This window comes from Oncorhynchus mykiss, chromosome 13, assembly GCF_013265735.2.
Source record: "Oncorhynchus mykiss isolate Arlee chromosome 13, USDA_OmykA_1.1, whole genome shotgun sequence".
NCBI lineage: Eukaryota > Metazoa > Chordata > Actinopteri > Salmoniformes > Salmonidae > Oncorhynchus > Oncorhynchus mykiss.
Genome location: NC_048577.1, coordinates 1,199,962 through 1,272,050, shown reverse-complemented (window position 1 = coordinate 1,272,050; position 72,089 = coordinate 1,199,962). Strand labels below are relative to the sequence as shown.

Genomic DNA, 72,089 nt, shown 5'->3' with positions numbered 1-72,089 from the left:
AATGTTACGTAGGTAGAGAGCATTTCAGACACCCGAATACAAAAAACTGTCCTAACAGGAAAATAACTTAAACTACAAGGCCAAATCTACACTGGAGGAGCTTACCAAGATGACATTGAATGTTCCTGAGTGGCCTAGTTACAGTTTGGACTTAAATCGTCTTGAAAGTCTATGGCAAAACTTGAAAATGGCTTTCTAGCAATGATCAACATCCAACTTGACAGAACAGGAAGGATTTTAAAAAGAATAATGAATATTCACTTTTTTTTTTAATCACTGGAGGACGTCATCAACAATGTAGAATGCCCTTTTAAAAAGCACACATTACTTCAACAAATGCAGAGTTTGTGTCCCTGTTTCATAAGATATTACTCACTGTATTTACTGGTGTTAATCAGATCAATGTCCCTGTTTTATAAGACAGTACTCAATGTATTTTCTGGTGTTAATCAGATCAATGTCCCTGTTTTATAAGACAGTACTCACTGTATTTTCTGGTGTTAATCAGATCTCCAGTCTTCTCTTCTTCGTCCTCCTCTAATGTGACAGTAATCTCCTGCTCTTCATCCTTCATTCCAAAAAGGTCTTCATCCTCCACTCTGAAGGTGTCTTTCTCTTCTTCTTTCACGGTAATAGCCTCACCCTCTACTTGTTTTTGTATTTTAACAGCCTCCTCTTCCTCCTCTTTCACGAGAGCTTCTTTCTCCGTCCAGCAGACCCCCTCTTCTTTAACAGGAGGAGAGTAGCTTAGTGAACTCATGTTCGGAAATAATAGCTAGTAAGTATTAGCGACTAGACTAGTGCTAACTTAACCAGCCAGCTAGTTGACTTACAACGTAAATATTAAATTAAATGGGGTATCGAGTTGTTTCCACATAAGTATGTTTAAATCATAGTGGCAAATAAACAACGAAATTGTCTAAAGAACTTGAATGTTCCGACTTTGTTGTCTAGCGAGCTAACGAGGTGGCTGCAGTTGTTGAAGAAGCGTTCCGTCCACTAGATTATACGTCACAGTAGAAACATCGCCTGAAAGACACTTATCGCCATCTGCTGTCTGGAGGGAGGAAACGCATGGTGTATATAATGAACAGACTAGGTCTATACTGCTCCTACATGGTGTAACAATACATCAGTGTGCCAGGTGGACATTGGGTTTGATTCAGACCCTGTCAGTGTGCCAGGTGGACATTGGGTTTGATTCAGACCCTGCCAGTGTACCAGGTGGACATTGGGTTTGATTCAGACCCTGTCAGTGTGCCAGGTGGACATTGGGTTTGATTCAGACCCTGACAGTGTACCAGGTGGACATTGGGTTTGATTCAGACCCTGTCAGTGTGCCAGGTGGACATTGGGTTTGATTCAGACCCTGTCAGTGTGCCAGGTGGATATTAGGTTTGATTCAGACCCTGTCAGTGTGCCAGGTGGACATTGGGTTTGATTCAGACCCTGTCAGTGTACCAGGTGGACTTTGGGTTTGATTCAGACCCTGCCAGCATGGCCAGAAATCTATTCCAAGGTCAGTAACTTATAACCACAGAACCACCACAGACCTTTCATGCGTAACTAAAAACACCTAAGTATTAGATTTACTGCCATGGTCTAGTATGTCACCGCCTCAGACACCATTCACAGTGCTGGCTGAGGTACGAGTAAAACATGACATATTATTTCCTAACCATTCACAATGCTGACTGGGATATGAGTAAAACATGACATATTATTTCCTAACCATTCACAATGCTGACTGGGATACGAGTAAAACATGACATATTATTTCCTAACCATTCACAATGCTGACTGGGATACGAGTAAAACATGACATATTATTTCCTAACCATTCACAATGCTGGCTGAGGTACGAGTAAAACATGACATATTATTTCCTAACCATTCACAATGCTGGCTGAGGTACGAGTAAAACATGACATATTATTTCCTAACCATTCACAATGCTGACTGGGGTACGAGTAAAACATGACATATTATTTCCTAACCATTCACAATGCTGGCTGAGGTACGAGTAAAACATGACATATTATTTCCTAACCATTCACAATGCTGGCTGAGGTACGAGTAAAACATGACATATTATTTCCTAACCATTCACAATGCTGACTGGGGTACGAGTAAAACATGACATATTATTTCCTAACCATTCACAATGCTGACTGGGGTACGAGTAAAACATGACATATTATTTCCTAACCATTCACAATGCTGGCTGGGGTACGAGTAAAACATGACATATTATTTCCTAACCATTCACAATGCTGACTGGGGTACGAGTAAAACATGACATATTATTTCCTATTTGTAAAAATGGCAAGGCTTTAGCCCAGGGGGCTTCTCCATTGTTGAGGAAAGCAGGGGAAGTGTTGTGAGTAACAGAACTGCCTGAGATGTGGGGGAAGGGAAGCTGCTCACTGATTGGTTGTAGTGACAAGGGTCTCTCCAGAAATCTATCATTATTCCAACTGACATGTCAAATTCACAAATTCTACAGCATAACGACAGTTATGTCTTAAGTGTAAAACTAACAATGACTCAATAATCCTTCTGGGAATGTTACGATGTCATAAAGTTATGGGAGGAGTTAGAAAGTTGGCTGTCAGAAGTACAGTGTTATAAAGTCAATGTAATTTAAAGAGGTCTGTCTGCATATTTCAAGACATGGCATATGAGGATGCAGTGAGATACCCGTGATGTAGTTAATGGAGATGGAGGTGTGTTCTAGTGGGTCTGGGCAGGTGTGATGTAGTTAATGGAGATGGAGGTGTGTTCTAGTGGGTCTGGGCAGGTGTGATGTAGTTAATGGAGATGGAGGTGTGTTCTAGTGGGTCTGGGCAGGTGTGATGTAGTTAATGGAGATGGAGGTGTGTTCTAGTGGGTCTGGGCAGGTGTGATGTCGTTAATGGAGATGGAGGTGTGTTCTAGTGGGTCTGGGCAGGTGTGATGTAGTTAATGGAGATGGAGGTGTGTTCTAGTGGGTCTGGATAGGTGTGATGTAGTTAATGGAGATGGAGGTGTGTTCTAGTGGGTCTGGACAGGTGTGATGTAGTTAATGGAGATGGAGGTGTGTTCTAGTGGGTCTGGGCAGTGAATGATTGTATGATGTTGTTTGTATTGTTTATAAAATATCAAATACAATATTTTAACATTTCCAATGCAAAGTAACACCTCACAGTTCTATTTTTGGAGTTATTACATTAAACCAATCAGAATTCAGAAGAATGCCAAAGTCAGGTGTGAAGTAATATGCAGGACCAGCCTATTCCCTATGATGTCAACTACAACATAAATAACTTCAAATGTAGAACTTTAAGTTAGAAATAATTTGCGCTCATGACTTGGGTGATTAAAGTAAACCACAGTTTTGGAAATACATAATGCCATCTAACCAAATATCAAAGAATGTTAGCTATATGCAGTTATCTTAGCCAGCCAGCTAACGTTAGCTATTTAGCCAACTAGCTATTAGCCTAACAAGCATAGTGCAGTTATGGTCAGCGAGACCAACTATCGGAGACCAATTAGAACCCAAATAACAGTAAGCCAAGGTGGAAAATGCTACAAAACTCCCGTAGTCTAATTCACAGAAAACATGCTGAAAAGTAGTGATGGGGAAACAAATCGTCCTGAAGCATTGACTCTTTCCAGACAATTGTGTCAAAAATAGGTTCATTACTCAAGGCTTTGAGCGACACAGAATTTAGAACAGCCACATTATTATAGATGAAGTCCCACACCGTAGCAGCGAAGCCTTTATGTCATATATACATTTATAAATAATAATGAGTAGTTATTTCTGATGCAAGGTGATTTGTAAATTAGTCAGTCAGCAGCCACCTGCACTGTCGGCTGCAATGTCCAACGAGCCCAAATTAATCAATACCACTCAGGTGTTCGACGAAATGATTCTCCAGACGTCATTGATCACGTGCTGCTGATAAAGGGACACTGCTTTGAATTATACCGTTTAGCGACTTCAGTACATGCCTCATAGCTCCAGTCTCAAACTTAACCCCGTCCCTGCTGAAGAAGAGGCGGTCTGCTGGATGGAGAAAGAAGCTCTCGTGAAAGAGATGGAGGAAGAGGAGGCTGTTACAATACAAAAACAAGTAGAGGTTGAGGCTGTTACCGTGAAAGAAGAGAAAGACGTCTCAGTTAAAGAAGAGGGAGACTCGTTCAGAGTTAATAAAGAGGAGGACGACGACGTTTCAGTGAACGAAGAGGAGGGGGAGGTGACTGTCACATCGGAAAATGAAGAAGAGGAGGAAACTGGATATCTGGGCCCGGTTTCCCAAGCGCATCTTAAGGCGTCCGATGGTTCTAACGATGAACGGGCCCTGATTAACACTAGTAAGTATTGTCTTAACAGAAGCACAAACTCTGCGGTTGTTGAACTGATGTGTGGTGTTAAAGGGGACATTTGCAATTGCTACATCCATATTTTGGCTCTTAAATTATTTATTTATAGGCATTGATTCTTGGAGAATATAACGAATGCCTTATGAGCTTAGTTCAACTGTTTACCACATCAGAACCCCAAATAAGCTTTTTTGTACTCCAATGTTTAGAAACAATGTAAACCAACACTGTATCCCTCAACATAATGTTGATATCATGGATGGTCAGTCCTTGCATCCATAGGTCTGTCTATGAATTTGAGAGTAGTTACATTTCTCCAGCCCCATCCATCATCTTATTACCAAAATAGTGGTGTAATTACAGCTTTGTTATTGGTTGAACTGCAGATTGTTTGATTGATTGTGGCCTTTTTAAAGGGGCAACCTAGTTTTTAAACAAACAAAATGGCTGCCCAGAGACCTGAGCTGTGTTAGAATACTCATACTAACCGTACTATTTGATGTTAATGGAGTATATAGTGTGCTTATTGGTCATAGTATGATGTAGTTAGTATGCCAAAAGTTCCCGGATGTAGTACTAAATTCTTCAGGAAATGGGCGTTGCTTCACATTATTTTCAGATTTGAAGAAAATGGTGGAAAATAATGGTGGAAAAAGTCCGAGAGCCGATACAAATGAACTGCTTTAAATAATTATGACAAATGTTAAGAAAATGTTGAGCAATGTAAAAGTAATGACTTCAAATCAGTTACTTTACACGTTATGTTAGCTACACTATCCTTACAAAATGCATAGCATATCTTTACAGCAGTATGTATCGGTATGTTAACTAGCTACCTAACGTTAGTTGGCTACTCATACATCAAACTTGCCAGTCTAGTAACTATATTCTAACTAACTACCCAATGTTTGTTGAATTGATTAGAGAGCAGAATAACTGATGGATTTAATAAGTCAACACACGTTAAATATGGCCGGTGTCAGTGGTTTCTGGTGGGGTAATATGGTAGAAACATTTGAGGCATTTATAAGTTCTATTCTTCAAGAGTCAATGGTTATATAGTAAATGGGTCTTTCTATAACTGCCAGTGTAGATTTCATGTTGGGGTCAAATTGTTAGAGCTGTTGATAAGTCATTGTATAATGTTCTGGCAATTATTTTCATGCCATTACATTAAAGGCGAAATATTGTCTTTTCTTAGCAAGGTGTTGCTTAAATAATGTTAGCTGCTAATCGCTAGTTAGCGGGCTAGCTAGCTTGCTAAATGTATTAAGAGTCGGAGCAAAAGTAGCTAGCTAATACTGCCGGGTACCAATGCTGTTGTAGGCCTAGATAAGCATGTTTGTGCAACGGTATCTTATGTTGGCTTGCTAGCCAGCTACATGAAGTAAGAAAACAACATGTAATGTAACATCTAATTAGGATCAACTGGAAATACTGACCATCACTTTGGTTCCTACCATGTCTTCTTCGCTGAGGTTTGTCAGACTACACTCATCAGGTGTATTGCTGCCACCTACAGTAACCAAAATGCAAAAAAAATGGGATTAACAAATCATACTAATTACCTAAAATAAACACGAACCAAATTCACTCCACTACCCTGAATTTCAAACAAAAATGGTACTATTCAGATCCCTACACAGGTTCAGGAACCTAGGAGGGGTGGAACTTCTTCATTCAGTACTCCCTGTAACATTTTGTCTGAAGTCCTGGACATCCAGAAATCCATTTGCCGCCTTCACAATGATGTCTGGCTTCTTAGATGTTTTATTAGTTTAGTATTAATGCAATTTATCACTGGCAGTGAGGGCAATGCAAACACAATTTTGTTGTAGAAACTCCTCCAAGCTAATGCGGAAACTGCTAGTTTTAGACGAAGGTTGCTAATAATTTATTAATGCAATTTATCACTTGCACTATAAACACAACAAAGTCCACCTTGTTCACTATTAGTGTGTTGGGATCCTTCTCCTGCATGGCTTCACTGCAGACTGTGGGACATCCACTACCTTCTCCTCTCTACTCCTTCAGCTGTTTTCACTGCCTCCACATAGGACACCTGCTGGATGGGCCTGATCATCCTAGCTACTGTGACATCCTTCATCCGTACAGTGCACTCCGGGAACTCGGGAACGTGATTCCCATCACAATTACAACATGCTTCATCTGACTACGACATATTTATTCCTTCAACAAACACTTGCCACATGTCCAACCTTTTTTACAATTGTAACACTGCAGCGGCTTCTGTATATCTCACTTACCCAGGTTTTACACAAGATGGGAGAACCACTTCACCAAACCACATTAAAACCTTCCGGCTATCATTCATTTTAATCCACCTACCTGAAATGTTTAACCTAAACCACACAAAGGTTTCTCCTTTTGCACTGTTGACACACAATCAGCATCATACCGCTCCTGGTCACTCGAACCGATTCCACTTCACCATCTTTGAGACCGCAAACCGGTCACCCCAAAAAACATCCTTGCTGATGATTCCCACTCCGACCCTAAACTGCTGTTCATTACCAACTTTAGCCCTTTTCACTCCACTGTTCTTCACCATCGTCCACTCAGTCTCACCAACTGTACTCACGCCAAGATAATCCCTCAATGCTTCCTCCATTGCTCCTCCAGTCATCCCCTGGACTCCCTCGCTCTGTGCTGTGAAAGATGTGAGAGTTTGTGTTCTCAAAGTAGCACCTATATTGTTCTTGTTCATCTATATTGTTCTCGTTCCATCTATATTGTTTTCATTACAGCACATCTGTTGTTTCACCAACTTGTTAACCCTTTCGTCTGCACTACTTGCTGTCATTTCCCTTCCTGATTTTCCTCTCTTGGATGTCTCCACCATGCTCCTACTCTGTCAGTAATTCCTCAATGGTTTATTAATTGGTAGTCAAATAACAATATATTAAAGGTGCTGCACATTCTATTCCAAATCTAGAATTAGAATCGTCATTATGTTTCCATGATTTCAACAGTTCACAAGTTAACTAAGCCTATAATGTGGACACAAAGGATGTGGATACCAAGGAACTTGACGCTCTCAACCTGCTCCACTACAACCCCTTCGATGAGAATGGGGGTCCTTAGCTTAGTGATGAGCTTTGAGGGCACTATGGTGTTGAACGCTGAGCTGTAGTCGATGAATAGCATTCTCACATGGGTGTTCCTTTTGTCCAGGTGGCAAAGTGCAGTGTGGAGTGCAATAGAGATTGCATCATCTGTGGATCTGTTGGGGCGGTATGCAAATTGGAGTGAGTTTATGGTGATAAAGGGATAATAGTGTTGAGCCTCGACCAGCCTTTCAAATCACTTCATGGCTACAGACGTGAGTGCTACGGGTCGGTAGTCATTTAGGCAGATTACCTTAGTGTTCTTGTGCACAGGGACTTTGCTGTTCTGCTTGAAACAGATTGGTATTACAGACTCAGACAGGGGATGAAAATGTCAGTCAAGACCCTTGCCAGTTGGTCAGCGCATGCTTGGAGTACACATCCTGGTAATCCGTCTGGCCCTGCGGCCTTGTGAATGTTAACCTGTTTAAAGGTCTTACTCACATCGGCTGCGGAGAGCGTGATCACAAAGTCGTCTGGAACAGCTGATGCTGTCATGCATGTTTCAGTGTTACTTTCCTCGAAGCGAGCATAGAAGTAATGTTGCTCACCTGGTAGGCTCGTGTCACTAGGCAGCTATCGGCTGTGCTTCCCTTTGTAGTCTGTAATAGTTCTGCAATAGTTTGCAAGCCCTGCCACATCCGACGAGGGTTGGAGCCGATGTTCAAGGGGTATATCAATCTCCCCAGGGTAGCAGTAATACGTTGAGATATTTGTCCACAAAGGGATACCCCTCCCATAGGTGGCTCATTATTGGGATTCATTGCTGATTCCTACCTGTAGCTCACTATGAAGTGTCTATTGATACAGGTAAAGGGCCCTGTTCTAGATTTCTGGTTGGTAGCTGAGTCGAGGGAACAAGCAGAGTTGGACACGGCCATGTTATTATCCCACACAGTCTCTGTGGTTTGTATGAACCCCGTTCCTGGGAATTAGATTTGATTAGAAATTCGAAAATTATATACATCTAAATAGTGTTTATTGCCGTTGCCAACTATGTAAAAATAGCCTACATAAAGCCAACAAATAAAAACATCTAGAAAATATCCAGATAAAAATAAATCACATTGGCTGTGCATGGCCTGTCTACATAGAACTTTAAACAGTGTATCAACTATCACCTAGGTCTGACCGAAACGTGATGGCAACATTGTATGAAATAGTTTGGGACAGACACAGCTGTAAGCTATTTGTGAAAGGGATAAGAAGTAATCAGGTATTGTATGACATTTCCACTGGATCAGAGCATTACATTTTTCCCTTTCATGTCGAGTGGTTATCAAGCGTGAGAGCTGTAAATATTTTACTCTAATCAATAGTTCCTCAAAGTATTTGTAAGACTTTGTTTACTTGCTGTTTGAGGTGAAGAATTACTTTGAGAAGCTCCACAAATCATGAGTGGTGGTGCGTAAATACTATCAGACATCCCCAAATAGGTGCATCTCTCTCTGCATCGCTCTCGGCCCTCTGTTCGCTAAAACGCAATTTGGTTGCAGAAACTCCTCCATGCTAATGCGGAAACCGGTAGTTATACCATAGACCTACAGAAATGTGCCTGTATTGGAGACCAAAAGTTGTCTGACACACTGCCGGCGCCGACAGAGATGGCCGCCTCGCTTCGCGTTCCTAGGAAACTATGCAGTTTTTTGTTTTTTTACGTGTTATTTCTTACATTAGTACCCCAGGTCATCTTAGGTTTCATTACATACAGTCGAGAAGAACTACTGAACATAAGAGCAGCGTCAACTCACCATCAGTACGACCAAGAATATGACTTTCGCGAAGCGGATCCTGTGTTCTGCCTTTCACCCAGGACAACGGAATGGATCCCAGCCGGCGACCCAAAAAAACGACTTCGTAAAAGGGGGAAACGGAGCGGTCTTCTGGTCAGACTCCGGAGACGGGCACGTCGTGCACCACTCCCTAGCATTCTTCTCGCCAATGTCCAGTCTCTTGACAACAAGGTTGATGAAATCCGAGCAAGGGTAGCATTCCAGAGGGACATCAGAGACTGTAACGTTCTTTGCTTTACGGAAACATGGCTCACTGGGGAGATGCTATCGGAGTCGGTGCAGCCAGCTGGTTTCTCCACGCATCGCGCAGACAGAAACAAACATCTTTCTGGTAAGAAGAGGGGCGGGGGCGTATGCTTCATGGTTAACGTGACGTGGTGTGATCATAACAACATACAAGTACTCAAGTCCTTCTGTTCACCTGATTTAGAATTCCTCACAATCAAATGTTGACCGCATTATCTACCAAGGGAATTCTCTTCGATTATAATCACAGCCGTATATATTCCCCCCCCAAGCAGACACATCGATGGCTCTGAAAGAACTTTATTTGACTCTTTGCAAACTGGAATCCATTTATCCGGAGGCTGCATTCATTGTAGCTGGGGATTTTAACAAGGCTAATCTGAAAACAAGACTCCCTAAATTTTATCAGCACATCGATTGCGCAACCAGGGCTGGAAAAACCTTGGATCACTGCTATTCTAACTTCCGCGACACATATGAGGCCCTGCCCCGCCCTCCTTTCGGAAAAGCTGACCAGGACTCCATTTTGTTGTAGCTAGCCTTCCCTCCGCAAGGCAATCAAACAAGATAAGCGTCAGTATAGAGGCAAAGTAGAATCTCAATTCAACGGCTCAGACACAAGAGGTATGTGGCAGGGTCTACAGTCAATCACGGATTACAAGAAGAAAACCAGCCCCGTCACGGACCAGGATGTCTTGCTCCCAGGCAGACTAAATCACTTTTTTGCCCGCTTTGAGGACATTACAGTGCCACTGACACGGCCCGCAACTAAAACATGCGGACTCTCCTTCACTGCAGCCGACGTGAGGAAAACATTTAAACGTGTCAACCCTCGCAAGGCTGCAGGCCCAGACGGCATCCCCAGCCGCGCCCTCAGAGCATGCGCAGACCAGCTGGCTGGTGTGTTTACGGACATATTCAATCAATCCCTATCCCAGTCTGTTGTTCCCACATGCTTCAAGAGGGCCACCATTGTTCCTGTTCCCAAGAAAGCTAAGGTAACTGAGCTAAACGACTACCGCCCCGTAGCACTCACTTCCGTCATCATGAAGTGATTTGAGAGACTAGTCAAGGACCATATCACCTCCACCCTACCTGACACCCTAGACCCATTCCAATTTGCTTACCGCCCAAATAGGTCCACAGATGATGCAATCTCAACCACACTGCACACTGCCCTAACCCATCTGGACAAGAGGAATACCTATGTGAGAATGCTGTTCATCGACTACAGCTCGGCATTTAACACCATAGTGCCCTCCAAGCTCGTCATCAAGCTCGAGACCCTGGGTCTCGACCCCGCCCTGTGCAACTGGGTACTGGACTTCCTGACGGGCCGCCCCCAGGTGGTGAGGGTAGGCAACAACATTTCCACCCCGCTGATCCTCAACACTGGGGCCCCACAAGGGTGAGTTCTGAGCCCTCTCCTGTACTCCCTGTTCACCCACGACTGCGTGGCCACACACGCCTCCAACTCAATCATCAAGTTTGCGGACGGAACAACAGTGGTAGGCTTGATTACCAACAACGACAAGACGGCCTACAGGGAGGAGGTGAGGGCCCTCGGAGTGTGGTTTCAGGAAAATAACCTCACACTCAACGTCAACAAAACTAAGGATGATTGTGGACTTCAGGAAACAGCAGAGGGAACACCCCCCTATCCACATCGATGGAACAGTAGTGGAGAGGGTAGTAAGTTTTAAGTTCCTCGGCGTACACATCACAGACAAACTGAATTGGTCCACCCACACAGACAGCATTGTGAAGAAGGCGCAGCAGCGCCTCTTCAACCTCAGGAGGCTGAAGAAATTTGGCTTGTCACCAAAAGCACTCACAAACTTCTACAGATGCACAATCGAGAGCATCCTGTCGGGCTGTATCACCGCCTGGTACGGCAACTGCTCCGCCCACAACCGTAAGGCTCTCCAGAGGGTAGTGAGGTCTGCACAACGCATCACCGGGGGCAAACTACCTGCCCTCCAGGACACCTACACCACCCGATGTCACAGGAAGGCCATAAAGATCACCAAGGACAACAACCACCCGAGCCACTGCCTGTTCACCCCGCTATCATCCAGAAGGCGAGGTCAGTACAGGTGCATCAAAGCTGGGACCGAGAGACTAAAAAAACAGCCGGCCATTAACATCAGACTGTTAAACAGCCACCACTAACATTGAGTGGCTGCTGCCAACACACTGACTCAACTCCAGCCACTTTAATAATGGGAATTGATGGGAAATGATGTAAAATATATCACTAGCCACTTTAAACAATGCTACCTAATATAATGTTTACATACCCTACATTATTCATCTCATATGTATATACTGTACTCTATCATCTACTGCATCTTTATGTAATACATGTATCACTAGCCACTTTAACTATGCCACTTTGTTTACATACTCATCTCATATGTATATACTGCACTCAATACCATCTACTGTATCTTGCCTATGCCGCTCTGTACCATCACTCATTCATATATCTTTATGTACATATTCTTTATCCCTTTACACTTGTGTGTACAAGGTAGTAGTTTTGGAATTGTTAGCTAGATTACTTGTTGGTTATTACTGCATTGTCAGAACTAGAAGCACAAGCATTTCGCTACACTCGCATTAACATCTGCTAACCATGTGTATGTGACAAATAAAATTTGATTTGCTTACGATTTCAACAACTTTAAAAACATATTTCTAGCATACAATCATCAATGTTACTACTAATGGGAAAACCAGACAAAATATGACTATTGTTGTTCACTTGACTGTCTTAAGACAAATGTCAAATAATTAACATTCATTACAGACATCATTGTTTGTACAACATAATGGCTACTCTGTTGGCATCACCTTTTTACAGTGTATTTTTGCTGTTGTGGGCCTTAAACCACCTGTCTGACTTTTTGTTCACACAGGAGAGAGACCTGACTATGGTGGATCCTCTGGGGGGCCTCAACAACCTCATGATGCTGACGCGGCAGAGGAGAGTCTCTCCACTTCAAAACACTCCAAGAAACACCAGCAGAGACCCACAGGGAAGAAATCTCATTGCTGCTCTGACTGTGGGAAAGGTTGCAAATCTTCATCAGAACTTAAAATACACCAGAGAATTCACACAGGAGAGAAACCTTATAGCTGTGGTCAATGTGGGAGGAGTTTTGTTCAATCTAGCCATCTGACTGAACACCAGAGAACACACACAGGAGAGAAACCTTATAGCTGTGATCAATGTGGGAGGAGTTTTGTTCAATCTAGCCATCTGACTGAACACCAGAGAACACACACAGGAGAGAAACCTTATAGCTGTGGTCAATGTGGGAGGAGTTTTGTTCAATCTAGCCATCTGACTGAACACCAGAGAACACACACAGGAGAGAAACCTTATAGCTGTGATCAATGTGGGAGGAGTTTTGTTCAATCTAGCCATCTGACTTCACACCAGAGAACACACACAGGAGAGAAACCTTATAGCTGTGGTCAATGTGGGATGACTTTTACTACATCTAGCGGTCTGACATTACACCAGAGAAAACACACTGGAGAGAAACCTTATAGTTGTGATCAATGTGGGATGAGTTTTACTGGATCAGGCAATCTGATTCGACACCAGAGAACACACACAGGAGAGAAGCCTTATATCTGTGATCAATGTGGTAAGAGATACTCTGATAAAAGACCTCTGATCAAACATCAGAAAATACATACATGAAGAAGTTGTTTCAAGATATCAATGAAATAATGTCAGAATGTAGAATTTAAAAACATTGTAGTAGGTGTATTTTAATGATGTCACAATGTAGAATGTTTTAACATTGTAGTAGGAGTATTTTAATGATGTCACAATGTAGAATGTTTTAACATTGTAGTAGGAGTATTTTAATGATGTCACAATGTAGAATGTTTTAACATTGTAGTAGGAGTATTTTAGTGATGTCACAATGTAGAATGTTTTAACATTGTAGTAGGAGTATTTTAATGATGTTCTACCTTATCGCTTGCCCTGTTCAATTGATTGTAGCATGATATGGATATTAGCCTCAGGGGAAAATCCAGGCTCTGAATTGAAATATTATTTAACAAAAAGTGAGTAACAAAAAAATAGCTGTGTTACCCTTACTGCGTTGGTGACCCTCTTGAATCAAAATGTAGCACTTCAAAATGTAGCTAGCTGTTTTCTACTAGTTGAAAAAGCTGCTTGTTTAAAAAAATACATGTAATATGATAATTGTTGCAGATGTTTGTATTTTCACACATGAAAGCAGTATAATAAATTGGTCTATAATCAATTGTATTAACAATCTGACATCACTCCAGTATTTCTTGACAACATTCAAATGCTAATTGTCTTTGTTCCACAACTGAAGACGCATGACTCAAATCACCTACTCATATTCCAAACATTCAGCCTGACAAAATATATGTTTTATTATTCCATGCCTCACCATTAAGTGCTTTTAGAATTTCAGGATTCATTCTCAGATGTGCTAACCCAAATGCATGACATTGGGGACTGGGCCCTATCCAACAACATGCCCATCGAGTGAACCCTAAAAAGAGAGCAATAGGTAAGGTGGAAAGTTACTACGGATATTGCAGGAGTTGGTTGCTGATTGTCTCAAGGGTCGGCAGTCAACCAGTTTTGCCTTTAGCCAGTGCGTTGCCATGGATCACAATTTATTTTGACTGCACGTTTTTCCGTATTGGAGATTAGTTTTGTTTGGGCTTGTTCCAGGGGGACGAGACTTCTAGAAGCTAGTGGGTTTCAGGATTCTATTGAAAGAAAACTGATTTAAAAAATACTACTATTGTATATTATTATTTAGAAATGTGTTTTTGTCTTGTTTTTAATTGTTGACAGCCAGTAGACACCATGTTTATATTGGTGAAGGTGAAGCAGTGTAGTTGATTATAATGTGAAATGGAAGTTGTTTTCTGTTGGTGGTGAGCAAAAGTGTCCAACAAAAATATAGGATATATTTGTTGTCTACAGGGGGAAGGTGCTACAGGCTTTGGTTTTTCCATTTATGTTTTGAGGTTGGACTTTAGCACGTCTATCTCGTTAGCACGTAGGACGCACTGATTGGTGTCACCTCGTTAGTCAGTATGTGTTACACCTGTGCTGGCTTGTCCATCTCGTTAGTGAGAAGGTTTTTCACCTGAGCTGGTCCAGGTTCTATTTAAGAGTGTCTGGTCCAGTGCTCCAGTTGTCTTGATAGATGTGACAAATCAAAACCTTTAGTGCCACTACCGTTTTGGTTTGCTTCCTGTTTTTAAGTTTGTTGTGGGTTTTTATTTTGTTTGCCTCTTCTTGGGCAGATTTAGTGGGTCTCATGGTGGGTGTCTTTTAGGTCCCAGTTGTTGTTACTAGTCAACTTTCAGTGGACACTGAGAGCAAAACTTCAACATTATGTTATTGTACTTTTATTGTATCAAATGGTTGTTTTATGCAACAGAATAGAGGGTTCTTAGAACTATTGTGTCTGTGTTCTACTGAGGATGGGCTTCTGGGAGGAAACACTGACAGGAGATTTACAATGTCTTTTGGGTGATTAAAACCTAAAGAGACAGTATTCCAGATTATGAGTTAATGTTTCTGTTCTATATGGTACCAGGGAGAGATGACCCCAGGGCCAGACAGCAGATACTGTCTGCTGAGAATTGTAAGTACCTTTCATACAAATCTTAACCTTGTGACCCGTTGTATACATCTGTTGTTGGTCATATAGGTTGAAATGGGTGTATCTTAGCTATAAAAGACCTTTGTACTTTTGTCTCGTGGCTCTCAACTAATCATCTGGGGGTGATTTGTTGACCAGCCAATATTATCGTAGAGCACTCAATTGATTCACTTTATATGTGTGTGTTGTATTGACCTGCTCCCTTATTAATAAGTGAATAAAGATTTAGTTTAATAAGAATAAATCTGACTTGTGTGATAAGTTTGTTTCTCATTTGATATTAAATTAACAACCACATTTTGCAATGTGAATCTTGACTTGGTGACCGCTCCTGACGACCTGGGTAAATCGTCCTCGAGGGATCCCTCAAACTTGGAATCTCATGCACCTTAGACCTGAGAGGCAGCGAGCAGATTCTATACACCTAGTTTTTTTTTAAAGTGAGTTTTTAGAAAATCCTCGTAGGCTCTGAGTGTGTATTTCTATGTGAGGGGGCACCTTGGAGGCGTAAACAGGGCCGAGTCAGGATCTGAGTGTGTACTCCTGTGTGGGGGTGTAAACAGGGCCCAGTCAGGAGGCTCTGAGTATAAATGTATGAGTTGCATTATCCTAGGAACTAACCATAAGCTAGAAATGTGAAAATATTCCTGCAGGTAAAAATATTGTTGAAAAACGAATTGATTAGGTATGTTTGGGAATAGCATTGTGTGACTGATATGAGAGTTGTGTGAATGTGGAAATGAGTCTTAATCTGACGTTTGGAAAGTAACATATAGAAATATGATTACTCAGATTATTGAAAATTGGATAATAAACGGGATGATATTTTAGAAAGCAGCGGAAGGTTTATAGTTCCTGGGAGGTTTGATTTTGCCGTGGTCTCTGGGAGGTTAGAGAACAGTTGAGGATCCCGTGGTCTTTGTCTGGGAAACAAAAGTTAATTTTTTTATTCTGCTGGGAGTATGTTTGGAGAGTTGCTTCTTAGCTATGGAGAGTCCTTGAAAAAGCCAATTGAATGGTTTTCGTGAGTAGCTAAGAATTTATTTTTATATGGATTCTGTGAATATATGAACATATGATGAATTGTATGTGTGTTTAATGATTACTAGAGATTTGATCAAGTAAAACTGGGAATATAATTAGATATAATTTAAGCAACCCGTATGTAGACAAACGTAGGTTTTAAGTTGGTATCTTTAATGGATAATTTGATAAAGACGAGGTTTAAGCATTATTAAACAGTCTACAAAGTCTGGGCAGTTGTCTCAAACTGATGGGAGTGTGTCCACTTACGGTAAGTTACCCTAAGGATGAAACTATAAAACGCTTATAGGATTTTCTCAGTCCGGGTACTACATTTGAAATAAAACTGCCCTTAAGGCCTGTGGGGGTCTTCCCAGTATGAGAGGAGTTGCTAGATTTATTGAATAAACCTTTTTTCCATCAAGTTAGAGTGAACCAAAGTGTCTGACTAACTGTTGATGTTGAAGGAGCGTCCCGTCCACTAGATTATACGTCACAGTTGCAGAATCACCTGAAAGACGCACATCGCCATCTGCTGACTGGAGTTGGTATCACAGTTGAGAAAATACTTTCAGACAAAAAGCTAAAAAAGTTAACATCCCAAATTGATATGGAACCTTCAAAATACACATGGAGCAACTGCAGAAATAAATGGCTGAGGATATACTAAAAATGTCTGGTATGTAATGACATTTAATTCAAAGTAAATGTCAATTCTTTATTTTTATGTAGTTGTGTGGGACAGCCATATGTTCAGTTCATACCTATGATTTCAGAGTTCAAAAAAGGGATAAAGAGGAAGTTAACACTGACATGTACATCAACCAGGGATAAAGAGGAAGTTAACACTGACATGTACATCGACCAGGGATAAAGAGGAAGTTAACACTGACATGTACATCGACCAGGGATAAAGAGGAAGTTAACACTGACATGTACATCAACCAGGGATAAAGAGGAAGTTAACACTGACATGTACATTGACCAGGGATAAAGAGGAAGTTAACACTGACATGTACATCGACCAGGGATAAAGAGGAAGTTAACACTGACATGTACATCAACCAGGGATAAAGAGGAAGTTAACACTGACATGTACATCAACCAGGGATAAAGAGGAAGTTAACACTGACATGTACATCAACCAGGGATAAAGAGGAAGTTAATATGGTGAAATGTTTCATACTTATTTGAAGTTAAGTGTCTGTTGACATGTTGGAAAAGATTAAAGGTCTACAATTTCTGTTTAATTTGTCAATGTTACATTTTTAATCATTGATTTTCTGGCCACCATTACTGTGGTTACATGTTCAGTATTTGTATTGGCCAGTAAACCCACTGCAGCCCACCTCACCAGCTAACTCTCCATCCCTGTTCAGTATTTGTATTGACCAGCCCACCTCACCAGCTAACTCTCCATCCCTGTTCAGTATTTGTATTGACCAGCCTACCTCACCAGCTAACTCTCCATCCCTGTTCAGTATATGTATTGACCAGCCTACCTCACCAGCTAACTCTCCATCCCTGTTCAGTATATGTATTGACCAGCCTACCTCACCAGCTAACTCTCCATCCCTGTTCAGTATATGTATTGACCAGCCTACCTCACCAGCTAACTCTCCATCCCTGTTCAGTATATGTATTGACCAGCAGTACAGTACTTAGAACTACCAATTAAATATTAAAGAAAAGGGTAAACACAACACTGGACTGAACCATCTAACTGTCAAACTAATATTAATGTGCAACAATATAGAAGAGACATGACTAGAGGTTATGCAATATGGGTTATGCAATACACTGCATGCTTCTTAGGTGTGTAATTGACATGACCAAGGAGCTATTGCAAATTTGAAACTATCAAAAATGTACGTTACACCTTGTGATTTTACACAAACCAGACTGTGCAATATGGAAGGGTAGTCAGCAGACAATAGGTCACACGACCAAGGAGCTATTGAATTTTTAATTATTTTTTTTTTTAATGTAAAACCTTTTGAGATGAAAATGGACAAACTAAAGTTTGTGCAATATAGAAGTGTAGTCAGTGGACATTCTGAACCTTGTTTGAAGTCAGTAGATCACATGACCAAGGACCTATTGAAATTTGAATGTAAAAAAAGTTTGTACTTTGTTTACGCTCCCTAACTAATTCAACAAGGAATACAAAATATTGCTCACATTTCCACATGTTTATTAGCTTTGGAAAGAGAATTAATGTCCAAATCGTGAAAATAAGAACTGTGCAATGTTGTACGCAATATTTCCAACATCATGACACTTATTTGGAGTTTGTGGCTCAAGTGGTTTGAAAGCTATTGAGGTTAAAAAGCGCGAATATCTGTCTAATATCCAACTTCAAACTGTCTTTACCTCGGTCGTTACACTGGCATACAAACTCGGTAGCACAGAGTTGATCATACATATAAGGTTGGGATATTAGTGCATTGTGGGTAGTTTAGAAGATTGCCCGAAATAAGTTAATAAATATGTAATAACGCAAAAACATAACTGTTTGTCCTTATAGGTAACCATATCGTGACGACAACTAGCTTACTAAGTCTTTAGCCACACTGTATTGTTACACTGGTGAGTAAAAACTCCTGCTTTCTACACTTTAACTTGTTGTCTGAAGATAAAATATACATTTTACTCAACTGCGTTACCCACTCCAGTCAGCAGATGGCGGTCTGGGAATTTAAGGCGATGCTGCTGGTGTGACGTATAATGTAGTGGACGGAACGCTTCTTTCAACAGCAGCAACAGGTCGTCAGACACCTCGGTAGCTTGCTAGACAAAATAGACGAACCAATAAAGCTCTTTAGACGCTTTAGTGTTTATTAGCCACTGTATTTTAAACTCACTACTGTCGTCTAGTTAGTTATCCGATTTAATTTAATGATTTAATTTCATATTTACGGTGTTGTTATTAGTCAGTTTAGGGGCTGGTTAAGTTAGCATTAGCCTAGCTAGCTAACATCTCTGACCATGACTTCACTAAGCTGCTCTCCTCCTGATAAAGAAGAGGAGGTCTGCTGGACGGAGAAAGAAGCTCTGGTGAAAGAGGAGGAGGAAGTTACAATACAAAAACAAGTAGAGGGTGAGGCTGTTACGGTGAAAGAAGAAGAGAAAGAGGAAGACGTTTCAGTGAAAGAAGAGGAAGACTCGTTCAGAGTGAAAGAGGAGGAGGATGTTACAGTAAAAGAAGAGGAGGAAGAGAAAGAGGAGGATGCGGTTTTTGGAGTGAAAGAGGAGGAGGAGGATGAGGTGACTGTCACATCCAAAAAGAAGGAGGAAGAAGATGAGGAAACTGGATATCTGGGCCCGGTTTCCCAAACGCATCTTCAGGCGTCCGATGGTTCTAACAATGAACTTAGCCGTAAGATGGTTTTGAGAAACCGGGCCCTGATTAACGCTAGTAAGTACTGTCTTAAAAACAGAGGCACAAACTCTGCAGTTGTTGGGCTGATGTTTGGTGTTAAAGGGGAAATCTGCAATGCTACATCCATTTTTTTACTTTTAAATTATTTATTTATAGTCATTGATTCTTGAAGAATATAACACATGCCTCGTGAGCTTAGTTCAACTGTTGTACCCCATCAGAACCCCAAAACGGCTGTTTTGTAGATTTGTGAACATATCAAAATACTTAAACGTACATGCAAAATACCCGCTGTTAACTTTTAAATGATTGGAATTAATTATCCAAAGAGAGTGTAAAGATTTTTATTTTTGGACAAAGACTGGCCATCCATGAGGTCAAAATTATAGTTTAATTTCGAGGCTATATAGTATATTCTAGAATTCATCCATGATGTTATAATAATAGTTAAACCACGTTTCTAGGATATATTCTAGAATTCATCCATGATGTCATAATGATAGTTTAACCAGGTTTATAGGCTATATAGTATATTCTAGAATTCATCCATGATGTTATAATAATAGTTAAACCACGTTTCTAGGATATATTCTAGAATTCATCCATGATGTCATAATGATAGTTTAACCAGGTTTATAGGCTATATAGTATATTCTAGAATTCATCCATGAGGTCATAATGATAGTTTAACCAGGTTTCTAGGATATATAGTATATTCTAGAATGACCAGTGTAGATTTCCTGCGGAGGTCAAATTGTTAGAGCTGTTGATAAGTCATTGTATAATATTCAGCCAGATTATTTTCATGCCATTACATCAATATAGTCTAACCAGAAGAGAAAAGACTCTAACCGAACCACCTCCTCCTGGTGGCCTTTGTAAATTTCTACCAATCTGCGTGCCAGTTATGATTTTTACATGCACATTTTCGTGGAACAGTTTCATTTGATTTATAATAGTATCTCAAAATCATTGTCTGTGATTAATCTACATTCTATCTAAATTAAAATTATAAGTAACTTTTATTGCCATTGCCAACTATGTAAACAAATAGTCTACATAAAGCCAACAAATAAAAGCATTGCAAATAAATATACTATAAATCACATGGCCTGTCTACAATGAACTTGAAACATTGTATAAGATATTCTGGGCTCTCAGTTTCCCATGCCAGTGAGTTCTGGACAGACACAGTTGTCGGCTATTTGTGAAAGGGGCTAAGAAGTAATCAGGTATTTTATGACATTTCCACTGGATCAGAGCATTACATTTTTCCCTTTCATGCCGAGTGGTTATCGAAAGGGTGAGAGCTGGAAATATTTTTCAACTACTTTGAGGCACTATTCTCATTTGCAATTGATTTTGATTAGACTTTGTTTACTTGCTGTTTGAGGTGAAGATACATTTGCTTTGAGAAGCTCCACAACTCATTAGTGGTGGTGCGTTAAGACAATCAGAAATACTATCAGACATCCCCAAGTGGGCACATTTATAGGCCTACATTTGTGCCCAGGCCAGGTAGACTCGTCCTACTTCTATATGCGTAATTGGGTGTGTGTCCTTACTCAACATTGACAGGAGTGTTTCAAACAAAAGACAATGAATAAACTGACTCATCTTGCGGGGTCAGGTCTGGGTGGTCTGGGTGGTCTGGGTGGTCTGGGTCAGGTCTGGGTGGTCTGGGTGGTCTGGGTGGTCTGGGTGGTCTGCCAGGGGCCTTTTCATTTAGTATCCGTTTGGGTCGGCATGAGGAGTGATTGTATTTCCCCATGGTATGTTGAGTAAGTAGAGGGAACATTAGTTTTAGTCATAACGTTAAGCTTGTCATGTGAGGAACTTAAATACTGGATCTTGCTGTCGGACAGTTTTTTGTATTCAGATCTCTGAAATGCTCTCTACCTACGTAACATTTAGTGTCTCCTTATGTTAAGCTGGGAAAACAGTTTTCATTGGCACAGATCCTAAATCATTTCAGAGTTTGCTAAATCCAATGATTCTAACCGAGAGTCACCTTAACTTTATTGACAACACCCAAATCAATACTGTCATTAATGCGGTTCTTCAATAATTACACATAATTCTTAATACTGTAGCTGTTTAGTTACAGTCACATGTTCGACAATCTGTCATTCAGAAAACTGATCAGCTGATCCAGGAAATCATTTTCTGAATGACAGTCAAATGACAAACATCACGACAACAACCAAAGTGCTTCTTCATTCATTACTCTGGTAAAGACAGTTATGCCGTGCTCCACGTTGGATCCAACATCCCTAACAATTTGATGTTTATAATTTGTTATTGTCTGCTTGATTTACAGTAGGGTCTTGTTAGTCTGTTTGGACACAGAGATACTTAGCTCATAATTTGTGGAGAACTGTTCCTTGATGGATAGGCTATTGTACAACACACACATGCTCTAGTATGTCTGTAGTTATTGTGGTTCGGGGAAGTTATGGGTCCTACAGTAGGTCTATGTTATTGTTAGGTGAAGTCATGGGCCAATTTGTTATAAACACTTAATGTACAAACCCTCATTGCCAGGCTGATGGCAAAGCTAGCTAAAGAGCATTTTACTGGTTGAAGTGTTTTATAAGTATAAAGCAGTTTATTTGTGACGATAACACAAACATATTAAGCAGGAGATTCAAGCGAGCCTTACAATTATATTCCAAAAGTAGTGTGAAATGCACTTATAAGCAACCTGTAAATGGAGGCTATTTTTGCTGTCAGCCTATGAGAACTCCCCTGAGTTTTCCCCCACGGTGGTGAATTAGTGAATAGACACAGAGCTTAATGTGAGTTTCCTTCAGTAGCTCTCCTGATCTTGCACTGTAATCTTCAGAATACATTGTGAAAACGAAAATCTGCTCACCATTTTTGCTCCAGGCAGATATACTACATCGGTTTCCTCATTAGCATGGGGGAGCTTCTGCAATCAAATTGTGTGTGCGTCGCCCTCATGCCGCAATTTTAGCAAACACAGAAAGGGGCCTTTTTTGGAGACCAAAGGTCGTCTGCCACACTGCTTAGGTTTTGACTGTCTTAAGACAATTGTAAAATAATTTAACAGATGTCAATTGTTGTACAACTTCACGGGGATGCTCTGGGCATCACCTTTTACCTCAAATAAACAGTGGAGTTCTGGTGTTGTGGGCCTTTAAACATCTGTCTGACCTTGTTGTTCACACAGGAGAGAGATGTGACTATCGTGGATCCTCTGGGGAGCCTCAACAACATCATGAGACAGAGAAAAGTCTCTCCAGATCAGAACTCCTCAAGAAACACCAGCAGAGACCCACAGGGAAGAAATCTCACTTCTGCTCTGACTGTGGGAAAGGTTGCAAATCTTCATCAGAACTTAAAATACACCAGCGAGTACACACAGGAGAGAAATCTCACTGCTGCTCTGACTATGGTAAAAGATTAAACTCTTCAGTAAAACTTAAAATACATCAAAGATTACACAAAAGAGACAAACCATATGGCTGTGCTCAATGTGGGAAGAGTTTTTCTTCATCTAGCTATCTCATTGTACACAAGAGAACACACACAGGAGAGAAACCTTATAACTGTGATCAATGTGGGAAGAGTTTTACTTCATCTGGCCAGCTGACGTTACACCAGAGAACACACACAGGAGAGAAATTGTATAGCTGTGATCAATGTGGGAAGAGTTTTACTCGATCTGACCATCTGACTTTACACCAGAGAATACACACAGGAGAGAAGTCTTATAGCTGTGAACAATGTGGGAAGAGTTTTACTCGATCTGACCATCTGACTTTACACCAGAGAATACACACAGGAGAGAAATCTTATAGCTGTGATCAATGTGGGAAGAGTTTTACTAGATCTGACCATCTGACTTTACACCAGAGAATACACACAGGAGAGAAACCGTTTAGCTGTGATCAATGTGGGAAGAGTTTTACGACATCTAGCTATCTGACTATACACCAGCGGACACACACAGGAGAGAAACCTTATAGCTGTAATCGATGTGGGAAGAGATACTCTGGTAAAAGATCTCTGATTAAACATCAGAAAATACATGAAGGAGTTGTTTCATGATATCAATGAAATAATGTCACAATGTAGAATGTTTTAACATAATGTCACAATGTAGAACCCTAAATGTTTCTCCCCTGTTCTATTAATTTCCACATTAAATGGATATTAGCCTCAGGGGAAAAATCTAGGCTCTGAATTGAAAGAGTACTATGATGTCACAATGTAGAATCCTTTATTTATGAGATTTAACAAAAAGTGACAACAAAAAGAGTTGTTACACTGACCACGTTGGCCACCCACTTGAATCAAAATGTAGCCAGCTGTTTTCTACAAGTTGTCCTCTAACCAGGGATGTACACATTATTCCCAGATTCCGTGTGGTTTTTGCTGCGTTAGTTTTAACAGGACGTGCAACCTCATCTCCCTCCTTTCGCACAATTGATTTCAACATGATATTGATGAGTGATGACAAATAAGTATTGCGTTCCTTTGTTTAGTGACCCCTACATTTAAATGCATCACTCCAAAATGTAGCTGACTGTCTTCTGCAGGTTGTCCTCTAACCAGTGAGGTGAAATATATCTCCCATTTCCATTTGTTTTTTTAGTTGTGTTCGTTTCAACGGCACGTACAACCTGATTTCCCCCCTAATCGATATCATTGATTTATTGCTACTTGTCAAAACAACAGCGTTTCTGGTGCTTGTGCAGTTTATTTCAGGTACTTGTTTAAGAAAAATTCAAGTAATATGATTATTGTGGAAGATGTTTGTGTATATAGCACATTTTATGTTTAGGCTTTCAATATATCACAAACTGTTTCTGCATATTGGTTATTGATAATGGAATGTATATGTTTAAGGTAATGACTAAAGGATTCCACCCTGAAACGTATAACTGTGTAAAGAATTAGAATTAATAGACTGTAATTCTCTAATGTGTGTGCGTAGGACAAGTTAAGACTTTACTATTTAGCAATTCAAGTGAGACATTCAAGGAAAAGAGGAACTGTTAACAGACAGCTTGTGACAGACAACTTGTGACCACTGTAAAACTGATAACAGGAAGGAGGTCTCCCCACCCAGGGAGGGGAGAAACCGTTAGGCTTGCAGTAGATTATGTAACATGTTTCAGGATATGATAAGCAATGTATGTGTTGGAGAAGACTTGTAACCAGCATTGACAGTGTTTGAGAAGAGTAGGGGTATTTATATGACCAAATGTGAGGTATAAAAGGCTATGTGCTTGTATGATTTTCGGAGCTCTCTGAATAAAGAACTTACCCTTTGCAGAAATTCTGGGACTTTGTCCAATTCTTCTATGAAGGGGCCTTACAACCCCCAGCATTCTGACTGGGGAATTGGTCAAAGTAGATTGTGAGTTTTGAGTTCATATCATTGGAACTAGACATTCTTGTGACAGTTATTGATTTGGAAACTTGGGGGGGAAAAAAATGTAATTGGAAAGACATTGAAAAGGAGGCTATGCCCAACGTCCAATATGCGTTCGGTTGTAGTTGAATGTGAAAGTTGAAAATGTTGTTTTGGGTTGTTTTTTTCAACGACTTACGTGGATACACATGGTCGCAGTATAATACATTGGTCTATAATCAATTTTATTAACAATCCTACATCACTCCAGCATTTCTTGACAACACTCAAGTGCTAATTGTCTTTATTCCACTACTGAAGAAGCATGAATCAAATCACCTCATATTTCAAACATTCAGCCTGACAAAAGATACATGTTTTATTATTCCATGCCTCACCATTATATTCATTATTACATATTAACAAAGGGGTGTACATTTGGTTTTCATATTTATAATTAATGTAACATTTAGTATTCATAATTATTTATGCAACCAACTGACCATTTTTGGGTACAATTGTATTGACATTGTTGCCCTGCTTTTATAATATCAGGGATCATTCTCAGATGTGCCAACCCAAATGTACTAGAGCATGATATTGGAGATTGGGCCCCGATCCTACAACATGCCTATCGAGTGAACCCTGAGAAGAGAGAGAGAAGCTCTGCAGTGATGTAGAAAGTTACTACGGATATTACAGGAGTTTCCTCTTGAACTCAGACATGTCGGTGGTAAGGACAACTTGGTTGCTGATTGTTTCAAGGGTGGGCAGTCAAAAATATTTGTGTTTTGCGTTTAGCCAGTGCTTTTCCATGGATCACAATTTATTTTGACACGTTTTTCTGTATTGGAGATGAGTTTTGTTTGGACTCGTTCTAAGGGGACAAGAGTTCTAGAAGGTAGTGAGTTTTAGGAAGATGAGAGTTCTAGAAGCTCGTGGGTTTTAGGAAGATGAGAGTTCTAGAAGCTAGTGAGTTTTAGGAAGACGAGAGTTCTAGAAGCTAGTGAATTTTAGGAAGACGAGAGTTCTAGAAGCTAGTGTGTTTTTAGGAAGACGGGAGTTCTAGAAGCTTGTGGGGAAAATATATGTATTTTTCTTGTTTTTAATTGTTGACAGACAGTCTACACCATGTTTATATTGTAGAAGGTGAAGCATTGTAGTTGATTATTATGTGAAATGGAAGTTGTTTTCTTTTGGTGGTAAGCAAACTTGTCCAACAAAATGATAGGACATAAACTCCTGATGATCAACCTCCTTCACATCTGACCCCAGTGATCAATCCAGAGCGTCTTCTTTCTTGGGGGGAATCCCGATGGACGACATCATCTAATAGGCCGTCATCACCACCACCCACAAGTTAATTGTCATTCAGGTTATCAATGGGAAGAGCATTAGCAATTCGTCCTGTCTGGTAACTTGTCTCATTTAATGGATTTACATTGGCAGGTGCACAGGGAGAATCCCCATGAATTAAAACGCAGTTGATCTTAAACTGCGAAACACTTTTGGAAGTCTTTATCAAGCCCGTTGCCTGTGATGTTGAGACACAATTCAGAAATTCTACAGGACAACGGCAGTCATGTCTGAAGTGTAAAACTACCAATAACTCAATAATCCTTCTGGGAATGTTATGGGAATGTTATGACGTCATAAAGTTATGGGTGGAGTTAGAAAGTTGGCTGTCAGAAGTAAATCATAAATCAAATCAAATGTATTTATATAGCCCTTCGTACATCAGCTGATATCTCAAAGTGCTGTACAGAAACCCAGCCTAAAACCACAAACAGCAAGCAATGCAGGTGTAGAAGCACGGTGGCTAGGAAAAACTCCCTAGAAAGGCCAAAACCTAGGAAGAAACCTAGAGAGGAACCAGGCTATGTGGGGTGGCCAGTCCTCTTCTGGCTGTGCCGGGTGGAGATTATAACAGAACATGGCCAAGATGTTCAAATGTTCATAAATGACCAGCATGGTCGAATAATAATAAGGCAGAACAGTTGAAACTGGAGCAGCAGCACGGCCAGGTGGACTGGGGACAGCAAGGAGTCATCATGTCAGGTAGTCCTGGGGCATGGTCCTAGGGCTCAGGTCCTCCGAGAGAGAGAAAGAAAGAGAGAATTAGAGAGAATTAGAGAACGCACACTTAGGTTCACACAGGACACCGAATAGGACAGGAGAAGTACTCCAGATATAACAAACTGACCCTAGCCCCCCGACACATAAACTATTGCAGCATAAATACTGGAGGCTGAGACAGGAGGGGTCAGGAGACACTGTGGCCCCATCCGAGGACACCCCCGGACAGGGCCAAACAGGAAGGATATAACCCCACCCACTTTGCCAAAGCACCGCCCCCACACCACCAAGTACAGTTATACAATGTAAAATTACTTTTAATCCATCTGTCTGCATATTTCAAGACATGGAATATGAGGGTGTGTTGAGATACCCGGTAGTTGGATGATACTTTTCTCATCAATCATCTTAAATATTAAAAACTGGAAATCAACCAATCTTCCACTGTTAACTCAATGGAAAGGTCAAATTCTTTATTATCTAAAAATGTAAAGTTCTGGGCGATGGAGAGAAATAAAATGGTGCAGTTTGAGGCCATGTGGCGGAGAGTGATGCAGGAGCTGGAGATAGGGGTGTGTCAGTGGCGACCTGTCATTCAGGGCAGAGCCCCAGATTTTTTGCCCCAAGAAATCAAATTTATATAAACATGTGGGGGGGGCTTGCCTGTTTTGCATGTTATTTTGGCATTAATAAGTGTTGCACATCAGTTGCAAACAATGTCAAAAAACATATATATATCATTGAGTTAATACATTTGCATACACACATGGCATATTTTTGTTTTCTTGAGTAAGGCAGCTCCAAATTGCAGGTGTTTCAGCTTAGCTCAGTGCTTTCTGTGGCGGTGGGGCGAGCCAGCAAAAAATAGGAGCATTGCGCTGTAATTGGCTCAGTGTTCTGTCACTCATGGGGACACTACGTCGTGGTGAAGTTTATGTCCTTAGTAAAGGTAGACATCCAAAATGTCAGCGCTTTGCATCCTGCCATAGAGTTAATATTACAAGTGGCCTTCCAAGAAGGCTCAAGGTCATTGGCCACAGATAAAATTACGTAAAATCACGTTACGGTAGCTTTGATTGGACTGATCATGCCAACATCTTACTGTCGTGTTGTGTCTTGCAGGCATGCATCTAAAACAATATTGAGGAGACCCCACCAAGATTGACATGCTAAAATTGCCACTGGGGTGTGTTCTAGTGGGTCTGGGCAGGTGTGATGTAGTTAATGGAGATGGAGGTGTGTTCTAGTGGGTCTGGGCAGGTGTGATGTAGTTAATGGAGATGGAGGTGTGTTCTAGTGGGTCTGGGCAGGTGTGATGTAGTTAATGGAGATGGAGGTGTGTTCTAGTGGGTCTGGGCAAGTGTGATGTAGTTAATGGGGAAGGAGGTGTGTTCTAGTGGGTCTGGGCAGTTGTGATGTAGTTAATGGAGATGGGGGTGTGTTCTAGTGGGTCTGGGCAGGTGTGATGTAGTTAATGGAGATGGAGGTGTGTTCTAGTGGGTCTGGGCAGGTGTGATGTAGTTAATGGAGATGGAGGTGTGTTCTAGTGGGTCTGGGCAGGTGTGATGTAGTTAATGGAGATGGAGGTGTGTTCTAGTGGGTCTGGGCAGGTGTGATGTAGTTAATGGAGATGGAGGTGTGTTCTAGTGGGTCTGGGCAGGTGTGATGTAGTTAATGGAGATGGAGGTGTGTTCTAGTGGGTCGGGGCAGGTGTGATGTAGTTAATGGAGATGGAGGTGTGTTCTAGTGGGTCTGGGCAGGTGTGATGTAGTTAATGGAGATGGAGGTGTGTTCTAGTGGGTCTGGGCAGGTGTGATGTAGTTAATGGAGATGGAGGTGTGTTCTAGTGGGTCTGGGCAGGTGTGATGTAGTTAATGGAGATGGAGGTGTGTTCTAGTGGGTCTGGGCAGGTGTGATGTAGTTAATGGAGATGGAGGTGTGTTCTAGTGGGTCAGGGCAGTTGTGATGTAGTTAATGGAGATGGAGGTGTGTTCTAGTGGGTCTGGGCAGGTGTGATGTAGTTAATGGAGATGGAGGTGTGTTCTAGTGGGTCTGGGCAGGTGTGATGTAGTTAATGGAGATGGAGGTGTGTTCTAGTGGGTCTGGGCAGGTGTGATGTAGTTAATGGAGATGGAGGTGTGTTCTAGTGGGTCTGGGCAGGTGTGATGTAGTTAATGGAGATGGAGGTGTGTTCTAGTGGGTCTGGGCAGGTGTGATGTAGTTAATGGAGATGGAGGTGTGTTCTAGTGGGTCTGGGCAGGTGTGATGTAGTTAATGGAGATGGAGGTGTGTTCTAGTGGGTCTGGGCAGGTGTGATGTAGTTAATGGAGATGGAGGTGTGTTCTAGTGGGTCTGGGCAGGTGTGATGTAGTTAATGGAGATGGAGGTGTGTTCTAGTGGGTCTGGGCAGGTGTGATGTAGTTAATGGAGATGGAGGTGTGTTCTGATGGGTCTGGGCAGGTGTGATGTAGTTAATGGAGATGGAGGTGTGTTCTAGTGGGTCTGGGCAGGTGTGATGTAGTTAATGGAGATGGAGGTGTGTTCTAGTGGGTCTGGGCAGGTGTGATGTAGTTAATGGGGATGGAGGTGTGTTCTAGTGGGTCTGGGCAGGTGTGATGTAGTTAATGGAGATGTGTTCTAGTGGGTCTGGGCAGGTGTGATGTAGTTAATGGAGATGGAGGTGTGTTCTAGTGGGTCTGGGCAGGTGTGATGTAGTTAATGGGGATGGAGGTGTGTTCTAGTGGGTCTGGGCAGGTGTGATGTAGTTAATGGAGATGGAGGTGTGTTCTAGTGGGTCGGGGCAGGTGTGATGTAGTTAATGGAGATGGAGGTGTGTTCTAGTGGGTCTGGATAGGTGTGATGTAGTTAATGGAGATGGAGGTGTGTTCTAGTGGTTCTGGGCAGGTGTGATGTAGTTAATGGAGATGGAGGTGTGTTCTAGTGGGTCGGGGCAGGTGTGATGTAGTTAATGGAGATGGAGGTGTGTTCTAGTGGGTCTGGGCAGGTGTGATGTCGTCATTTGTATGTTTTGTATTGTTTATAAAAGATCAACATTTCTTTTTAAAGTCCCAATTCAAAGTTACACCTCACTGTTCTATTTTTGGAGTTGTTACATAAAACCAATCAGAATTCATTAGAATGATAAAGTCAGGAGTGATGTCATATGGAAGACCAGCCTATTACCTATGATGGTGTGAAGTAATAATAATATTCAGACGTCATTGATCACGTGCTGCTGATAAAGTTATACAGGCATCGGCACACTGCTTTGAAGTTTACTGCTGAGCGATTTGGACACGTGCCTCGTAGCTCCGGTATCAAACGTAACGTAACATCCCCACTGAAAAGTTGACAAAACAAAAAGGAGCAAGCAGGTTGATTTCCTCTGTTGTTTTGATCCCACGGCAAGAAGGCACCAGAGCCCTGCTATCGGGTTCCCACTAGATAACACAACCACACAGTTCATATGAGGCACCAGAGCCCTGCTATCGGGTTCCCACTAGATAACACAACCACACAGTTCATATGAGGCACCAGAGCCCTGCTATCGGGTTCCCACTAGATAACACAACCACACAGTTCATATGAGGCACCAGAGCCCTGCTAACGGGTTCCCACTAGATAACACAACCACACAGTTCATATGAGGCACCAGAGCCCTGCTATCGGGTTCCCACTAGATAACACAACCACACAGTTCATATGAGGCACCAGAGCCCTGCTAACGGGTTCCCACTAGATAACACAACCACACAGTTTATATGAGGCACCAGAGCCCTGCTATCGGGTTCCCACTAGATAACACAACCACACAGTTCATATGAGGCACCAGAGCCTACCCTGCTAACGGGTTCCCACTAGATAACACAACCACACAGTTCATATGAGGCACCAGAGCCCTGCTATCGGGTTCCCACTAGATAACACAACCACACAGTTCATATGAGGCACCAGAGCCCTGCTATCGGGTTCCCACTAGATAACACAACCACACAGTTCATATGAGGCACCAGAGCCTACCCTGCTATCGGGTTCCCACTAGATAACACAACCACACAGTTCATATGAGGCACCAGAGCCCTGCTATCGGGTTCCCACTAGATAACACAAACACACAGTTCATATGAGGCACCAGAGCCCTGCTATCGGGTTCCCACTAGATAACACAACCACACAGTTCATATGAGGCACCAGAGCCCTGCTAACGGGTTCCCACTAGATAACACAACCACACAGTTCATATGAGGCACCAGAGCCCTGCTATCGGGTTCCCACTAGATAACACAACCACACAGTTCATATGAGGCACCAGAGCCCCGCTAACGGGTTCCCACTAGATAACACAACCACACAGTTCATATGAGGCACCAGAGCCCTGCTATCGGGTTCCCACTAAATAACACAACCACACAGTTCATATGAGGCACCAGAGCCCTGCTATCGGGTTCCCACTAGATAACACAACCACACAGTTCATATGAGGCACCAGAGCCCTGCTATCAGGTTCCCACTAGATAACACAACCACACAGTTCATATGAGGCACCAGAGCCCTGCTAACGGGTTCCCACTAGATAACACAACCACACAGTTCATATGAGGCACCAGAGCCCTGCTATCGGGTTCCCACTAGATAACACAACCACACAGTTCATATGAGGCACCAGAGCCTACCCTGCTAACGGGTTCCCACTAGATAACACAACCACACAGTTCATATGAGGCACCAGAGCCCTGCTATCGGGTTCCCACTAGATAACACAACCACACAGTTCATATGAGGCACCAGAGCCCTGCTATCGGGTTCCCACTAGATAACACAACCACACAGTTCATATGAGGCACCAGAGCCCTGCTAACGGGTTCCCACTAGATAACACAACCACACAGTTCATATGAGGCACCAGAGCCCTGCTATCGGGTTCCCACTAGATAACACAACCACACAGTTCATATGAGGCACCAGAGCCTACCCTGCTAACGGGTTCCCACTAGATAACACAACCACACAGTTCATATGAGGCACCAGAGCCCTGCTATCGGGTTCCCACTAGATAACACAACCACACAGTTCATATGAGGCACCAGAGCCCTGCTATCGGGTTCCCACTAGATAACACAACCACACAGTTCATATGAGGCACCAGAGCCTACCCTGCTATCGGGTTCCCACTAGATAACACAACCACACAGTTCATATGAGGCACCAGAGCCCTGCTATCGGGTTCCCACTAGATAACACAAACACACAGTTCATATGAGGCACCAGAGCCCTGCTATCGGGTTCCCACTAGATAACACAACCACACAGTTCATATGAGGCACCAGAGCCCTGCTAACGGGTTCCCACTAGATAACACAACCACACAGTTCATATGAGGCACCAGAGCCCTGCTATCGGGTTCCCACTAGATAACACAACCACACAGTTCATATGAGGCACCAGAGCCCCGCTAACGGGTTCCCACTAGATAACACAACCACACAGTTCATATGAGGCACCAGAGCCCTGCTATCGGGTTCCCACTAAATAACACAACCACACAGTTCATATGAGGCACCAGAGCCCTGCTATCGGGTTCCCACTAGATAACACAACCACACAGTTCATATGAGGCACCAGAGCCCTGCTATCAGGTTCCCACTAGATAACACAACCACACAGTTCATATGAGGCACCAGAGCCCTGCTAACGGGTTCCCACTAGATAACACAACCACACAGTTCATGAAAAGCATGAGATGAAGCTTGAGCTCGATATCAACCTATCGAGCTAGTGTGACCATCCTGATCCCTCAAGTCAGTGAGTCAACACAGGAAGGAGCAATGAATGGATAGTTCATTTATTTCCAAAGCTGCAATGATGGGACACACACAGTATGGATGAATGATCAGTAGTGACGGGATATAAATACCACTCCCACAGCAATTCTACATTAATCTGCCCTGTAATATACTAACAAAAAAAACAGTTGAAATGTCTATCAAAGTCATTGTGATCGTATAGTGGATTTAACAATTCCTACTAATTCCTAATTTACTATTATAAATGAATCAATTGTTTCCATGTGTCTCATATTCACAACATCAGAATATCGCGTCATCCATTTTAGTATCAAAATATATCAAATTGACATGGAAAATTACTCAATGTCCCCCTCAGGTGGCGAAGAAGTATAATACACCTAAACTAACAAAACCGGGCTGATAAACTGGCTGGTGTTCATGAGTTTGTAAAACATATACTTTATACTTTTGTCATAAATGACCCTTGTCAGCTCGGAGATTTGAACTTGCAACCTTTCGGTTACTAGTCCAATGCTCTAACCACTAGGCTACCCTGCCGCCCCCACAGTGTGGATGAACGATCAGTAGTGAACAGGGTACAAATAGCACTCCTAAAGAAGATGCATTTTCCAGTTAGATACCAACTTGAAAGAGGGATCTTTAGCATAAAACCCACATGGAAAACAGAGATTTGGCAAATAACATATAAAGAGGCTGACTTGACGCCAAACCAACAACAGTAGTTACTAAAACATAAATTGCTAATGTGTGATTTAAAACGTGGATTTTATGATGTAATGTCAATTTTATACATTTCTATCCCAGAACCACTCAATTTTCAAGTTCTCCATAAATCTGCTGTGAATTACCCAGAATCCCACGCTTTTATCACAGGAGCGGCGCAGCGGTCTAAGGCACTGCATCTCGCTGGAGGCGTCACTACAGACCCTGGTTCAAATCCAGGCTGTATCATAACAGGCAGTGATTGGGAGTCCCTTAGGGCAGCGCACAACTAACAGCTCAAAAACCACACGGAATCTGGGAGTAATGTGTACATCCCTGGTTAGAGGACAATTTGTAGAAAACAGCTAGCTACATTTTGATTCAAGTGGGTCGCCAACGTGGTAAGTGTAACACAACTCTTTTTTTGTTAAATCACATAAATTAGTACTCTTCCATTTCAGAGCCTGGATTTTTCCCCTGAGCCTAAAATCCATATCATGTTGAAATCAATTGATGAGGGGGAAAACGTTTAGGCTTCTACATTGAGACTATTAAAATATTCCTAATACAATGTTAAAACATACCACATTGTGACATTAATTCATTGATATCATAAAACAACTCCATGTATGTATTTTCTGATATTTTACCAGATTAACTCTGGTCACAGCTATAAGATTTCTCTCCTGTGTGTGTTCTATGGTGATTAGTCAGTGCTAGACTCAGTAAAACTCTTCCCACATTGAGCACAGCTGTAAGGATTTATCTTATGTGTGTGTTCTCTGGTGTAAAGTCAGATAGCCAGATCTAGTAAAACTCTTCCCACATTGATTACAGCTATAAGGTTTCTCTCCTGTGTGTGTTCTCTGGTGTGAAGTCAGATAGCCAGATCTAGTAAAACTCTTCCCACATTGATTACAGCTATAAGGTTTCTCTCCTGTGTGTGTTCTCTTGTGTGGAGTCAGATAGCTAGATGTAGTAAAACTCTTCCCACATTGAGCACAGCTATAAGGTTTCTCTCCTGTGTGTGTTCTCTGGTGTGAAGTCAGAGAGCTAGATGCAGTAAAACTCTTCCCACATTGAGCACAGCTAAAAGGTTTCTCTCCTGTGTGTGTTCTCTGGTGTGAAGTCAGATAGCTAGATGCAGTAAAACTATTCCCACATTGATCACAGCTATAAGGTTTATCTCCTGTGTGTGTTCTCTGGTGTAAAGTCAGCTGGCCAGATTGAACAAAACTCTTCCCGCATTGATCACAGCTATAAGATTTCTCTCCTGTGTGTGTTCTCTGGTGTAAAGTCAGAGAGCCAGATTGAACAAAACTCTTCCCACATTGATTACAGCTATAAGGTTTCTCTCCTGTGTGGACTCTCTGATGAATTTTAATGCCTGATGAGGTGAAACTCTTCCCACAGTCAGAGCAGCAGTGAGTTCTCTTCCCTGTGGATCTCTGCAGATGTTTTTTGAGGTGTTCTGATCTAGAGAGACTCTTCTCTGCCTTGTCAGCATCACAAGGTTGTTGAGGCTCCCCAGAGGATCCACGGTAGTCCCGTCTCTCTCCTGTGTGAACAACAAAGTCAGACAGACGATTAAAGGCCCACAACAGCGGTAATCCAGTGTAAAAGTTGATGCCAACAGCGTAGCCATGATGTTGTACAACAATTGACGTCTGTAATGAATGTAAAAACTATTTGACAATTGTCTTAAAATGAGCAAGAATAGTCATTTTGTCTTGTTTTCACATTAGTAGTAAAATCGATGATTGTAGGCTAGAAATAAGTTATTAAAGTTGTTGAAACTCTAGGCAATGTGCCAGATGACTTTTGGTTTCCAAGGCCCCTTTCTGTGTTTGCTAAACTTGCAGCACGAGGGCGATGCACATGCAATTTGATTGCAGATACTCCTCCCTGCTAATGAGGAAACCGATAGTTATGGATGTAGTATATCTGCCTGGAGCAAAAATGGTGGGCAAAGATTTTAGTTTTTCACAATGTATTCTGAATGTGAATGGGGGAAAACTCAATTTCCAGGTTGCTTATGAGTGCATGTCACACTACCTTGGATTATAATTGTAATGCTCGTTTGAATGTCCTGCTTAATATAATGTTTGTGTCATCATCGCAAATCAACCGCTTCGTACTTAAAAAACACTTCAACCAGTAAAATGCTCTTTGGCTGAGGGTTTGTACACGGTTTGCCAAATTGGCCCATAACTTAACCTAACAACAAATGAAGGAAAATAGCTCTGTGTGTTGTACAATAGCCTATCCAACAAGGAACAGTTCTCTACACATTATGACCACGGTAGGGATGTTGGAGCACGGCATAACTGTCTTTACCAGAGTAATGAATGAAGAAGCACTTTGGTTGTTGTTGTATGTCTTGATGTTTGTCATGTGACAATCATTCAGAAAATTATTTCCTGGATCAGCTAATGATAGACGAACATGTGACTAACTAAACAGCTACAGTATTAAGAATGATGTTTAATTATTGAAGAACCACATTAATGACAGTATCCATTTGGGTGTTGTCAATAAAGTTACGATATTTATTATTTTTTTTAATGTTATTTATTTAACTTTTATTTAACCAGATGGCCATGATGTAATAATGATAGTTTAACCAGGTAGGCCAGTTGAGATCAAGTTCTCATTTACAACTGCGACCTGGCCAAGATAAAGCAAAGCAGTGCGACCAAAAACAACAGAGTTACACGTGGGATTAACAAACAAACAGTCAATAACACAATATAAATATCTATATAGTGTCTGCAAATGGTGTAGGGTGGAAAGGCAATAAATAGGCCATAGTAGCGATGTAATTACAATTTAGCAAATTGACACTGGAGAGATAGATGTGCAGATGATGATGTGCAAGTAGAAATACTGGTGTGCAAAAGAGCAAAAAAGTCAATAAAAACATGGGGATGAGGTAGGTAGTTGGATGGGCTATTTACAGATGGGCTGTGTACAGCTGCAGCGATCGGTAAGCTGCTCAGATAGCTGATGCTTAAAGTTAGTGAGGGAGAAATAAGTCTCCAACTTCAGCGATTTTTTCTATTCGTTCCAGTCATTGGCAGCAGAGAACAGGAAGGAAAGGCGGCCAAAGGAGGTGTTGGCTTTGGGGATGACCAGTGAGATAAACCTGCTGGAGCGCGTGCTACGGGTGGGTGTTGCTATGCTGACCAGTGAGCTGAGTTAAGGCAGAGCTTTACCTAGCAAAGACTTAGAGATGACCTGGAGCCAACGGGTTTGGCGACGAATATGTAGCGAGGGCCAGCCGACAAGAGCATACAGGTCGCAGTGGTGGGTGGTATATGGGGCTTTGGTGACAAAACGGATGGCACTGTGATAGACTGCATCCAGTTTGCTGAGTAAAGTGTTGGAGGCTATTTTGTAAATGACATCGCCAAGGTCAAGGATCGGTAGGATAGTCAGTTTTACGAGGGTATGTTTGGCACTGTGAGTGAAGGAGGCTTTGTTGAGAAATAGGAAGCCGATTCTAGATTTAATTTTGCAATGGAGATGATTCATATTAGTCTGGAATGAGAGTTTACAGTCTAACCAGACACTTCAGTAATTGTTGTTGTCCACGTATTCTAAGTCAGAACCGTCCAGAGTAGTGGTGCTAGTCCGGGGGGTGCGGGCAGCGATCGGTTGTTGATTGAGTTGAAAGCCTTGGCCAGGTCGATGAAGACTGCTGCACAGTACTGTCTTTTATCGATGGTGGTTATGATATCGTTTAGTACCTTGAGCGTGGCTGAGGTGCACCCGTGACCAGCTCGGAAACTGGATTGTACAGCGGAGAAGGTACAGTGGGATTCGAAATGGTCAGTGATCTGTTTGTTAACTTGGCATTCGAAGACTTTAGAAAGGCAGGGCAGGATGGCAGGATGGACCTAGGTCTAACAGTTTGGGTCTAGAGTGTCACCCCTTTGAAGAGGGTGATGACCGCGAAAGCTTTCCAATCTTTAGGAATCTCGGAAAAAAACGAAAGAGAGGTTGAACAGACTAGTAATAGGGGTTGTCACAATGGAGGCAGATCAATTTAGAAAGAGAGGGTCCAGATTGTCTAGCCCAGCTGATTTGTATAGGTCCAGGTTTTGCAGCTCTTTCAGAACATCAGCTATCTGGATTTGGGTGAAGGAGAAGCTGGGGACGCTTGGGGTAGGGTCCAGTGAACAGGAATATATGAACCAGGGAAGCCGTTAGGTAGTCATTACTACGCTAGCCGGGAGATGCGCCTGGCTCGAGGCTAACTGGTGCTAGCTTCGGGACAAGGGCATCACGGACGTCCTGCAAAGGCCGGTTGAGGGCACATCGGACAGAATTATGTTGGCAGACCAGTCGTGATGGACTGGCTCCGTGTTGACATAGGGTCCAGGCAAATTGGCAAAAGAGGTACTGTAGCTGGAGTAATTGTGTTTGCTAGCCAGGGGGAGATGCACCTGGCTCGAGGCTAACTGGTGCTAGCTTCGGAACAAGGGCGTTAGCCACTATAGCCACACTGGTGCAAAGATCCAGAGCTTACGGCAGGAATCCGGTGATGTAGTGGCTTCTAGTCGTCTTAGTGAAGAGTCTGGGAGGTATCAGCTGTGTGCCCGAGTGATCATAGGGTCCACTGGGGCAGGCCGGGAGATGAGCCTGGCTCAAGGCTAGCTTCGAGGCTGGGCCACTTGGTGGCAGCAAGCTAGCTGCGATTATCTGGTATAATGGTCCAGAGTGGGAATACGGCAAGAATACGGTGATGTAGTGGAGAAAAACAGTCTGATATGCTCAGGGTTGATATTACGCTGTGCAGACTGGCAGGTATTATCCAGGCTAAAAGATGACTAAATAGCTAGTAGCTAATCAGCTGGTTAGCTTCTGATGGCTAGCTGCTGATGGAGGTTCTAGCTATAAAGTCTAAAAATAAGCAGATCCGTATCACATTGGGTGAGGCGGGACGCCGGAAGGTATATTTAATTTAAACATGGAAAAAGAGATTGAAATATTTTGCAATATATACAAAAAATGATGAAAAAAACCCATAACATTTACAACAGCCATCACTGCTACGCCATCTTGAATTGCAAGACTACTCAGTTAAAAAACATTGGATACAGCAAACTTTGGCACCAAATGGAAAAGGTTGCTGACTGCTGGTGTAGTCTATTACCAGAAACTATAGGAGCATAACGACTGCTGGTGTAGTCTATTACCAGAAACTATAGGAGCATAATGACTACTGGTGTAGTCTATTACCAGAAACTATAGGAGCATAATGACTGCTGGTGGAGTCTATTACCAGAAACTATAGGAGCATAACGACTGCTGTTGTAGCCTATTACTGGAAACTATAGGAGCATAACGACTACTGGTGTAGTCTATTACCAGAAACTATAGGAGCATAATGACTACTGGTGGAGTCTATTACCAGAAACTATAGGAGCATAACGACTGCTGGTGTAGTCTATTACCAGAAACTATAGGAGCATAACGTAAGAATTTACGAAGGCCAGCAGCAGCGGGAGGAGGACGAGTTTTTTTTCTGATGGTTAGGCTATCTTGATCTCTGGTTCCCGAGTCATATGTGTGTCTTAATTATTTAATCAAACAGCGTGCTTAAAGCATCAGACCAGTTCAGTACATATAGTTGATTTTATTAAAAACCACATGGGGTGTGTCTATATATGGAAAAATACACGTTTATAACATTTCTCCCAATCGGTTGGTAGAAAGAAAAGATGATTCTTGGTTGACCCAAGATTTGTTTTAGTTGGGGCCCTAGTGCATTCATTAAGTTCAGACCGCTTCCCTTTATTTTGTTACCTTCCTTATTCTAAATTAGACTTTTTTTAAGAATTAAATGAAAATGTTAAATGTTTTAGAAATGCTTGAGACTCAAATTAATGAATCATGTTTTGAGGATATACAGTGTTTGTTTACATTTACTAATGAACATTGGCGTGAAAAAAAGCTTATATTTTGGGTTCTGATGGGGTACGACAGTTGACCTAAGCTCATGAGGCATTTATAAGTGATTTCTTCAAGAAACAATGGGTACATATCATTAATGTATAACTCCCAAAATGCTAGCCCCTCCTGGGCTAATCTAATAGGAGATATTGGGGATATTGGGGAGTACAGTATTTCAGGCATTGTCATGCGATGCATTTGATCAATTGTTAACGTTTTGTTGATGGTCCACTCTTGATGTTCTACACGTTACAGTGAAGCTTCAGCCATTCCTACAGAACAACATTAAAGTGTAGAACCCTTTTACTGCATATTGGTTCAACGACTGCAGAGACGGTACTTACTGGTGTTAAACAGATCACCAACCTCCTCTTCTTCCTCCAATGTGACAGTAATCTCACCCTCCTCCTTCTCATCCTCCTCCTCTTTCACTCTGAACGTGTCTTCCTCTTCTTTCACTGAAACGTCTTCCTCTTCTTTCACTGAAACGTCTTCCTCTTCTTTCACTGAAACGTCTTCCTCTTCTTTCACTGAAACGTCTTCCTCTTCTTTCACTGAAACGTCTTCCTCTTCTTTCATTGAAACGTCTTCCTCTTCTTTCACTGAAACATCTTCCTCTTCTTTCACTGAAACGTCTTTCTCTTCTTTCACTGAAACGTCTTCCTCTTCTTTCACTGAAACGTCTTCCTCTTCTTTCACTGAAACATCTTCCTCTTCTTTCACTGAAACGTCTTTCTCTTCTTTCACTGAAACGTCTTCCTCTTCTTTCACTGAAACAGCTTCACCTTCTACTTGTTTTACTGTAACATCCTCCTCCTCTTTCACAACAATGTTCTGCCACAGACCCTCTTTCTCCGTCCAGCAGACCTCATCTTCTTTAACAGGAGGAGAGTAGTTTAGGGAGCTCATGGTCGTGGATGTTAGCTAGCTAGCTAGCTATCATTAGCGACTAGGCTCCTGCTAACTTAACCAGCCAGCTACTAAAGCTGACTAATACAAAATAACGTAATATTAAATTAAACAGGTTAACAAGTTTAGACACAGAAGTGTGTCTGAAACACAGTAGCTAATATACACCGAAATCGTATAAATATCTTGAATCTTTCGGCTATGTTGGCTAGCAAGCTACCGAGGTGTTTGACGAGCTGTTTCTGAAGAACCGTCCACTAGATTATACGTCACTCTGGCAGCGTCGTCTGAAAGACGCACATCGCCGCCTGCTGACTGGAGGGGAAACGCAGTTGAGGATCATATTTTATTTTGAGACAAAGGATTTAAATCCTTTGAGACAAAGGATTTACATGGATTTAATTAAATAATACTATTATATTGAGACATACAAAGACCTGAATGTGTTTATTGATTAGTGCAAATAAAACATGTTTACTACAGCACATTAAAGGCAGTTTCATTAAATCAAACTAAATCTAAATAAGTAGCTAGCTACTGTCGGTCTATACTGCTCCTACATGGTGTAACAATACATCATGTAGATGTATATAATGAACAGACTAGGTCTATACTGCTCCTACATGGTGTAACAATACATCATGTATATAATGAACAGACTAGGTCTATACTGCTCCTGTATGGTGTAACAATACATCATGTGGATGTATATAATGAACAGACTAGGTCTATTCTGCTCCTACATGGTGTAACAATACATCATGTAGATGTATATAATGAACAGACTAGGTCTATACTGCTTCTACATGGTGTAACAATACATCATGTGGGGACACTACTTTTCAAAAGTTTGGGGTCACTTAGAAATGTCCTTGTTTTTTAAAGAAAATCAACAATTGTTTTTAATCATTTATAAAAACCTGTTTTTGCTTTGTCATTATGGGGTATTGTGATGTCATTATGGGGTATTGTGATGTCATTATGGGGTATTGTGATGTCATTATGGGGTATTGCGATGTCATTATAAGGGGAAAAAATACATTTCATCCATTTTAGAATAAGGATGTAACGTCACAAAATGTGTAAACAGTGAAGGGGTCTGAATACTTTCCAAATGCACTGTATATATAGGGGCAGTACTTAGTGACATCACTTCCTGAAACAGGAGGTACAAATATATAACATAGGTTCACAATATCAACATTCAAGGTATCAAAATATATGACCAAGCTGGAAGTGTAAACGCCAGCCCAGCCACAATCCTAGAGGTTCACTGATGATCAACCTCCTCCTTCACATCTGACTCCTGATGATCAACCTCCTGCTTCACATCTGACTCCTGATGATCAACCTCCTCCTTCACATCGGACTCCTGATGATCAACCTCCTCCCTCACATCTGACTCCAGTGATCAATCCAGAGCGTCTTCTTTCTTGGGGGGGAATCCCGATGGACAACGTCATTCAATAGGCCGTCATCACCACCACCGCCCACAAGTTAATTGTTATTCAGGTTATCAATGGGAAGAGCATCAGCAATATGTCCTGTCTGGTAACTTGTCTCATTTAATGGATTTAAATTGGCAGGTGCACAGGGAGAAACCCCATTAATACACTTTGAAGTCTTTAACTGTATCAAAGTCTGTGGCCTGTGATGTTGGGATAAATGATAGTCCCTTATTATACAAGAGACTAAATTCAAAAATTCTACAACACAACGGCAGAGTCATGTCTTAAGTGTAAAACTAACAATGACTCAATAATCCTTCTGGGAATGTTATGACGTCATAAAGTTATGGGAGGAGTTACAAAGTTGGCTGTCAGAAGTACAGTTATACAATGTAAAATTACTTTTAATCCGTCTGTCTGTATATTTCAAGACATGGCATATGAGGATGCAGTGAGATACCCGATGGTTGGATGATACTTTTCTAATCAGTCATCTTAAATATTATACTTAAAACCTGGAAATCAACCAATCCTCTGTTGTTAATTCAATAGAAAGGTAAAATGCTTTATTATCTAAAAGTTGAAAGTGAGTGTGCAACGGAGAGAAAAAAAATGGTGCTGATGCGGGCGCTGGAGACGGGTGTGTGTTCGAGTGGGTCTGGGCACGTTTGATGGAGTTAATGGAGATGGAGGTGTGTTCGAGTGGGTCTGGACAGGTTTGATGGAGTTAATGGAGATGGAGGTGTGTTCGAGTGGGTCTGCACAGGTTTGATGGAGTTAATGGAGATGGGGGTGTGTTCTCGTGGGTATAGGCAGGTTTGATGTAGTTAATGGAGATGGGGGTGTGTTCTAGTGGGTCTGGGCAAGTGTGATGTCGTTAATGGAGATGGAGGTGTGTTCTAGTGGGTCTGGGCAGGTTTGATGTAGTTAATGGAGATGGGGGTGTGTTCTAGTGGGTCTGGGCAGGTGTGATGGAGTTAATGGAGATGGAGGTGTGTTCTAGTGGGTCTGGGCAGGTTTGATGTAGTTAATGGAGATGGAGGTGTGTTCTAGTGGGTCTGGGCAAGTGTGATGTCGTTAATGGAGATGGAGGTGTGTTTAACGTTTGCAAGCTTGAGCTTGATATCGACCTAGTGTGACCTTCCTGGTCCTGTCGTCTCTCAAGTCAGTGAGTCAACACAGGAAGGTGCAATGGATGGATAGTTAATTTATTTCCAAAGCTGCAATGATGGGACACACACAGTCTGGATGAATGATCAGTAGTCGACAGGGTAAAAATAGCACTCCTAAAAGAAGATGCATTTTCCAGTTAGATACCAACTTGAAAGTTTTGAAACTTGAAACTTTCTACTTTTAAACTCGGACAAAACAGAGATGCTTGTTCTAGGTCCCAAGAAACAAAGAGATCTTCTGTTGAATCTGACAATTAATCTTAATGGTTGTACAGTCGTCTCAAATAAAACTGTGAAGGACCTCGGCGTTACTCTGGACCCTGATCTCTCTTTTGAAGAACATATCAAGACCATTTCAAGGACAGCTTTTTTCCATCTACGTAACATTGCAAAAATCAGGAACTTTCTGTCCAAAAATGATGCAGAAAAATTAATCCATGCTTTTGTCACTTCCAGGTTAGACTACTGCAATGCTCTACTTTCCGGCTACCCGGATAAAGCACTAAATAAACTTCAGTTAGTGCTAAATACGGCTGCTAGAATCCTGACTAGAACCAAAAAATTTGATCATATTACTCCAGTGCTAGCCTCTCTACACTGGCTTCCTGTCAAAGCAAGGGCTGATTTCAAGGTTTTACTGCTAACCTACAAAGCATTACATGGGCTTGCTCCTATCTATCTCTCTGATTTGGTCCTGCCGTACATACCTACACGTACGCTACGGTCACAAGACGCAGGCCTCCTAATTGTCCCTAGAATTTTTAAGCAAACAGCTGGAGGCAGGGCTTTCTCCTATAGAGCTCCATTTTTATGGAACGGTCTGCCTACCCATGTCAGAGACGCAAACTCGGTCTCAACCTTTAAGTCTCTACTGAAGACTCATCTCTTCAGTGGGTCATATGATTGAGTGTAGTCTGGCCCAGGAGTGGGAGGGTGAACGGAAAGGCTCTGGAGCAACGAACCACCCTTGCTGTCTCTGCCTGGCCGGTTCCCCTCTTTCCACTGGGATTCTCTGCCTCTAACCCTATTACAGGGGCTGAGTCACTGGCTTTACTGGGGCTCTCTCATGCCGTCCCTGGAGGAGGTGCGTCACCTGAGTGGGTTGAGTCACTGATGTGGTCATCCTGTCTGGGTTGGCGCCCCCCCCCCCCCCCCTTAAGTTGTGCCGTGGCGGAGGTCTTTGTGGGCTATACTCAGCCTTCTCTCAGGATGGTAAGTTGGTGGTTGAAGATATCCCTCTAGTGGTGTGGGGGCTGTGCTTTGGCAAAGTGGGTGGGGTTATATCCTTCCTGTTTGGCCCTGTCCGGGGGTGTCCTCGGAGTGGGCCACAGTGTCTCCTGACCCCTCCTGTCTCAGCCTCCAGTATTTATGCTGCAGTAGTTTATGTGTCGGGGGGCTAGGGTCAGTTTGTTATATCTGGAGTACTTCTCCTGTCCTATTCGGTGTCCTGTGTGAATCTAAGTGTGCGTTCTCTAATTCTCTCCTTCTCTCTTTCTCTCTCTCGGAGGACCTGAGCCCTAGGACCATGCCCCAGGACTACCTGACATGATGACTCCTTGCTGTCCCCAGTCCACCTGGCTGTGCTGCTGCTCCAGTTTCAACTGTTCTGCCTTATTATTATTCGACCATGCTGATCATTTATGAACATTTGAACATCTTGGCCATGTTCTGTTATAATCTCCACCCGGCACAGCCAGAAGAGGACTGGCCATCCCACATATGCTCTCTCTAATTCTCTCTTTCTTTCTCTCTCTCGGAGGACCTGAGCCCTAGGACCATGCCCCAGGAATACCTGACATGATGACTCCTTGCTGTCCCCAGTCCACCTGACTGTGCTGCTGCTCCACTTTCAACTATTCTGCCTTATTATTATTCGACCATGCTGGTCATTTATGAACATTTGAACATCTTGACCATGTTTTGTTATAATCTCCACCCGGCACAGCCAGAAGAGGACTGGCCACCCCACATAGCCTGGTTCCTCTCTAGGTTTCTTCCTAGGTTTTGGCCTTTCTAGGGAGTTTTTCCTAGCCACCGTGCTTCTTCACCTGCATTGCTTGCTGTTTGGGGTTTTAGGCTGGGTTTCTGTACAGCACTTTGAGATATCAGCTGATGTACGAAGGGCTATATAAAATACATTTGATTGATTGATTGATTGAAAGAGGGATCTTTAGCATAAAACCCACATGGAAAACAGAGATTTGGCAAATAACATATAAAGAGAGGCTGACTTGACACCAAACCAACAACAGTAGTTACTAAAACATAAATTGCTAATGTATGATTTAAAACGTGGATTTAATGATGTAATGTCAATTTTATACATTTCTATCCCAGGACCACTCAATTTTCAAATTCTCCATAAATCTGCTGTGGATTACCCAGAATCCTATACCTTTATCACACGAGCGGGGCAGCGGTCTAAGGCACTGTTCTTAAATGAATTGCCTAGTTAAATAGAGGATACAAATATTTTACACATGTAACTTCGTTACACCGTTACACTGGCAAACAAACTCAGTAGCACAGAGAAGATCATCCATATGACGTTGAGAAATACTGCATTGTGTGTAGTTTGGAAGAGTCACAAATTAAGTTAATAAATATGTAATAACGCAAAAACATAACTGTTTGTTCTTATAGGTAAACATATCGTGATTACAATTAGCTTACTACGTCTTTAACCACACTGTATTGTTACACTGGTGAGTTAAAACTCATGCTTCGTACACTTTAACTTGTTATCTGAAGATAAAATATACATTTTACTCAACTGCGTTACCCACTCCAGTCGGCAGATGGCGGTCTGGGAATTTATGGTTATGCTGCTGGTGTGACGTATAATGTAGTGGACGGAACGCTTCTTTCATCAGCAGCAACAGTTAGTCAGACACCTCGGTAGCTTGCTAGACAAATAGCCGAACCAATAAAGATCTTTAGACGCTTTAGTGTATATTAGCCACTGTGTTTTAAACCCACTTCTGTCGTCTAGTTAGTTATCCGATTTAATTTCATATTTATGGTGTTGTTGTTATTAGTCAGCTAGCGGGCTGGTTAAGTTAGCATTAGCCTAGCTAACATCCCCGACCATGCAGTCACCAAGCTACTCTCCTTCTAATGAAGAGAAGGATATCACAGTAAATCAAGAAGTAGAGAGTTGTGCCGTTACTGTGAAAGAAGAGGAGGACACGTTCAGAGTGAAAGACGAGGAAGATATCACAGTAAATCAAGAAGTAGGGAGTGGGGCCGTTACTGTGAAAGAAGAAGAGGGCGCGTTCAGAGTGAAAGACGAGGAAGATATCACAGTAAATCAAGAAGTAGGGAGTGGGGCCGTTACTGTGAAAGAAGAGGAGGACGCGTTCAGAGTGAAAGACGAGGAAGATATCACAGTAAAACAAGAAGTAGAGAGTGGGGCCTTTGCTGTGAAAGAAGAGGAGGACGCGTTCAGAGTGAAAGAGGAGGTCACAGTAAAAGGAGAGGAAGATGCAGTTTATGGCGTGAAAGAGGAGGGGGAGGAGATTACTTTTACATCGAAAAAGGAGGAGGAAGAAGAGGAGGAACCTGGATATCTGGGCCCGGTTTCCCAAACGCATCTTAAGGCATCCAATGGTTCTAACGATGAATTTAGCCGTAAGATGGTTTTGAGAAACCGTTCCCTGATTAACACTGGTAAGTACTGTCTTAACAACAGAGGCACAAACTCTGCAGTTGAACTGATGTTTGGTGTTAAGGTGGAAATCTGCAATTGTTACATCCATATTGTGACTTTTAAATTATTTATTTACAGCCATTGATTCTTTAAGAATATAACACATGCCTCATGAGCTGAGTTCAACTGTTGTACCCCATCAGAACCCTAAATAAGCTTTTTTTACTATAATGTTTAGAAACAATGTAAATCAACACTGTATAGCAGTTAAGAACAAATTATTATTTTCAATAACGGACTAGGAACAGTGGGTTAATTGACAGATTTGTACCATGTCAGCTCGGGGATATGAACTTGCAACCTACTAGTCCAACGCTCTAACCACTAGGCTAGCCTGCCGCCTCAACATGGTTAAAACTATAATGTTGATATCATGGATGGTCAGTCCTTGCATCCATAGGTCTGTCTGTAGTTACATTTCTCCAACCCCATAATCTTTTATTACCAAAATAGTGGTGGAATGACAGATTTGTTATTGTTTGTACTGCAAATTACTGGGTTTTGTGTTTTTTTTAAACAGCAACAAAATGGCTGCCCAGAGACTTGGTTAACAGCTGAGGGATGGGGGAAGGAGAAGTGTAACCACTCTCAAATTCATAGAGAACGATATTGTAGAAACCTTAACCCAACACCTAGCGACCTCGTCAAGAAGTTCAGACATCTTGGCGTAACAGTTAAAAGGTGTTAACTTGACAGTCGCTGGACCCAGTTCAGCGAGTTCAGCTCAGGGCCTCTCCCTGAATTCACTACACTATGAATACAAGGACTGGCCATCCATGAGGTCATAATGATAATTTAACCAGTTTTCTAGGCTATATAGTATATTCTAGAATTCATCCATGAGGTCATAATGATAGTTTAACCAGGTTTCTAGGCTATATAGTATATTCTAGAATTCATCCATGATGTCCTAATGATAGTTTAACCAGGTTTCTAGGCTATATAGTATATTCTCTCATTTTGTCTGTCACAGTTGAAGTGTACCTATGATGAAAATTACAGGTCTCTCATATTTTTAAGTGGGAGAACTTGCGCAATTGGTGGCTGACTAAATACTTTTTTTGACCCACAGTATGTCATGCAACAACAACCAAAGTGCTTCTTCGTTCATTACAGGTATATTTGTTGTTAGGTGAAGTTGTGGGCCAATATGGATAACAGTGTACAAACCCTCATTGTCAGGTTGATGGAAAAGCCAAAAAGCATTTTACTGGTTGAAGTGTTTTTTGATTTGCAATGACGACACAAACATTATATTAAGCAGGACATTCAAACGATCCTTACAATTAACACCCAAAGTACTGTGAAATGCTCTCATAAGCAACCTGGAAATGGAGGTTACTTCCCTGAGTTTTCCCCCATTCACATTCAGAATACATTGTGAAAAACTAAAATCTTTGCTCACCATTTTTGCTCCTGGCAGATATACTACATCCATAACTAGTGGTTTCCTCATTACCAGATATACTACATCCATAACTAGTGGTTTCCTCATTAGCAGATATACTACATCCATAACTAGTGGTTTCCTCATTACCAGATATACTACATCCATAACTAGTGGTTTCCTCATTAGCAGATATACTACATCCATAACTAGTGGTTTCCTCATTACCAGATATACTACATCCATAACTAGTGGTTTCCTCATTAGCAGATATACTACATCCATAACTAGTGGTTTCCTCATTACCAGATATACTACATCCATAACTAGTGGTTTCCTCATTACCAGATATACTACATCCATAACTAGTAGTTTCCTCATTACCAGATATACTACATCCATAACTAGTGGTTTCCTCATTAGCAGATATACTCCATCCATAACTAGTGGTTTCCTCATTACCAGATATACTACATCCATAACTAGTGGTTTCCTCATTACCAGATATACTACATCCATAACTAGTGGTTTCCTCATTACCAGATATACTACATCCATAACTAGTGGTTTCCTCATTACCAGTGTCACGGTGCTGACTTTTGCCTAATACCTGCAGCAAATGCCTCTACCCAGTCTTCTGGCTGGGCAGAGTACTTTAGGATTTTAGTTACTGCGGTGTAACAAGGGCCTAGCCGTGCGGCCCTACCAACCCTTCTATTTCTTCGTAATGGCCCTTCGCGTGAGTTGGGTTTGTTCCTTCGTTCACGTTGTCACTCCCTTATTTTCCGGTCTAGAATGAGGTCTTGGATAGATATACTCCTATTTAAATATTCTGAGTGTTATGGATTCCTCCTATAATTCCTTACCTTCAAGTCTCTTTTACCTATGTACAGTGCCTTGCGAAAGTATTCGGCCCCCTTGAACTTTGCGACCTTTTGCCACATTTCAGGCTTCAAACATAAAGATATAAAACTGTATTTTTTTTGTGAAGAATCAACAACAAGTGGGACACAATCATGAAGTGGAACGACATTTACTGGATATTTCAAACTTTTTTAACAAATCAAAAACTGAAAAATTGGGCGTGCAAAATTATTCAGCCCCTTTACTTTCAGTGCAGCAAACTCTCTCCAGAAGTTCAGTGAGGATCTCTGAATGATCCAATGTTGACCTAAATGACTAATGATGATAAATACAATCCACCTGTGTGTAATCAAGTCTCCGTATAAATGCACCTGCACTGTGATAGTCTCAGAGGTCCGTTAAAAGCGCAGAGAGCATCATGAACAACGAGGAACACACCAGGCAGGTCTGAGATACTGTTGTGAAGAAGTTTAAAGCCGGATTTGGATACAAAAAGATTTCCCGAGCTTTAAACATCCCAAGGAGCACTGTGCAAGCGATAATATTGAAATGGATCAGACCACTGTATCAGACCACTGCAAATCTACCAAGACCTGGCCGTCCCTCTAAACGTTCAGCTCATACAAGGAGAAGACTGATCAGAGATGCAGCCAAGAGGCCCATGTTCACTCTGGATGAACTGCAGAGATCTACAGCTGAGGTGGGAGACTCTGTCCATAGGACAACAATCAGTCGTATATTGCACAAATCTGGCCTTTATGGAAGAGTGGCAAGAAGAAAGCCATTTCTTAAAGATATCCATAAAAAGTGTCGTTTAAAGTTTGCCACAAGCCACCTGGGAGACACACCAAACATGTGGAAGAAGGTGCTCTGGTCAGATTAAACCAAAATTGAACTTTTTGGCAACAATGCAAAACGTTATGTTTGGCGTAAAAGCAACACAGCTCATCACCCTGGACACACCATCCCCACTGTCAAACATGGTGGTGGCAGCATCATGGTTTGGCCTGCTTTTCTTCAGCATGGACAGGGAAGATGGTTAAAATTGATGGGAAGATGGATGGAGCCAAATACAGGACCATTCTGGAAGAAAACCTGATGGAGTCTGCAAAAGACCTGAGACTGGGACGGAGATTTGTCTTCCAACAAGACAATGATCCAAAACATAAAGAAAATCTACAATGGAATGGTTCAAAAATAAACATATCCAGGTGTTAGAATGGCCAAGTCAAAGTCCAGACCTGAATCCAATCGAGAATCTGTGGAAAGAACTGAAAACTGCTCTTTACAAATGCTCTCCATCCAACCTCACTGAGCTTGAGCTGTTTTGCAAGGAGGAATGGGAAAAAATGTCAGTCTCTCGATGTGCAAAACTGATAGAGACACCCTAAGCGACTTACAGCTGTAATCGCAGCAAAAGGTGGCGCTACAAAGTATTAACTTAAGGGGGCTGAATAATTTTGCACGCCCAATTTTTCAGTTTTTGATTTGTTAAAAAAGTTTGAAATATCCAATAAATGTCGTTCCACTTCATGATTGTGTCCCACTTGTTGTTGATTCTTCACAAAAAAATACAGTTTTATATCTTTATGTTTGAAGCCTGAAATGTGGCAAAAGGTCGCAAAGTTCAAGGGGGCCGAATACTTTCGCAAGGCACTGTATATATCAATACCTAATAACTTCTTCTATTGATTATTATGCTCGTCAGCTAGTAGTCACTTGGAAACTAGTATTGTTATATATTTTGACTCTCCTAAAAATATATTATTGTCCACACAATGACATTTTTTAATTTTACCTTTATTTTACTAGGCAAGTCAGTTAAGAACAAATTCTTAATTTCAATGATGGCCTAGGAACAGATTTGTACCTTGTCAGCTCGGGGATTCGAACTTGCAACCTTTCAGGTTACTAGTCCAATGCTCTAACCACAAGGCTACCCTGCCGCCCCAAATATTCTTTAGTGCAATCACTTTAACCTATAACCAGGGTCACTTTCTGTTCAGTGAGAGTGTTAAAGGCGTTTGCTCTCCAGATCGTTAATCTGGCCTAGTTGTCAAAGTTTCAAGCTTTTATTAAATCACTGTTTTTTGTCTTATACACATTATTACAATTCAATGGTTCTACAGTTTCCTAATACATCAATAATGCTCAATCAATCCTTAATGCTTTACGCTATGCCAGATAATATTGCAAAACTTTAAATGCGTTAACACTTCTAACAATATTGACTAAATAGCAAAAATAGTTCAATTACCTTTAATGCTCCGCCCCCTGGTCACTTTCCTGTAATTGGTATTCTCACAGCACTAACGCTAGATTCCGAATTCCAATATCTCTATACACTTCCAACTCTGTGTCAATATATTGTAACCGGTACTTGGCTGTTTCCTTGTATTGCTAATCACATCTGTACCTGATGTCTCACTGTGTGACTGCCGCTTTGTCTGTGATCAAGAGGTGTCTAGACCCCTGTGTTTCGGAGACTCAGTTTCGGGTTCACAAAGTTCAACCAAGTAGCTTCAGATAGTGATCCAATAAGTACTTAGGCAAAATTATCCGGTTCTCAAATGTTGTTCTCGTCTAACAGGCGTATAGTGCAATAGTAAATTTACCTATGATGACTCTCCATATGAAGTCTGTCTCATATGTCAGTGAGGATCATGCCTCTCTTATGATCTCTGCTCTCTTTATATACCTTTTTACAGGGGAAGTTCGCAAGTTTCTGGAGCTGTGGCTAAACCACACTTTCACACTGACACTGCCCTGCTGCTTGCACCGGCCGCTTACTCAGGGACTGTAGATTGCTTACACTGAGTGCTAACTCGGGGACTGTAGATTGCTTACACTGAGTGCTTACTCGGGGACTGTAGATTGCTTACACTGAGTGCTTACACTGGGACTGTAGATTGCTTACACTGAGTGCTAACTCGGGGACTGTAGATTGCTTACACTGAGTGCTTACTCGGGGACTGTAGATTGCTTACACTGAGTGCTTACACTGGGACGGTAGATTGCTTATTACGTCATCTTAGACCTGTGTCTAAATGGAAGCTTCTTATTCTAAATCTAGGTCATGCACTACTAACTCCCATTCTGCTGCTTCCGTGTTACTGTTGGCTGATTCTACTTAATGATTCCAGCTGGTTGTTTCTACCACTTGAGGCGGCGTAGGTGGCATGTCAAGCGTCAGCTGGGAGAAGTCTATGATAGGTATCTCCTCTGCTTCCCCCTGTTGTCCAGTTTCTGCAGGTGTGGTCCATGGTTCCATGAGGTCCCGTGAATGCCCTGTGTTGCTGTCCCCATTGCTTGATGGAGTGGGCAGATTATTTTAATTCATCTTGTCACACCAGATATACGACATCCATAACTAGTGGTTTCCTCATTAGCATGGAGGAGTTTATGCAATCAAATTGCTATAGAAAACACAAAGGGGCCTGTATTGTAGACCAAAAGTCTTCTACCACACTGCTTAGAGTTTCAACAACATGAATAACTTATTTCTAGTCTACAATCTTAGATGCTACTACTAATGTGAAAACAAGACAACATATGACTTCTTGCTCATTTTAAGACAATTTTAACATTCATTACAGACGTCAATTGTTGTACAACATCATGGCTATGCTGTTGGCATCAACCTTTACCCTGGATTATCGCTGTTGTGGGCCTTTAATCATCTGTCTGACTTTGTTGTTCACACAGGAGAGAGATGTGACTATCGTGGATCCTCTGGGGAGCCTCAACAACCTCATGATGCTGAGGAGACAGAGAAGAGTCTCTCCAGATCAGAACACCTCAATAAACACCCACAGAGACCCACAGGGAAGATAACTCACTGCTGCTCTGACTGTGGGAAGAGATTCACATCATCAGGCATTAAAATTCATCAGAGAACACACACAGGAGAGAAACCTTACAGCTGTGATCAATGTGGGAAGAGATTTGCTACATCTGGCAAACTGACTCTACACCAGAGAACACACACAGGAGAGAAACCTTATAGCTGTGCTCAATGTGGGAAGAGATTTACTAAATCTGGAGATCTGACAGTGCACAAGAGAATACACACAGGAGAGAAATCTTATAGCTGTGATCAATGTGGGAAGAGATTTGCTACATCTGGCAAACTGACTTCACACCAGAGAACACACACAGGAGAGAAACCTTATAGCTGTGATCAATGTGGGAAGAGATTTACTTCATCTGGAGATCTGACAGTGCACAAGAGATTACACACAGGAGAGAAACCTTATAGCTGTGATCAATGTGGGAAGAGTTTTGTTCAAACTTGCCATCTGACTCTACACCAGAGAACACACACAGGAGAGAAACCTTATAGCTGTAATCAATGCGGGAAGAGTTTTACTTCATCTGGCAGTCTGACTCTACACCAGAGAACACACACAGGAGAGAAACCTTATAGCTGTGATCAATGTGGGAAGAGATTTACTTCATCTGGAGATCTGACAGTGCACAAGAGAATACACACGGGAGAGAAACCTTATAGCTGTGATCAATGTGGGAAGAGATTTGCTACATCTGTCAAACTGACTCTACACCAGAGAACACACACAGGAGAGAAACCTTATAGCTGTGATCAATGTGGGAAGAGATTTACTTCATCTGGAGATCTGACAGTGCACAAGAGAATACACACGGGAGAGAAACCTTATAGCTGTGACCAATGTGGGAAGAGATTTGCTACATCTGTCAAACTGACTCTACACCAGAGAACACACACAGGAGAGAAACCTTATAGCTGTGATCAATGTGGAAAGAGATTTACTTCATCTGGAGATCTGACAGTGCACAAGAGAATACACACAGGAGAGAAACCTTATAGCTGTGATCAATGTGGGAAGAGATTTGCTGCATCTAGGAGCCTGACTCTACACCAGAGAACACACACAGGAGAGAAACCTTTTAGCTGTGCTCAATGTGGGAAGAGTTTTACTGCATCTAGCTCTCTGACTTCACACCAGAGAACACACACAGGAGAGAAACCTTATAGCTGTGCTCAATGTGGGAAGAGATTTACTAAATCTGGCAAACTGACTCTACACCAGAGAACACACACAGGAGAGAAACCTTTTAGCTGTGATCAATGTGGGAAGAGATTTACTTCATCTGGAGACCTGACAGTGCATAAGAGAATACACACAGGAGAGAAACCTTATAGCTGTGATCATTGTGGGAAGAGTTTTGTTCAAACTTGCCATCTGACTCTACACCAGAGAACACATACAGGAGAGAAACCTTATAGCTGTGATCAATGCGGGAAGAGTTTTACTTCATCTGGCAGTCTGACTCTACACCAGAGAACACACACAGGAGAGAAACCTTATAGCTGTGATCAATGTGGGAAGAGATTTACTTCATCTGGAGATCTGACAGTGCACAAGAGAATACACACGGGAGAGAAACCTTATAGCTGTGATCAATGTGGGAAGAGATTTGCTACATCTGTCAAACTGACTCTACACCAGAGAACACACACAGGAGAGAAACCTTTTAGCTGTGCTCAATGTGGGAAGAGTTTTACTACATCTAGCCAGCTGACTTTGCACCAGAGAACACACACAGGACAGAATCCTTATAGCTGTACTTAATGTGGGAAGAGTTTTACTCAGTCAAACAGCCTGGTATCACATCAGAGAACACACACAGGAGAGAAATCTCATAGCTGTGATCAATGTGACAAGAGATACTCTGATAAAAGATCTCTGATTAAACATCAGAAAATACATGAAGGAGTTGTTTCATGATATCAATGAAATAATGTCACAATGTAGAATGTTTTAACATGGTAGTAGGAGTGTTCTAATGATGTCACAATGTAGAATGTTTTAACATTGTAGTAGGAGTGTTCTAATGATGTCACAATGTAGAATGTTTTAACATGGTAGTAGGAGTGTTCTAATGATGTCACAATGTAGAATGTTTTAACAGTTTATAAGGAGCTTGTTTTAAAAAGTAAAATGATTATTGTTGCACGTTTGTTTAAATTTTATGTTTTTCAATTTATCAAACTGTTAATGCATATTGGTTATTGATTTGGACACCCCAAAATGTCATTAAAAAGATGCCCGAAGTCCAATATATGTTCGGTTGAAAGTGAAAGTTGAGATGTCTGTTAATGCATATTGGTTATTGATTTGGACACCCCAAAATGTCATTAAAAAGATGCCCGAAGTCCAATATATGTTCGGTTGAAAGTGAAAGTTAAGATGTCTTTTACAGGTCGTTTTTTTTTCAATGACTTGAAAACAACTTAATTTCAACTTGCAGCCTGGACGCAGTATAATAAATGAGTTTATAATCAATTTATTAACAATCTGACATCACTCCAGTATTTCTTGACAACATTCAAGTGCTAATTGTCTTTATTCCACTACTGAAGAAGCATGACTCAAATCACCTCATATTTCAAACATTCAGCCTGACAAAATATACATGTTTTATTATTCCATGCCTCACCATTAAGTGAAGTATTGCCAATACATATTAACAAAGGGGTGTACATTTGGTTTTGATATTTCATATTTACAATTATGTAACATTTAGTAATCATAGTTATTCATGCAACCAACTGACAGTTGGAGGTGTGATGTAGTTAATGGAGATGGAGGTGTGTTCTAGTGGGTCTGGGCAGGTGTGATGTAGTTAATGGAGATGGAGGTGTGTTCTAGTGGGTCTGGGCAGGTGTGATGTAGTTAATGGAGATGGAGGTGTGTTCTAGTGGGTCTGGGCAGGTGTGATGTAGTTAATGGAGATGGAGGTGTGTTCTAGTGGGTCTGGGCAGGTGTGATGTAGTTAATGGAGATGGAGGTGTGTTCTAGTGGGTCTGGGCAGGTGTGATGTAGTTAATGGAGATGAAGGTGTGTTCTAGTGGGTCTGGGCAGGTGTGATGTAGTTAATGGAGATGGAGGTGTGTTCTAGTGGGTCTGGGCAGGTGTGATGTAGTTAATGGAGATGGAGGTGTGTTCTAGTGGGTCGGGGCAGGTGTGATGTAGTTAATGGAGATGGAGGTGTGTTCTAGTGGGTCTGGGCAGGTGTGATGTAGTTAATGGAGATGGAGGTGTGTTCTAGTGGGTCTGGGCAGGTGTGATGTAGTTAATGGAGATGAAGGTGTGTTCTAGTGGGTCTGGGCAGGTGTGATGTAGTTAATGGAGATGGAGGTGTGTTCTAGTGGGTCTGGGCAGGTGTGATGTAGTTAATGGAGATGGAGGTGTGTTCTAGTGGGTCGGGGCAGGTGTGATGTAGTTAATGGAGATGGAGGTGTGTTCTAGTGGGTCTGGGCAGGTGTGATGTAGTTAATGGAGATGGAGGTGTGTTCTAGTGGGTCTGGGCAGGTGTGATGTAGTTAATGGAGATGGAGGTGTGTTCTAGTGGGTCGGGGCAGGTGTGATGTAGTTAATGGAGATGGAGGTGTGTTCTAGTGGGTCTGGGCAGGTGTGATGTAGTTAATGGAGATGGAGGTGTGTTCTAGTGGGTCTGGGCAGGTGTGATGTAGTTAATGGAGATGGAGGTGTGTTCTAGTGGGTCGGGGCAGGTGTGATGTAGTTAATGGAGATGGAGGTGTGTTCTAGTGGGTCTGGGCAGGTGTGATGTAGTTAATGGAGATGGAGGTGTGTTCTAGTGGGTCGGGGCAGGTGTGATGTAGTTAATGGAGATGGAGGTGTGTTCTAGTGGGTCTGGGCAGGTGTGATGTAGTTAATGGAGATGGAGGTGTGTTCTAGTGGGTCTGGGCAGGTGTGATGTAGTTAATGGAGATGGAGGTGTGTTCTAGTGGGTCGGGGCAGGTGTGATGTAGTTAATGGAGATGGAGGTGTGTTCTAGTGGGTCTGGGCAGGTGTGATGTAGTTAATGGAGATGGAGGTGTGTTCTAGTGGGTCTGGGAAGGTGTGATGTAGTTAATGGAGATGGAGGTGTGTTCTAGTGGGTCTGGGCAGGTGTGATGTAGTTAATGGAGATGGAGGTGTGTTCTAGTGGGTCTGGGCAGGTGTGATGTAGTTAATGGAGATGGAGGTGTGTTCTAGTGGGTCTGGGCAGGTGTGATGTAGTTAATGGAGATGGAGGTGTGTTCTAGTGGGTCTGGGCAGGTGTGATGTAGTTAATGGAGATGGAGGTGTGTTCTAGTGGGTCGGGGCAGGTGTGATGTAGTTAATGGAGATGGAGGTGTGTTCTAGTGGGTCTGGGCAGGATTGATGTAGTTAATGGAGATGGAGGTGTGTTCTAGTGGGTCTGGGCAGGTGTGATGTAGTTAATGGAGATGGAGGTGTGTTCTAGTGGGTCTGGGCAGGTGTGATGTAGTTAATGGAGATGGAGGTGTGTTCTAGTGGGTCTGGGCAGGTGTGATGTACTTCATGTTTGTATGATGTTGTCTTTGTATGTTTTGTAATTGTTTATAAAAAGTTAAATAAAATATTTTTCCCAATGCAAAGTTACACCTTACTGTTCTATATTTGGAGTTATTACATTAAACCAATCAGAATTCAGAAGAATGCCAAAGTCAGGTGTGAAGTAATATGCAGGACCAGCCTATTCCCTATGATGTCAACTACAACATAAATAACTTCAAATGTAGAACTTTAAGTTAGAAATAATTTGCGCTCATGACTTGGGTGATTAAAGTAAACCACAGTTTTGGAAAGACATAATGCCATCTAACCAAATATCAAAGAATGTTAGCTACATGCAGTTATCTTAGCCAGCCAGCTAACGTTAGCTATTTAGCCAACTAGCTATTAGCCTAAACAGCATAACCAACCAGCACGGTTATGGTCAGCAGAGACCAACTACCGGAGACCAATTATAACCCATCTAACAGTAAGCCAAGGTGGAAAAAGTTACAAAACTTCCGTAGTCTAATTCACAGAAAACATGCTGAAAAGTAGTGATGGGGAAACAAAGCTTCCTGAAGCATTGGCTCTTTCCAGACAATTGTATCAACAACAAAAAAAAGGCCAACCAGCACCGAGACCATTTTGAACCAAACTAACAAAACTGAAACGTGTTTGCAGATCAAAAGATCAGAGACATAGAGAATGATGGGAGAAAATTCATCTTCAAAAGTCATTGATCAATGCTGATAAAGGGACACACTGCTTAAATAATAATGAGTCGTTATTTATGATGTAAGTTGATTTGAAGATCAGTCAGTTGGCAGTCGCCTGCAGTGTCAAACAAGCACAATACCAAACCAATCAGGTGGTTGTTCGATGAAACGAAGCCTCAGACGTCATTGATCACGTGCTGCTGATAAAGTGATACAGGCATCAGCACACTGCTTTGAAGTTTACTGCTGAGCGATTTGGACACGTGCCTCGTAGCTCCGGTATCAAACGTAACATCCCTACCGAAAAGTTGACAAAACATAAAGGAGCAACCATGTTAATTTCCTCTGTTGTTTTGTGCCCACGGCAAGAAGGCACCAGAGCCTACCCTGCTATCGGGTTCCCACTAGATAACACAACCACACAGTTCATGAAAAGCATGAGGTGAAGCTTGAGTTAGATATCGACCTAGTGTGACCATCCTGGTCCCTCAAGTCAGTGAGTCAACACAGGAAGGAGCAATGAATGGATAGTTCATTTATTTCCAAAGCTGCAATGATGGGACACACACAGTCTGGATGAATGATCAGTAGTGACGGGATATAAATACCACTCCCACAGCAATTCTACATTAATGTGCCCTGTAATATACTAACAAAAAAACTATTGAAATGTCTATCAATGTCATTGTGATCGTATAGTGGATTTAACAATTCCTACTAATTCCTAATTTACTATTATAAATGAATCAATTGTTTCCATGTGTCTCATATTCACTACATCAGAATAAACTGTCATCCATTTTAGTAGCAAAAAATTATCAAATTAACCTGAAATATTACTCAAAGTCCCCCTCTGGTGGCGAAGAAGTATAATACACCTAAACTAACAAAACCGGGCTGATAAACTCGCTGGTGTTCATGAGTTTATAAAACATGTACTTTATACATTTGTCATAAATGACCTGCATTGATGAGACACACAGTGTGGATGAATGATCAGTAGTCGACAGGGTAAAAATAGCACTCCTAAAAGAAGATGCATTTTCCAGTTAGATACCAACTTGAAAGAGGGATCTTTAGCATAACACCCACATGGAAAACAGAGATTTGGCAAATAACATATAAAGAGAGGATGACTTGACACCAAACCAACAACAGTAGTTACTAAAACATAAATTGCTAATGTGTGATTTAAAACGTGGATTTTATGATGTAATGTCAATTTTATACCTTTCTATCCCAGGACCACTCAATTTTCAAGTTCTCCATAAATCTGCTGTGGATTACCCAGAATCCCATACCTTTATCACACGAGCGGGGCAGCGGTCTAAGGCACTGTTCTTAACTGAATTGCCTAGTTAAATAGAGGATACAAATATTTTACACATGTAACTTCGTTACACCGTTACACTGGCAAACAAACTCAGTAGCACAGAGAAGAGCATCCATATGACGTTGAGAAATACTGCATTGTGGGTAGTTTGGAAGAGTCACAAAATAAGTTAATAAATATGTAATAACGCAAAAACATAACTGTTTGTTCTTATAGGTACCATATCGTGATTACAATTAGCTTACCAAGTCTTTAACCACACTGTATTGTTACACTGGTGAGTTAAAACTCATGCTTCGTACACTTTAACTTGTTATCTGAAGATAAAATATACATTTTACTCAACTGCGTTACCCACTCCAGTCGGCAGATGGCGGTCTGGGAATTTATGGTTATGCTGCTGGTGTAGAGAAGTAGAGAGTGGGGCCGTTACTGTGAAAGAAGAGGAGGACGCGTTCAGAGTGAAAGAGGAGGATGATGCAGTTTATGGCGTGAAAGAGGAGGGGGAGGGGATTACTTTTACATCGAAAAAGGAGGAGGAAGAAGAGGAGGAACCTGGATATCTGGGCCCGGTTTCCCAAACGCATCTTAAGGCATCCAATGGTTCTAACGATGAATTTAGCCATAAGATGGTTTTTAGAAACCGTTCCCTGATTAACACTGGTAAGTACTGTCTTAACAACAGAGGCACAAACTCTGCAGTTGAACTGATGTTTGGTGTTAAGGCGGAAATCTGCATTTGCTACATCCATTTTGTGACTTTTAAATGATTTATTTACAGCCATTGATTCTTGAAGAATATAACACATGCCTCATGAGCTGAGTTCAACTGTTGTACCCCATCAGAACCCCAAATAAGCTTTTTTTACTATAATGTTTAGAAACAATGTAAATCAACACTGTATAGCAGTTAAGAACAAATTATTATTTTCAATAACGGACTAGGAACAGTGGGTTAATTGACAGATTTGTACCATGTCAGCTCGGGGATATGAACTTGCAACCTACTAGTCCAACGCTCTAACCACTAGGCTAGCCTGCCGCCTCAACATGGTTAAAACTATAATGTTGATATCATGGATGGTCAGTCCTTGCATCCATAGGTCTGTCTGTAGTTACATTTCTCCAACCCCATAATCTTTTATTACCAAAATAGTGGTGGAATGACAGATTTGTTATTGTTTGTACTGCAAATTGCTGGGTTTTGTGTGTTTTTTTAAACAGCAACAAAATGGCTGCCCATAGACTTGGTTAACAGCTGAGGGATGGGGGAAGGAGAAGTGTAACCACTCTCAAATTCATAGAGAACGATATTGAAGAAACCTTAACCCAACACCTAGCGACCTCGTCAAGAAGTTCAGACATCTTGGCGTAACAGTTATAAGGTGTTGATTTGACAGTCGCTGGACCCAGGTTTGAGTTCAGCTCAGGGCTACCCCCTGAATTCAATACACTATGAATACAAGGACTGGCCATCCATGAGGTCATATTGATAATTTAACCAGTTTTCTAGGCTATATAGTATATTCTAGAATTCATCCATGATGTCATAATGATAGTTTAACCAGGTTTCTAGGATATATAGTATATTCTAGAATTAATCCATGATGTCATAATGATAGTTTAACCAGGTTTCTAGGCTATATAGTATATTCTAGAATTGATCCATGATGTCATAATGATAGTTTAACCAGGTTTCTATGATATATAGTATATTCTAGAATTCATCCATGATGTCATAATGATAGTTTAACCAGGTTTCTAGGATATATAGTATATTCTAGAATTCATCCATGATGTCATAATGATAGTTTAACCAAGTTTCTAGGCTATATAGTATATTCTAGAATTCATCCATGATGTCATAATGATAGTTTAACCAGGTTTCTAGGATGTACAGTGGGGCAAACAAGTATTTAGTCAGCCACCAATTGTGCAAGTTCTCCCACTTAAAAAGATGAGGCCTGTAATTTTCATCATAGGTACACTTCAACTATGACAGACAAAATGAGAAAAAAAATCCAGAAATCACACTGTAGGATTTTTTTCTGAATTTATTTGCAAATTATGGTGGATCTCCCTCATTTTTCAGAGTAAAAGCCTGAAACAATGCCTAAAGAATGACCACATGTAGAAGAACCCATAGAGATCGTGACCTGGGTCCTAAGTCTTTGAATGGTGGATAGGCTTTCAATGGAAAAACAGCCTTTCAAAATAATAGTACTTCCTGGATGGATTTTCCTCAGGTTTTCGCCTGTCATATCAGTTCTGTTATACTCACAGACATTATTTTAACAGTTTTGGAAACTTTATATTTTCTATCCAAATCTACTAATTATATTCATATCCTAGCTTCTCGGCCTGAGTAGCAGGTAGTTTAATTTAGGCACGCTTTTGATCCAAAATTCTGAATGCTGTCCCCTACCCTAGTGAAGTGAAGCATTCTTTTTAATTAAATAATTAAGACACACAAATTACTCGACGTCATAACTAGAGGGAGCCGCTCGTCAACACAACTTGACCGGAGTGAGCCGCTCGTCAACACAACCTGACCGGAGGGAGCCGCTCGTCAACACAACCTGACCGGAGGGAGCCGCTCGTCAACACAACTTGACCGGAGGGAACCGCTCGTCAACACAACCTGACCGGAGGGAGCCGCTCGTCAACACAACCTGACCGGAGGGAGCCGCTCGTCAACACAACCTGACCGGAGGGGGCCGCTCGTCAACACAACCTGACCGGAGGGAGCCGCTCGTCAACACAACCTGACCGGAGGGAGCCGCTCGTCAACACAACCTGACCGGAGGGAGCCGCTCGTCAACACAACCTGACCGGAGGGAGCCGCTCGTCAACATAACCTGACCGAAGGGAGCCGCTCGTCAACACAACCTGACCGGAGGGAGCCGCTCGTCAACACAACCTGACCGGAGGGAGCCGCTCGTCAACAGAACCTGACCGGAGGGAGCCGCTCGTCAACAGAACCTGACCGGAGGGAGCCGCTCGTCAACATAACCTGACCGGAGGGAGCCGCTCGTCAACATAACCTGACCGGAGGGAGCCGCTCGTCAACACAACTTGACCGGAGGGAGCCGCTCGTCAACACAACCTGACCGGAGGGAGCCGCTCGTCAACACAACCTGACCGGAGGGAGCCGCTCGTCAACACAACCTGACCGGAGGGAGCCGCTCGTCAACACAACCTGACCGGAGGGAGCCGCTCGTCAACACAACCTGACCGGAGGGAGCCGCTCGTCACCACAACCTGACCGGAGGGAGCCGCTCGTCAACACAACCTGACCGGAGGGAGCCGCTCGTCAACACAACCTGACCGGAGGGAGCCGCTCGTCAACACAACCTGACCGGAGGGAGCCGCTCGTCAACATAACCTGACCGGAGGGAGCCCCCCCCTCCGCTGCTGGACTTTGTAAATTCTGCCGTTCTGCTCCTGAAGTTTGCAGTAATAGACTAATAGACTACAGATAGATAGACTAGTAATAGACTACACCAGCAGTATGCAACCTTTTCCAGTTGGAGTGCAAATGTATCTGACCATTTCTACCAATCTGTGTGCCAGTTATGATTTTCATATGCACATTTTCGTGGAACAGTTTCATTTAATTTATAATAGTATCTCAAAATTATTGTCTGTGATTAATCTACATTCTATCTAAATCTAAATGAAAATTATAGATATCTAAAAGTAACTTTTATTGCCATTGCCAACTATGTAAAAAAAAAAAGCCTACAACAAAAAAGCCAACAAATAAAAACATTGCTTTCTGCAGGTAGAAAATATCCCGATAAATGGCCTGTCTACAACAAACTTGAAACATTGTATCAACTATCTACTGGGTATCTACTGGGTCAGGAAACTCGTATAGCAAGCTTGCACCATTGTATACAATATTCTAGGCCCTCAGTTTCCTGCTCCAATGAGTTCTGGACAGACACAGTAGGTGTAGGCTATTTGTAGGCTATTTTAACAGTTTTGGAAAATTTTGGAAAATTTAAAGTGTTTTCTATCCAAATCTACCAAGTTTACTTTCATCCGGAGGTGAAAATAGTGCCCCCTACCCTAGTGAGGTTAACACCCCGGCCGTCCTACAATCCAAGCTAGATGCCCTCAATCTCACACACATTTTCAAGGAACCCACCAGGAACAGCCCTAAATCTGTAGACAAAATCACTTCTGCAAGCAGGCCTTTCTAATCGACCTGGCCCGGGTATCCTGGAAGGATATTGACCTCATCCCTTCAGTAGGGGATGCCTGATTGTTCATTAATTGTAATTTCATTAATTGTAATTTCCTCACCACCTTAAATAAGCATGCCCCTTTAAAAAATGTACAACTAGGAACAGATATAGCCCTTGGTTCACTCCAGACCAGACTGCTCTTGACCAGCACAAATACGTCCTGTGGCCTACTGCACTAGCGTCGAATAGTCCCCGCGATATGCAACTTTATTAGAGAAGTCAGGAACCAATACACACAGTCAGTTAGGAAAGCAAAGGCTAGCTTTTTTAAACAGAAATTTGCATCCTGTAGCTCTAACTCCAAAAAGTTTTGTGACACTGTAAAGTCCATTGAGAATAAGAGCACCTCCTCCCAGCTGCCCACTGCAATGAGGCTAAGAAACACTGTCACCACCGATAAATCCACGATAATCGAGAATTTCAATAAGCATTTCTCTACGGCTGGCCATGCTTTCCTCCTGGCTACCCCAACCAACAGCTCCGCATCCCCCGCAGCTACTTGCCCAAGCCTCCCCAGCTTCTCCTTCACCCAAATCCAGATAGCTGATGTTCTGAAAGAGCTGCAAATCCTGTTCCCATACAAATCAGCTGGGCAAGACAATCTGGACCCTCTTTCTAAAATGATCTGCCGCCATTGTTGCAACCCCTATTACTAGTCTGTTCAACCTCTCTTCCACAGTCATCCCCCTCTTCAAAGGGGGTGATACTCTTGACCCAAACTGTTACATCCATCCTGTCCTTCCTTTTCTAAAGTCTTCGAAAGCCAAGTTAACAAACAGATCACTGACCATTTCGAATCCCACCGTACCTTCTCCGCAGTGCAATCCGGTTTCCGAGCTGGTCAAAGGTGCACCTCATCCACGCTCAAGGTACTAAACAATATAATTTCCGCCATCGATAAAAGACAGTACTGTGCAGCCGTCTTCATCAACCTGGCCTGTTGTCCGGACCTCTGGCAGTCTTTATGGAGTTACCACAGGGTTCAATTCTCGGGCCGACTCTGTATATATCAACGATGTCGCTCTTGCTGCGGGTGATTCCTTGATCCACCTCTAGTCAGATGACACCATTCTGTATACATCTGGCCCTTCTTTGGACAATGTGTTAACAAACCTCCAAACAAGCTTCAATGCCATACAACACTCCTTCTGTGGCCTCCAACTGCTTTTAAACGCAAGTTAAACTAAATGCATGCTCTTCAACCGATCGCTGCCCGCAACCGCCCGCCCGACTAGCATCACTACTCTGGACGGTTCTGACTTAGAATATGTGGACAACTACTAATACCTAGGTATCTGGTTAGACTGTAAACTCTCCTTCCAGACTCCTATTAAGCATCTACAATTTGCTTCCTATTTCGAAACAAAGCCTCCTTCACTCACGCTGCCAAACATACCCTCGTAAAACTGACTATCCTACCTATCCTTAACTTCGGCGATATCATTTACAAAATAGCCTCCAACACTCTACTCAGACTGCATCCAGTTTGCTATCACATATTTGTCGCCAAACCCGCTGGCTCCAGGTCATCTATAAGTCTTTGCTAGGCCGCCTTAACTCGGCTCACTGGTCACCATAGCAACACCCACCCATAGCACGCGCTCCAGCAGGTAGTACAGGAAGTATATCTCACTGGTCTACCTGGTTAAATAAAGGTGAAATAAAAAATTAAATGGTAACTTTATTGACAACACCCAAATGGATACTGTCATTAACGTGGTTCTTCAATAATTACACATAATTCATACTACTGTAGCAAACATTATATTAAGCAGGACATTCAAATGAGCCTTAAATGTATAATCCAAAGTAGTGTGAAATGCTCTCATAAGCAACCTGGAGTTTTCCCCCATTCATATTCAGAATACATTGTGAAAAACTAAAATCTTTGCTCACCATTTTTGTTCCAGGCAGATATAGTACATCCATAACTATCGGTTTCCTCATTAGCAGGGAGGAGTTTCTGCAATCAAATTGCCCTCGTGCCACAATTTTAGCAAACACAGAAGGGGGCCTTGGAGAACAAAAGTCGTCCGGCACACTGTTTAGAGTTTCAACAACATGAATATCCTATTTCTAGCCTACAATCATCGATGTTACTGCTAATGTGAAAACAAGACAAAATATGACTTTTCTTGCTCATTTTAAGACAATTGTCAAATCATGTTAACATTGATTACAGACGTCAATTGCTGTTCAACATCATGGCTACGCTGTTGGCATCACCTTTTACAGTGGACTTCTGCTGTTGTGGGCCTTTAATCATCTGTCTGACTTTGTTGTTCACACAGGAGAGATACGGGACTATCGTGGATCCTCTGGGGAGCCTCAACAACCTCATGATGCTGAAGAGGGAGAGAAGGGTCTCTCCAGATCAGAACACCTCAATAAACACCTGCAGAGACCCACAGTGAAGAGAACTCACTGCTGCTCTGACTGTGGGAAGAGATTAACCTCATCAGGCATTACAATTCATCAGAGAATACACACAGCAGAGAAATCTTACAGCTGTGATCAATGTGGGAAGAGTTTGTGTCGATCTGGAGAGCTGACAGTGCACCAGAGAACACACACAGGAGAGAAATCCTATAGCTGTGATCAATGTGGGAAGAGATTTGCTACATCTGGCCACCTGACCCGACACCAGAGAACACACACAGGAGAGAAACCTTATAGCTGTGGTCAATGTGGGAGGAGTTTTAGTCAATCTGGAGGTCTCAGAGTGCACAAGAGAATACACACAGGAGAGAAACCTTATAGCTGTGGTCAATGTGGGAGGAGTTTTATTCAATATGGAGAACTCAGAGTGCACAAGAGAATACACACAGGAGAGAAACCATATAGCTGTGATCAATGTGGGAAGAGATTTGCTACATCTGGCAACCTGACTCGACACCTGAGAACACACACAGGAGAGAAATCCTATAGCTGTGATCAATGTGGGAAGAGTTTTGTTCAGTCTGACCAGCTGACTATACACCAGAGAATACACACAGGAGAGAAACCCTATAGCTGTGATCAATGTGGGAAGAGATTTGCTACATCTGGCCACCTGACCCGACACCAGAGAACACACACAGGAGAGAAATCTTATAGCTGTGGTCAATGTGGGAGGAGTTTTAGTCGATCTGGAGATCTCAGAGTGCACCAGAGAACACACACAGGAGAGAAACCATATAGCTGTGATCAATGTGGGAAGAGATTTGCTACATCTGGCAACCTGACTCGACACCTGAGAACACACACAGGAGAGAAATCCTATAGCTGTGATCAATGTGGGAAGAGTTTTGTTCAGTCTGACCAGCTGACTATACACCAGAGAATACACACAGGAGAGAAACCCTATAGCTGTGATCAATGTGGGAAGAGATTTGCTACATCTGGCCACCTGACCCGACACCAGAGAACACACACAGGAGAGAAATCTTATAGCTGTGGTCAATGTGGGAGGAGTTTTAGTCGATCTGGAGATCTCAGAGTGCACCAGAGAACACACACAGGAGAGAAACCATATAGTTGTGATCAATGTGGGAAGAGATTTGCTACATCTGGCAACCTGACTCTACAGCAGAGAACACACACAGGAGAGAAACCCTATAGCTGTGGTCAATGTGGGAGGAGTTTTAGTCATTCTGGAGAACTCAGAGTGCACAAGAGAATACACACAGGAGAGAAACCTTATAGCTGTGGTCAATGTGGGAGGAGTTTTATTCAATGTGGAGGACTCAGAGTGCACAAGAGAATACACACAGGAGAGAAACCATATAGCTGTGGTCAATGTGGGAGTAGTTTTACTACATCTAGCGGTCTGACAGTTCACCAGAGAACACACACAGGAGAGAAACTCTATAGCTGTGGTCAATGTGGGAGTAGTTTTACTACATCTAGCGGTCTGACAGTTCACCAGAGAACACACACAGGAGAGAAACCCTATAGCTGTGGTCAATGTGGGAGTAGTTTTACTACGTCTAGCGGTCTGACAGTTCACCAGAGAACACACACAGGAGAGATACCTTATAGCTGTGCTCAATGTGGGAGTAGTTTTACTACATCTAAAGGTCTGACAGTTCACCAGAGAACACACACAGGAGAGAAACCCTATAGCTGTGATCAATGTGGGAAGAGATTTGCTACATCTGGCCACCTGACTCTACACCAGAGAACACACACAGGAGAGAAAACTTATAGCTGTGGTCAATGTGGGAAGAGTTTTGGTCAATCTGGCCATCTGACTCTACACCAGAGAACACACAGGATTGAAATCTCATAGCTGTGACCAGAGATCATCTGATAAGAGATCTCTGATCAAATATTAGATAATACATACATGAAGGAGTTGTTTCATGATTTCAGTGAATTAATGTCACAATGTAGAATGTTTTTTACATTGTAGTAGGAGTATTGTAATGATTTCACAATGTAGAAGCCTAAACGTTTGCCCCCTTATGAATTGATTTCAACATGTTATGGATATTAGCCTCATGGGGAAAATCCAGGCTCTGAAATGGAAGAGTCGGATCAAATCAAATGTATTTATATAGCCCTTCTTACATCAGCTGATATCTCAAAGTGCTGTACAGAAACCCAGCCTAAAACCCCAAACAGCAAGCAATGCAGGTGTAGAAGCAGGGTGGCTAGTTAAAACTCCCTAGAAAGGCCAAAATCTAGGAAGAAACCTAGAGAGGAACCAGGCTATGAAGGGTGTCCAGCCCTCTTCTGGCTGTGCCAGGTGGAGATTATAACAGAATATGGCCAAGATGTTCAAATGTTCATAAATGACCAGCATGGTGAAATCATAATAATCACAGTAGTTGTCGAGGGTGCAACAGATCAACACCTCAGGAGTAAATGTCAGTTGGCTTTTCATAGCCGATCATTAAGAGTATCTCTTCCGTTCCTGCTGTCTCTAGAGAGTCGAAAACAGCAGGTTTGGGACAGGTAGCACATCCGGTGAACAGGTCAGGGTTCCATAGCCGTAGGCAGAACAGTTGAAACTGGAGCAGCAACACGGCCAGGTGGACTGGGGACAGCAAGGAGTCCTCGTGCCAGGTAGTCCTGAGGCCTGGTGCTAGGGCTCAGGTTCTCCGAGAGTGAGAAAGAGAGAATTAGAGAGAGCATACTTAAATTCACACAGGACACCGGATAAGACAGGAGAAGTACTCCAGATATATCAAACTGACCCTAGCCCCCTGACACAAACTACTGCAGCATAAATACTGGAGGCTGAGACAGGAGGGGTCAGGAGACACTGGCCGATGATACCCTCAGACAGGTCCAAACAGGAAGGATATAACCCCACCCATTTGCCAAAGCTCAGCCCCCACACTGCTAGAGGGATATCTTCAACCACCAACTTACCATCCTGAGACAAGCCCGAGTAAAGCCCACAAAGATCTCCGCCACGGCACAACCCAAGGGGGAGCGCCAACCCAGACAGGAAGATCACGTCAGTGACTCAACCCACTCAAGTGACGCACCCCTCCTAGGGACGGCATGAAAGTGCACCAGTTTGCCAGTGACTCAGCCCCTGTAATAGGGTTATTGCTATTTGTCAAAACAACAGTGTTTCTGGTGCTTGTGCAGTTTATAAGGCGCTTGTTTTAAAAATACAAGTAATGTGATTATTGTGGCAGATGTATGTGTATATAGCACATGTTATGTTTAGGTTTTCAATTTATCCCCAAACTGTTCCTGCATATTGGTTATTGATTTGGACACGTTAAAACTGTGTTTTGACATTGGGCTATCCCACCAAGCAAAATTATATTGAAAAGACGTTGAAAATATGACTATGCAATCAAATATTTCATATTTACATTTCATGTAACATTTGGTAGTGATATTTATTCATGCAACCAACATGACAATTTTTTGGTACAATTATATGACATTGTTGCCCTGTTTTTAGAATATCAGGGTTAATTCTCACATGTGCCAAACCAAATGTTCTAGAGCATGATATTGGGGACTGGGCCCAGATCCAACAACATGCCTATCTAGTGAACCCTGAAAAGAGAGAGAAGCTCCGCAGTGAGGTGGAAAGTCATTACGGATATCACAGGAGTTTCCTCTTGAAATCAGTCCGTGTTAAGGAAAACTTGGTTGCGGATTATCTCTGGGGTGGGCAGTCAAAAAGATTTGTGTTTTGCGTTGAGCCAGTGTGTTTATTTGGAGTTTTATCTCTTATTCTTTTCCGTATTGAAACTGCACTGTTGGTTAGGGGCTCATAAGGAAGCATTTCACTGTTGTATTCGGTGCATGTGACTAATACAATTTGATCTGAGTTTTGTTTGGGCTCGTTCCAAGAGGACGAGAGTTCTAGAAGCAAGTGAGTTTTAGGAAGACGAGAGTTCTAGAAGCTAGTGAGTTGTAGGATTCTATAGAAAGAAAAAGGAGAAAAAAATAACATGATTGTTTATTATTTAGGAATAGGTGTTTTTTCTTGTTTTTAATTGTTGACAGCCAGTAGACACCATGTTTATATTGGTGAAGGTGAAGCGTTGTAGTTGATTATAATGTGAAATGGAAGTTTTCTGTTGGTGGTGAGCAAACGTGTCCAACAAAAATATAGGATATGTTTGTTGTCTTAAGGGGGAAGGTGATACAGGCTTTGGTTTTTCCATTTATGTTTTGAGGTTGGACTTTAGCACGTCTATCTCGTTAGCATGTTGGACGCACTGATTGGTGTCACCTCGTTAGTCAGTATGTGTTACACCTGTGATGGCTTGTCCATCTCGTTAGTGAGAAGGTTTTTCACCTGAGCTGGTCCAGGTTCTATTTAAGAGTGTCTGGCCCAGTGCTCCAGTTGTCTTGATAGATGTGACAAATCAACACCTTTAGTTGCGCTACTGTTTTGGTTTGCTTCCTGTTTTTAAGTTTGTTGTGGGTTTTTCTCTTGTTTGCCTCTTCTTGGGCAGATTTAGTGGGTCTCATGGTGGGTGTCTTTTAGGTCCCAGTTGTTGTTACTAGTCAACTTTCAGTGGACACTGTGAGCAAAACTGCAAGATTATGTTATTGTACTTTTATTGTATCAAATGGTTGTTTTATGCAACAGAATAGAGGGTTCTTAGAACTATTGTGTCTGTGTTATACTGAGGATGGGCCTCTGGGAGAAAACACTGACAGGAGATTTACAATGTCTTTTGGGTGATTAAAACCTAAAGAGACAGTATTCCAGATTATGAGTTAATGTTTCTGTTCTATATGTTACCAGGGAGAGATGACCCCAGGGCCAGACCCTGGTTTCTACTCAGAGTACTGTTTTTACAGCAGATGCTTATAATTCTCAGCAGACAATATCTTTCATACAAATCTTAACCTTGTGACCCGTTCCATACATCTGTTGGTCATATAGGTTGAAAGGGGTGTATCTTAGCTATAAAATACCTTTGTACTTTTGTCTCGTGGCTCTCAACGAATCATCTGGGGGTGATTTGTTGACCAGCCAATATTATCGTAGAGCACTCAATTGATTCACTTTATATGTGTGTGTTGTATTGACCTGCTCCCTTATTAATAAGTGAATAAAGATTTAGTTTAAGAATACATCTGACTTGTGTGATAAGTTTGTTTCTCATTTGATATTAAAGAAATTTACAACCACATTTGGCAATGTGAATCTTGACTTGGTGACCGCTCCTGACGACCTGGGTAAATCGTCCTTGAGGGATCCCTCAAACTTGGAATCTCATGGAGACCACACTTCGGGAACGGAGCAGATGGACCCACCTGAGGCAGCGAGCAGATTCTATACACCTAGTTTTTTTTAAAGTGAGTTTTTAGAATATCCTCGTAGGCTCTGAGTGTATATTCCTGTGTGAGGGGTGCACCTTGGAAGCGTAAACAGAGCTGAGGCAGTAGGCTCTGAGTGTGTATTCCTATGTGAGGGGGCACCTTGGAGGCGTAAACCGGGCCGAGTCAGGACCTGAGTGTGTACTCCTGTGTGGGGGTGTAAACAGGGCCTAGTCAGGAGGCTCGGAGTGTGTATTCCTATGCGAGGGGGCACCTTGGAGGCGTAAACAGGGCCGAGTCAGGACCTGAGTGTGTACTCCTGTGTGGGGGTGTAAACAGGGCCCAGTCAGGAGGCTCTGAGTATAAATGTATGAGTTGCATTATTCTAGGAACTAACCATGAGATAGAATTGTGAAAATATTGTTGAAAAACTAATTGATTAGGTATGTTTGGGAATGGCATTGTGTAACTGATATGAGAGTTGTGTGAATGTGGAAATGAGTGTTAATCTGACGTTTGGATAGTAACATATAGAAATATGCTTACTCAGATTATTGAAATTTGGATAATAAACGGGATGATATTTTAGAAAGCAGCGGGAGGTTTATAGTTCCTGGGAGGCTTGATTTTGCCGTGGTCTCTGGGAGGTTAGAGAACAGTTGAGGATCC

At 42.1% G+C, this 72,089-nt stretch overlaps 3 protein-coding genes and 2 pseudogenes across 4 annotated transcripts; 4 read left to right on the top strand and 1 right to left on the bottom strand.

Annotated features, from left to right (window-relative positions):
- The first annotated feature begins 3,966 nt into the window (after positions 1-3,966).
- Positions 3,967-13,832, top strand: LOC110517551 (zinc finger protein 239-like). Of its 2 annotated transcripts, XM_036939845.1 has the most exons (3): positions 3,967-4,362; positions 12,460-12,684; positions 12,853-13,832. In XM_036939845.1, the coding sequence occupies exons 1-3, from the start codon at positions 3,996-3,998 to the stop codon at positions 13,251-13,253; spliced, it is 993 nt and encodes a 330-aa protein (XP_036795740.1). In that variant the 5' UTR covers positions 3,967-3,995; the 3' UTR covers positions 13,254-13,832. The 2 variants fall into 2 exon arrangements, with proteins under 2 accessions (XP_036795740.1, XP_036795739.1); XM_036939844.1 differs by having other exon boundaries at positions 12,460-13,832.
- A 5,797-nt stretch (positions 13,833-19,629) lies between these two features.
- LOC118938500 (zinc finger protein 2 homolog) lies at positions 19,630-24,935 on the top strand. The gene is made up of 2 exons (XM_036942538.1): positions 19,630-19,663; positions 22,917-24,935. The coding sequence occupies exons 1-2, from the start codon at positions 19,630-19,632 to the stop codon at positions 23,699-23,701; spliced, it is 819 nt and encodes a 272-aa protein (XP_036798433.1). The 3' UTR covers positions 23,702-24,935.
- Positions 24,936-32,906: 7,971 nt separating this feature from the next.
- On the bottom strand, positions 32,907-40,425 carry LOC118938499 (gastrula zinc finger protein XlCGF17.1-like). The gene is made up of 3 exons (XM_036942537.1): positions 40,421-40,425; positions 39,898-39,944; positions 32,907-35,153 (listed from the first exon to the last, which is right to left on the bottom strand). Exons 1-3 carry the CDS (start codon positions 40,423-40,425, stop codon positions 34,363-34,365), a joined length of 843 nt encoding a protein of 280 aa, XP_036798432.1. The 3' UTR covers positions 32,907-34,362.
- A 5,746-nt stretch (positions 40,426-46,171) lies between these two features.
- LOC118938498 lies at positions 46,172-54,735 on the top strand (annotated as a pseudogene).
- A 5,204-nt stretch (positions 54,736-59,939) lies between these two features.
- On the top strand, positions 59,940-67,695 carry LOC118938120 (annotated as a pseudogene).
- The last annotated feature ends 4,394 nt before the right edge of the window (positions 67,696-72,089 follow it).

What these genes read in the sequence shown, in the direction of transcription:
- LOC110517551 (XM_036939844.1), top strand. Translation starts at nt 3,996, where the DNA reads ATGCCTCATAGCTCCAGTCTCAAACTTAACCCCGTCCCTGCTGAAGAA. An exon ending in ACGGGCCCTGATTAACACTA is followed by an intron (nt 4,363 to 12,459) that starts GTAAGTATTGTC and finishes TTGTTCACACAG; the next exon opens with GAGAGAGACCTGACTATGGT.
- LOC118938500 (XM_036942538.1), top strand. Translation starts at nt 19,630, where the DNA reads ATGGTTTTGAGAAACCGGGCCCTGATTAACGCTA. An exon ending in CCGGGCCCTGATTAACGCTA is followed by an intron (nt 19,664 to 22,916) that starts GTAAGTACTGTC and finishes TCAAGAAACACC; the next exon opens with AGCAGAGACCCACAGGGAAG.
- LOC118938499 (XM_036942537.1), bottom strand. An exon ending in TGGTGATCTGTTTAACACCA is followed by an intron (nt 35,154 to 39,897) that starts GTAAGTACCGTC and finishes TTGTTCACACAG; the next exon opens with GAGAGAGACGGGACTACCGT.